Source organism: Rosa chinensis, chromosome 2, assembly GCF_002994745.2.
Source record: "Rosa chinensis cultivar Old Blush chromosome 2, RchiOBHm-V2, whole genome shotgun sequence".
Classification (NCBI taxonomy): domain Eukaryota; kingdom Viridiplantae; phylum Streptophyta; class Magnoliopsida; order Rosales; family Rosaceae; genus Rosa; species Rosa chinensis.
Genome location: NC_037089.1, coordinates 58,094,271 through 58,166,359, shown reverse-complemented (window position 1 = coordinate 58,166,359; position 72,089 = coordinate 58,094,271). Strand labels below are relative to the sequence as shown.

The 72,089-nt window shown below is 42.8% G+C and overlaps 3 pseudogenes; 1 reads left to right on the top strand and 2 right to left on the bottom strand.

The window, feature by feature from the left end:
* Positions 1–15,628: 15,628 nt before the first annotated feature.
* LOC112184621 lies at positions 15,629–17,993 on the top strand (annotated as a pseudogene).
* Positions 17,994–21,081: 3,088 nt separating this feature from the next.
* LOC112184620 lies at positions 21,082–54,232 on the bottom strand (annotated as a pseudogene).
* A 186-nt stretch (positions 54,233–54,418) lies between these two features.
* LOC112188825 lies at positions 54,419–55,216 on the bottom strand (annotated as a pseudogene).
* Positions 55,217–72,089: the final 16,873 nt, after the last annotated feature.

Genomic DNA, 72,089 nt, shown 5'->3' with positions numbered 1-72,089 from the left:
TCCATTTCGTCCAAAAGATGATGATGAAGAAGTGTTGGAGGCAGAATTGCCCTACCTAAGTGCAATATACGCATTATATTACTTAGCACAATGCACATGATCGGACATCTCATTCGCTGTGAACTTGCTAGCTAGATATAGCTCTACGCCGACACGACGCCATTGGACTAGTGTTAAAGATATCTTTCGATACCTAAGTGGTACTATTGATATGGGTTTGTTCTATCCATACAAACAGACGATAGATTCAGACCCATCAAGTGCTAGGGACGCCACACATGGTGTACTGCGTTCCCTTTCCCCATCCCAAAATGATATAAGTGTTTTGGAAGGTTTTGCTGATGTTGGGTACCTCTCTGACCTAGATAGAGGTCGCTCCCAAACTAGTTATGTACATACATGTACATTTGCAAGCATAATTAGCTATAATGGGCCACGCTCATTGTACCGTTAAAGGTACTAATTCCAACCAAAGGAATGACATACAGGTACACCGCCAGGCGGGCTACAACCTCAGAGTCGGATCACCCCCAGATCACCGCCGACGCCCCGCCACGCGCCGTGCCAAAATGGCATCAGTAGCTCCCAGAGCTGGGAACTGAAACATTTCAGTCCCACATCGAAAACAAAGAGAAGAACCTCCTCTTCCTCACCTATAAAAGGTTCTCTCATCTCTTCTCATTAATTACGCATTCAATACTTACCTACTGCTACTTTGTCAACATAAATACATTGATTAACTTAGGCATCGGAGAGTTGAAGACTGCCCAGCGCGGTCTCCCTCTGACGCCCTTTGTATTGTACTTGACAGGCAACAAAAGCTTTGAGAGCATCACAAGTATCGATCCGCCCACCGGATCAGCGTTAACAAAGGTTCAGCTACCGCCGAACTTTTAGACATTAACATTGGCGCCGTCTGTGGGAACCCTTGAACAAAAGGTCATCCCACCACAATCACCATGACTAACGGTAGCGGGGGAAACGCTGAAGAGCAGGCAGACCATTCAGCCATCCCCCAACCCTCCGACCCAGCGGTAGGCGTTAACCGCGCACTATTCACAACCCCGGCCAATCCCGGCGTTGAGGCAAATCCAAGCAGCAGCCGCCCGCCGGGCCAAGATCTCATCACTATGTATGAGCTAGCACTGGCGGATCTTCATAAGGCAAACAGAGAACGTGAGGAGGAACGCAAGGAGAAGGCTGAGGCCCAAAGACAGTTGGCTACACTGATGTCACGTTTTGATTAACTGAAGAGGAAGCTGGAAGCTACCGCCAATCCAGCGCAAAGCGAACAGTCACGTAGCATCAGGCGTAGTCGACCCGGCACTGGCACATTGGTACCGGGGCCAGTCATACAGATGTAGGTACTGCTGGACCCAGCTGAGTTATTGGGGATGGGACCACCGCCCATCCCCCAACTAATGTTAGAGCAGGAGGCGGAATCACTGTCGCACACTAACCGCTCGGAAGCTAGGGCGAGTACTGAAGGCTCGGCGCAGGCAGGTCCAGCGGAATATTCAGGCCGATTTCGCAGGCGATGCAACCGCCGAGATATTGGAAAGGATGCAACAACTGGAGCAGAGGTTGATCCGGGCGGAGTCGAGCGCCCCAGCGCCAACTCAGAATCCGCTTTTCACTTCCAGACCTGGGCCCTTCACCGCTGCGATTCTGCAAGCTATCAGACCAGCGTATGCAAAAACCCCAAAGATGTCGCATTACGGCGGAATGTCTGATCCCTTCGTCCACATGGACACCTTCAAGAAAGTCACCAACAACAAGGGATTTGACGACGCCACCCTGTGCCACTTGTTCAGCGAAACATTGGACGGTGAGGCGATGAGCTGGTTTTTCGAGTGTCCGCCAGGGTCCATTGACTCATTCCATGCACTATCACACGCCTTCCTCTCTCGGTTCATCCTATTGTCCGCCGGACATCACAACACAAGTCAGCTGTTCGGCGTCAAGCAAGGGGCGGACGAATCACTGAAGGCCTTCGTCACAAGGTGGCGGGCGGCAGCATCTCAGTGCCGTGACCTAGACAAAACAATGGCATTGGCGGCCTTCAAGCAGGGACTCCTCAAAGAGACATTCCTCTATCACCTCAACTACAATCATCCTAATGCGGCATATGACCACGTCATGAGTGAGGCGGTCATCCATGCCCAGGCGGAATTCCTCACATATGGAGAAACCCCACCACCACCAGCAACTCCAACAAAGTCAACACAGCCATCCCCCAGTCATCAGGAAACCGCTAACAAGACCCCTTCAGCACCTCTAACTGACAAGAAGAGGGAGTGGCAGCAGGGCCACCACTAGAACAAGAGGCAGAGGGACCAACATTATAATAAGGGCAACCGCCCAACCCATGGGGATAACAGCAACAAGCAGGCGGAGTCCTCGCAGCAGTATGCAGTGTTCACAGTCCTCACGGCCTCGTATGAGGACATCTAATATCAGTGCAAGGATCAGATCCCACCGCCACCCCCTCCAAAGTACCCAAAAATGGACAAACCCAGGAACACCGGCAAGTGGTGCAAATACCACGGGGACAACGGCCACAATACCAACAGCTGCAATGCTCTCAAAACGGCCATTGAGACCTTGTACCTTGACGGCAAGTTGGAGCAGTTCAAGGTGCGCCAACCGCCACCTGTGATCGCCAATATTGAGACTTTGGGCCGTATCAACACCATCGACGGTGGTGCCCCAATCACTAGCATGTCCCACAGGGTGAGGAAGCGCTATGCACGCGCTAATCACCCAAAGGAAGTCTGCAACATCCGCTACGAAAGATCCGCCAAACTCCCAAGATCAGGTTGGGAACCTATTACCTTCTCAGAGGAGGAGGAGCGCGGAGTGCATTTACCCCATGACGACCCATTCTTGGTCGACGCCATTCTGGGCAGATTTTCTGTGGGGAGAATCTTGGTGGATAGCTGGTCCGCTGTCAACATCATCTTCAACGGTTGCTACGATCATCTCAAGCGGAACAAGAAACTACTCCAGGATCACGAGCCACTGCTCAGCTTCTCCGGCGACGTCACACAACCGCTGGGGCGGATTACATGCGACTGGTTATTGGCACTAGCCCATGCATGGCGGAGGTGCATACGGAATTCATTATTGTCGATTGTTTCAGTTCGTACAACGCCATCATTGGACGACCAGCGCTTAACAAGCTCAAGTGCATCATTGCCGGATACATGCTTCTCATGAAATTCTCCACACCCAACGGCACGGGCTGTGTGAGAGGAAGTCAACAGTTGGCTCGGAAATGCTATTCAACGACTATAGCGCGCTCAGCACGCCGCCATGAGATCCTGACAGTGGGCAACCACGCACCGCCCCAAAATATTTTCGAGGACCCTAGAGATGAGGAGAAAAAATATGTAAAGAAAGAGCCGGTCAACCCGGACACGTCGTTGAAAGTTGTCTGCATCTCGGACAAGCACCCTGAGAGGACAGTCCGCATAGGCGCCCAACTAGACCCAGAGGTGGCGGCAGAGCTCACTCAATTCCTGCGTGATAACGCAGCCGTCTTTGCATGGTCCTACGCAGACATGCCAGGTATCTCTCCTGAAATTATCACTCATAAGCTGACCATCAAACCCTCCTTTTATCCCATCAAGCAGAAGCGGAGGGCCTTTGATGAGGAAAAGTACCAGGCAATAGGAGAGGAGGTTGCCAAGCTCCAGGGCATTGGATTCATCCGCCAGGTCGTCTATCCCCAGTGGATCTCCAATTTGGTAATGGTCAAGAAGCCCAGCGGCAAGTGGCGGATGTGTGTCGACTTCAAAAATCTCAACAAGGCATGCCCAAAGGATAGTTTCCCGCTACCTCGTATCAATCAGCTAGTCGATACAACCGCCGGACATGAGCTCCTCAGCATGATGGACGCGTTCTCCAGATATAATCAGATCAAGATGCACCCCAGTGACCAGGAATGCACCACCTTCACCACCGACAAAGGCCTCTACTGCTACAATGTCATGCCTTTCGGTCTGAAGAACGCCGGTGCAACTTATCAGCGGTTGATGAACGCCATGTTCGCTGAGCATCTGGGAAAAATCATCGAGGTCTACGTGGACGACATGCTAGTTAAGAGCATAAAGGCCAGCGACCATGTGGCAAACCTCAAGATCATAGTAACCATTCTCCTGGCCTATGGTATGCGCCTCAACCCAGAAAAATGTTTCTTTGGGGTCACCGCTAGCAAATTTCTGGGTTACATCGTCAGCGAGCGAGGCATCGAGGCTAACCCGGACAAGGTACAGGCCATCTTTAACCTGGCGGACCCCGAGTATAAGGTGGACGTCCAATGCCTCCAGGGCAAGTTAACCGCCATTTCTCGATTCATCTCCAGACTCACTGATAGGTGTGCCCCATTCTTCAAACTCCTCAAAACAACTCACAAGAAAATCATCAACTGGAACCCAGAGTGTTAGGCGGCGTTCCAGGGCCTGAAGGAATACCTAGCGGCAGTCCATCTCCTTTCTGTCCCTGTGCAAGGAGAGACACTGTTTATCTACCTAGCGGTCTCGGTATCGGCGGTAAGCTGCGCCATTGTCCGGCGGGAGGGCCAAGACGAGCTCCCAGTGTTCTACGCTGGTAGAGGCATGAACGGAGCAGAAACAAGGTATCCTCCCTTGGAGCAACTAGCCCTCGCAGTCATCGTTGCCGCCAGGCGCCTCCGCCAATACTTCCAGGCTCACACGATCCATGTGTTAACCAATCTAGGGGTCGTCAACGGGCCGGGCCCGGCCCATTCATAGCGGGCTTGGGCCGGGCCGGGCTTTATTAAAAATCAAAGGATCCAAGCCCGTCCATATAAAGCGGGCCTTGCGGGCTTTTTCGGGCCTGGCCGGGCCGGGCTTGGCCTTGCGGGCTTTTTTGGGCCGGGCCTTGCGGGCTTTATTTATAAATAAATATTTAAAGACACAAGTATTTTTTTTTTTTAATCAAGCTTTGGAAATTCAATGGATAATGATCAAATACAACCAAAGATAACATATCTATATAACTATATTGTACCCAAAAAAATCTATATTTATATATAGATACTAATTTATTGATAAATAAATTTTTAAAGACACTAATTTTTTATAAATCTATATTTATATATCATACACTCCAAAGAGCAACCCCTATCAATTCAAAGAAAATGAAAAAACCGACTGTTGGATGAGTTTATTACAATAAATTATGAGTGTGGTAAAAAATTGAGCCAATTTCACCATATTTTCGAATCCGATCGGATTAGTCAACCGTAGACACTTATATGTTTTATTGGTTGACCGATGCCGTGACAACCTCGAAACGTGCTTATTTTTTCACATCACATTTGTATATATTCCATCAATGGATGTGCGTGGACATAAGATAAAAAAAATTAATTTTAATTACAAACACATTGGTCTATACCAATTTTCCTCCTAAAGTTGTATGACATATTCATTGTATTTAAATTGTTTAGGTTCATTCTAAAGCAATCGTTAAGTGGAAAATGAATTCAGAGAAACCAACCACTCGATTGAGAGATTGTAATGTTTTATGGTGGTTGTAGAAAATCCAGCCAATTTGGTTATCGTTTCGAATTCGATCAACTAGGTCAAACTTAGTTACTCTTATAAACCTATATTTATATATCATATACTCCAAAGAGCAACCCATATCAATTCAAAGAAAATGGAAAAACCGACCGTTGGATGAGTTTATTATCATAAATTATGAGTGTGGTAAAAAATTTAGCCAATTTCACCATATTTTCGAATCCGATCGGATTAGTCAACCGTAGACACTTATATGTTTTATTGGTTGACCGATGCCGTGACAACCTCGAAACGTGCTTATTTTTTCACATCACGTTTGTATATATTCCATCAATGGATGTGCGTAGACATAAGATAAAAAAAATTAATTTTAATTACAAACACATTGGTCTATACCAATTTTCCTCCTAAAGTTGTATGACATATTCATTGTATTTAAATTGTTTAGGTTCATTCTAAAGCAATCATGAAGTGGAAAATGAATTCAAAGAAACCAACCGCTCGATTGAGAGATTGTAATGTTTTATGGTGGTTGTAGAAAATCCAGCCAATTTGGTTATCGTTTCGAATTCGATCAACTAGGTCAAACTTAGTTACTCTTATAAACCTATATGTATATATCATATACTCCAAAGAGCAACCCATAGTTATTCAAAGAAAATGGAACCGACCGTTGGATGAGTTTATTACAATAAATTATGAGTGTGGTACAAAATTTAGCCAATTTCACCATATTTTAGAATCCGATCGAATTGGTCAACCGATATGTAGAATATATATATATGCACATATTCTATATAGAATAATAGAAGTATAAGAACTTCCACACACACACACACACACACACATACACACACACACACATATATATATATATATATATATATATATATATATATAAACACACACACACACACACACACATATATATATATATATATCTCTATATATATATATATATAAACACACACACACACACATATATATATATCTATATTTATAATTATATATATATATATATATATATAAACACACACACACACATATATAAATATATATACATATATATAAACACACACACACATATAATATATATCTATATATATATATATATATTTATTATGCGGTAATGCATATATATCTTTTCTATATATATAACACACACACACACACACACACACATATATATATATATATATATAAACACACACACAAATATATATCTATGTGTGAGTGTGTGTATATATATATTTATAAACACACACACACATATCTACACACACATATATATATCTATGTGTGAGTGTGTGTATATATATATTTATAAACACACACACACATATCTACACACACACATATATATATATATATAAAATATTTTACGGGCTTTTAAGGGCCGGGCCGGGTTTTTGCTGGCTTTTGGCTGGCCGGCCCTCGGCCCACCGAGGCGGGCTTTTGCTGGTTTTTTGAAGGGTCGGGCCGGGCTAAAAGCCCTCAGGGCCGGCGGGCCTCCATCAGCCCACTTGATCCGCGGGCTTTTTGATGAGGCCTAAACCAATCTGCCGCTGAGGCAAGTGATGCAGAACCCTGAACACTCGGGGAGCCTCAGCAAGTGGGCCATTGAGCTCAGCGAGTTCAACATAGACTACAAGCCAAGAACCGCCATGAAAGGCCAGGCAGTGGCGGACTTCATCGCTGAACTCACCGAGCGTCAGCCAGAACCCGGTACCGAGACAGGGCCCGGAACAGAAATGGTAACCACTCAGGAGGCAACTCCACACTCAACTTCAAAGCTTCAAACAATATGGCGGAGTACGAAGCACTCATTGCGGGCCTACTCCTTGCCATCGACTCGGGTGCTAACAGCGTCAACATATTCAGCGACTCTCAATTAGTTGTTAACCAAGTCAACGACAGCTTCCAAGCCAAGGACCAGCAATTAGCGGCATATTTGGGGTACGTCAAAACGCTGCTTAAAAAGTTCAAATTTCACACCATCACACAAATCCCTAGGGAAAGGAACGCCAAAGCTGATTCACTGGCGAGACTGGCAACCGCCCGACCACATCAAAGTCCAGCGGACACAAGGGTGGAAAGCCTTGACAGACCAAGTATCACAAAAACCCTGGCGGAGATCTTCAGCATTGAGGTCAGTCCCAGCTGGATAGACGAGATCATTGCATACAAGCGCAGCGGCACATTGCCGGAGGATAAGATCCAGGCGAGACAGCTCAAACGGAGAGCAACCCGCTATAACATCCAGAATGGCAAGCTTTACCGCCAGGGATTCACCCATCCCAACCTCCGCTGTCTCACCCCGGAGGAGGGAAAGGTTGTTCTAGGAGAGATACACGGCGGAGAATGTGGAAACCACTCGGGCGCCAGATCCTTGGCCAACCGCATGCGACAGGGCTACTTCTGGCCCACACTTGGTGATGACGCCCGGCGGATTTCGAGGTCTTGCCACAAATGCCAACAGTTTGCAGATCTCCCACATGCACCGGCAGAACCACTGTCAGTCATCATCGGCCCATGGATTCACTCCACGTGGGGCCTCGATTTGATGGGAAAGTTCCAAACCGCCAAGGGCCAGTTCAAGTACATCATTGTTGCCATCGACTACAACAACAAGTGGATAGAGGCGGAGCCACTGACGGCAATAACTACCTCCAAGGTAATTCACTTCCTCTGGAAGAACATCTACTGCCACTATGGTGTCCCACATACAATCATTACAGACAACGACACACAGTTCAACAACAAGGAACTTATCTCCTTTACCGCCAACTTGGGCACCAAGTTGAGTTTTGCATCTGTCGCCCATCCCCAAACCAACGGCCAGGTTGAAGCAGCAAACAAGATAATCAAGAAATTGCTAAAAAGAAACTGGACGACGCCAAGGGTTTGTGGGCAGAGAAGCTTCCAGAAGTTCTATGGGCCATCCGGACAACTCCAACCTCCGCCACCGGCGAAACACCCTTTTGTATGATGTTCGAAACAGAGGCTGTCCTACCTGTTGAAGTAACTCAACCTACCCCTAGGGTCGAAGGTTACTGCCCAGAGACCAACAGCGACGGCATCAACCTGGACAGGGACTTCCTAGAAGAAAAAAGACACAAGGCTCACTTGCACAACTTGCAAAACAAACAGGGAGTATCGCGTTTCTACAACGCCAGAGTCAAGGCCCGGAACCTCCAATTGGGGGACTGGGTAATGAAGGAAGTCATTCCACCGCCAACAAAACTCTGCCCAACTTGGGAAGGTCCATACAAAATTGTGGAAGTCGTTAGCCCAGGCACCTTCTACTTAATGGGCAAGGATGGCGTCACGTCGACCCACCCTTGGAATACCGAACACCTTCGGTATTACTACAAATAGTCATGCCGCTACCCAGGAGCATCTTGACTTAGCTAAATTTTTGTTCAATATTTAGCTAAGGGAAGCTACCCAACGGGTACTACCCCACTTTTTGTACACGCTGATCAATCAGCTATCAATGAAACGAGGAATTATTCAAACCATTGTTCCCAAGTCTAGCACCGAGGGCAACTGGCAACGCCAGCAATCGTCAGTGGACCATGTCCGCTACGTGGTGCACTTGGACCAATCTTAATTCCTTTAATGTTTCATTGATTGACAAAAGAAAACCCCAAGTCAAAGTACTAGCGTTACAAACACATCATAACAAACGCAAATTCAAAAACTTCATTCCATTTCGAAATATTTGTTACAACTTGTTATGCCTCAGCGGCTACAAAAGAAAAAGAGAAAATATAGTAAAGATTCCAGAATCAGGGGTTGCCCTTGGCATCTTCTACTTCAGCATGCGGCGGTAGGATTGCTCGGCTCGTTTGATCTGACCCTCGGGCTGTGGGACTTGGGGTCTCTATTGTGCCGTCCGCCCGGCTGTGAGCCGCCAGGAAGCCAGCACGTGACACCTCCGACAGGGTAGGAGGAGTCTGCTGAGACCCTTCCGCCGGGCGTGCGCCACTTCTCCACTGCCTGAGCGGGCACCTTCCGCGGGGGCAGGTACGACACCTTTCTCCGGCGGGGCACTCATCGCCGGCGGCACATCGGGCTGAGAGGCTTTTGCGAAGTCGATAGCGCCCTTCCGCTTCAGCAGTTCCACGTTCGCTAGGGCCCCAGCCTTCGCCGACTCTGTCAGGGCCTTCTTGTACTCCGCCCACTGTTTGAAGGCCTCAACAGCGGCGGCCGCGACGTTATTTCCTTCAACCCTTAGGAGGGCAACCTGACCCTCCAGCGGCTTCACCTCCGTTATTCTGGCGGCGGACTCTTGCTGCACGATAATGAGCTTCTTATCCTTAGCGGCTACCCGCTCCTGCAGCAGGGCGATGTCCTGCTCCAACTTGGAGACGCGTTCATTCCTCTCCAAGTCCCGCTGGATGGTCACCGTCAGCTTGCCGCGGGCGTCCGCGGCGTCATAATCCGCCTTTGCCAGATGCCGTTCCACCTCCGCCAGCTTCTCCCTCGCCTCCGCCAGCTCCCTCTGGAGACTTTGGATTTCCTCCCTGAGCTCCCATTCGACCAGAGGCTGCTTTGACGCCTCCATAAACATGTCATGCAGCCTTGCGGATATTTGACCAAACGTCGAGCTGTAGGGCGACCAGTCATTCGCCGTGGGGCGCGAGATCCCCTCTAGGTCGCCGAACCCTAACCGTTCGCAGAGGTGGAAGAGAAACTCCCGCTCACCATCCATCATAAACTCCGCAAACGCGGAAAATGAGTCCAAGTCACTGGCGGCGGGCGCCTCTCCCTCCACCACAGCAGCCTTCGGGGGAGCTTGACGGGCCTCCTTCTGCTGGCGGACCCCGATTGTCTCCACATCCTCTTCCTCTTCGGGGGAGTCATTCTGCCGGCGCTTTCTGGGTTCCCGGTAGCGGCCTTCGTCCCCTTCGCCGGCGGCTCCTCCCTTGGTGCAATGACAGTCTCCGTCGGCTGCACCGTTCTTTCTTTATGGGGACCACGCCTGTTGGCGGGTACCCTCTCCTTTTGAGAAGCCACTGTTGCGGCCCCCTTTTTCCCGCCGGCCACTGAAGCCCCCGCCTGAACGACAGGCAAACCGTTGTCACCAAGATGGGACTGGTGCGGCATCGGCAGCACCACCGGAACCTCGGAATGGCTCAGCGCCAGTGTCTCGGGGTTCACCACAGTCTTCTGGGCCGCCAGCCCCTCGGCGTACATGGCCTCCAGGAAGTTAACTACCTCCGCACGGTCCATTGCTTTTTCAAAAGCGTCGCGACTAGCTTTGTTACCCGGCGGAGTTTCTAAAAAAAAAAACCAGTCAGCCTGGGTTATTTATTACAAAAAAAACAGTATGGCGGAGATTTCTTACCAACGGAGCGAGTTAGCCGCTGGTCGACCAATAGCTCCCAACCGGTCAGAAGTCGAAAGTCCAGCAGGTTACGATTCCGCCAGCAACCTCTGATCCGTGCTACGCGACACTCTTCTTCGCGCGTTAGGTTATACCGCAGTCCTGCTGCACAAACACTAGTCGTTAGTAAAAATACAAGTCAGCAAGTACAAGAAGCCGCCAACTACGTTTAGCGGAAATCGGTTAACAACCTCGGATATGTTGAAACTCCGACTTAATTCTAAACGTCGGCCCTCCCTCATTCGACCCAGCCTGATACTCCCACCCCTTTGTGGCGACGCAGAAGGTCCCCCACCAGTAGGACATAGAATCCCTTAGATTCTCGATCAGCTTGGGCGCTCCCTGACGGCGGCTCATGTTCACTTGCCCTCTGCAACCCTGGCGCTTCATATAGACCAGCTCGTAGAAATGAAGCACATCCGCCACAGTAGGCCCCTCACATCCGGATAACCGCCACAAAGAGTTTAGCGCAAGCATCAACCGCCACATGTTGGGGCAAATTTGACTGAAGGCAAGGCCAAATTCGCACACCAGGATTTGAAGGTTCGGCACCAACGGAAGTGTCACTCCTTGGCGGAATATAGACTCGTGCACCGCGGCAAACCCCTCCGGAAGAATAGACGCCTTCTCATCCACCGTCGGAGGGCGCAGCTTCACCGAACCCGGCAACCGGAACATCCGCTTCACCCGGTTGACGGCGGCAACATTCATCCGCCCTCCTGCCTCGTCAACGGCGGTGCCATCCTGGAGGAACCACGCTGACTCAGCGTCCTCCCCCACCATTTCTTCTCCTTCAGCGAACCGCTGGCAGCGCTGTTGCTTGCCAACCGCTCGTCGCGCCTAGTTTTCACAGCAGCGGCCTCACCCGCCCTAGAGCTCTCTGCACGTGGAGCACGACCCATAACTACTTTCCAAGATATGGTCTGTAGCAGCTCAACCTCTAGCGGTTTTGGCAGTGAGGTTCCTGCATGGGCAGACGGACGCAACGAGTCAATAAATATTTTATCCGCCGCGCTGAACGACACGTCAGACCCGGAATCCTCACTGCTCGAAATCTCTATGACGTTAGCCATCCCAAACCCTAAAACCCACACCAGTTAGCACAAACACAGATCTAGCCTATTCTTACATCAGTTATAGCCAAGAACAAACAACCCCCAAACACCTAACCCAGATTCAACCATCTAGTAAATCCCGAAATCCCCACCGTGTAAAAAAATAGCAAAAAAAAAAAAAAAAAAAGAAAAAAAAAAGCAAACCATCCCCAAAACCCACTTTCCACTCAGGGCATGCCAAACAAGAGCAGAGCACCCCAAAATCAAGAAACCCAAAAACTGACAGAAGCAAACACACAGAACTTCAATGGAGCAGGGATGGGATTCAGAGCACCAACCTCAAAGGTGAAATATTTGGTGTAATTGAAGGCGCTTGTCTTCACCGGTGAAGGCCTCGTCTTCAAGATCTGATAACTCAACAGATTTCGTCCCCCGGAACTCTCTTCGCAAATCGCACAGAGCTTGAAGACGACGACTCAGGTTTGAAGTTTTCACAAAGTGTCAAATCTCGCTAAAGTTCCCCCCCCTTTTATGTCAACATCAACGCGTTCTAAGCCGTCCGCTCAAAAACGACATCACACACCAGTCGTACACGTGTCGCAGGTCTCCACTTACTCTCCGGATTAACAGAGGCGTCGCCTCGGTTACGAAATCCATTATTACTATCATTAATGGCGAGAAGACGGCCAGGCTTAGGAGACAAGCCTCCGCACGCTAACCCTCTACGGGTTGGACACGTGTCAACCACCACCAGACGAAGCGTCTGATGGAAGTAACCACTTGGGATGAATTCACCAACCGTCTGAAGTCTCCGCTGAGCGAAACCCCCGCCAGCGGAACTTCTCCCTTGTCATCCCCCAGGCGACGAAGTCTCCGCTGAGCGAAACCCCCGCCAGCGGAACTTCTCCCTTGTCATCTTCCAAGCGACGAAGTCTCCGCTGAGCGAAACCCCGCCAGCGAAACTTCTCCCTTGCCATCCTGAAAGCTGGGCGTCTTCCGCTACACACCTCTAGCGGAATCCTCTTTTCGTCTTGCAAGCTGCGTGCTTTGTTCAGGGCAATATCGCTCAATAAAATACCGCCAGGCACGTCTACTGGACGCTGCTTCCTGCTGCAGTCAGCGGGGGGATATCCGCCAGAGGCGGATCCCGAGGCGACGCCTCACTCTGACAATGACCGCCACGCCGCGTTACAGTCAGACCATCCCTACGGGACACGGGGACTTGTCAACAGTCTACGATGGCCCTGATCAGGCACGTTGACCCCCGTCACTGGGGTACTAAAGATTGGGCTCGCTACCCAACACCCTCTGCTCCGTGCAGCTCCCCCTCAAAGAACAATCCGTCGACCATCCGGAGGTCTACCTTGGCCGGGGAGTGGGGGACTCCCTGGGGGGCCTAGCAAGGGCCCAGCCGAAAGGGTATAAAGCGTTTCAAATCCATGCATGGTTGACAACGTACTGACGCTAATTATGCTCTTGCAAGTCTAGCGGAAGAAAACGCTTCAAACCGCCGAACAACTCCCCAACCAAGATTGCCCTCCTTGACTGGGGACTTGGGGGACTTGTACATACATGTACATTTGCAAGCATAATTAGCTATAATGGGCCACGCTCATTGTACCGCTAAAGGTACTAATTCCAACCAAAGGAATGACATACAGGTACACCGCCAGGCGGGCTACAACCTCAGCGTCGGATCACCCCCAGATCACCGCCGACGTGCCGCCACGCACCGTGCCAAAATGGCATCAGTAGCTCCCAGAGCTGGGAACTGAAACATTTCAGTCCCACATCGAAAACAAAGAGAAGAACCTCCTCTTCCTCACCTATAAAAGGTTATCTCATCTCTCCTCATTAATTACGCATTCAATACTTACCTACTGCTACTTTGTCAACATAAATACATTGATTAACTTAGGCATCAGAGAGTTGAAGAAAGCCCAGCGCGGTCTCCCTCTGACGCCCTTTGTATTGTACTTGACAGGCAGCGGAAGCTTTGAGAGCATCACAAGTATCGATCCGCCCACCGAATCAGCGTTAACAAAGGTTCAGCTACCGCCGAACTTTTAGACATTAACAAGTTATATATTCACCATAGGAAAGACCGCGATATCTTGGAGGTCTATCAAGCAGACCTTAGTCTCTACCTCTTCAAATCATGTAGAGATTATTGCTCTTCACGAAGCAGTTTGTGAATGTATATGGTTTCGATCCATAATTACGCATGTTCAAAGAAATTGTGGTCTGAAGTCTACCACAGATGAGCCAACAAGCATTTATGAGGATAATGCTACTTGCATTGAACAAATAAATCAAGGCTACATCAAAGGCGACAACACCAAGCATATATCGCCTAAATTCTTCTACAATCAGCAACAATAGAAGCTCCTCAAGATCAAAGTGAACCAAGTTCGATATGAGGATAATGTGGCAGACTTGTTTACTAAGTCATTGCCCAAATCCACGTTCGAGAAACATGTGGCAAAAATTGGCTTGCATAAATTATCTGAACTCCCATGATCGTAGTCATCAGAGTGAGGCGCAGATATCAGGGGGAGATGTCTACATGTTCGTCTTGAAGCGTGAAGGGTGTGTTGTGCTCTTTTCCCCCTTCGACAGAGGTTATTTTTGTCCCACTGAGTTTTTGTTACTCGGCATGGTTCTTAGTGAGGCAACGATAGAGGCACCACGTTTGGGCAACACAAAGGGGAGTGTTCAAGTAAATCTTTATTTTGTGTTTGGCCCAAACTCTAGGTTACTTGACCTAGTGATAATAAGGTTTAATTAGAAGAATCTAGAGATATTCATTCATTGTATGATTACCTTTCCTTGTACAATTCACATTCTATGTCTTGTAATCCTCTATATAAAGAGACCCCTATTATCAATGAGAACACACAGTAATTTTCTCTCAATTCCTGTTTCTCTAAAACAATAATAAAATTATACATCAATACTCTACAATGAATGTTTGCCTGCATGAATTAAGTGTAAATTGGTATATGTATGGATTTTTCCTAGTACCTCTTTAGAAAATTGGTTTTATAACTAGATATATACATTGATTGTTTTGCAAGTATTCGTGTATCTAGTTTCATATACAATGGTCATCCTTCTCGTATGCACAGTATACGGTACGCCTTGATAAAAAATTAACAGAAATATGTTTTGGAATCCAGATCCTGCATTGATTATTTTTAAATATATTAAAAAAAAAATTCAACAATGTATATCACATTAGCACAGTCATTGGCATGCATTGAAATTTTTTATTTGCTCAAGGTTTTGAACTAATTTAGCTGTACATACAGTGCCCAGAGTGTGACAAACCCCTCTCTTTTGGGATCAAGAGTAGGACTTGTGCCCTACATTGTTTGCCTCGAATGAGCTAATATCACATAATTTCTTATTTGATTCAAAAAATAAAAATTAACTGTACATACGTTTGAATCAAATTACATTTAAGCATTGAATTTTTTTAAGAGATCCAACACCCAGCTCAGCTGAAAGGTCCATTTGCTGTTGACCAGGGGGTTGGTCCGTTAATATAAATGAGTCCCTAAGCTTGCCATGGCCCATTTATCCCATTCTCTCTCTCAGCTCCATAAAAACTAGAATACCAGAAAGTCAGAAACAATGAGTCCTTTAACAATAATGGCCATCCTCCTGGTTCTCCTCACATACCTTTGGTCACTCATCTCTGCCTCCTCAAAATCAAACCACAGAAAACTACCACCCAGCCCTCGGTCACTGCCAATAATTGGAAACCTCCATATGCTATGCAAACTCCCCCATCGAAGCCTCCAACAATTGGCCAAAAAATATGGACACATCATGTTCATTCGTCTAGGCAATGTTCCTACCATAGTAGTCTCCTCCCCAAAAGCCACAAAGCTATTCCTCAAAACTCATGACAATAATTTTGTCAGCCGACCAAAATCCCAATCCTCGGAGTACCTGTCTTACGGCACAAAGGGAATGATATTTTCCCAATACGGTCCTTATTGGAGCCATATGAGGAAGCTTAGCATGCTTCATTTCCTCTGTCAAGAAAAAATGGAGGCTTTCTAGCCGCTGCGAAAGGAGGAACTGGGAGTGCTGGTTATAAAGCTGAAGAAAAGTATAGAGGAAGGTGGAGTTATAAATGTTGGTGAGAAGATTGGTGTGATGATTGAGAACATAACGTATAGGATGGTGTTGGGTTGTAAAAAGGATGAGAGGTATGATTTGAAAGCCATTGTTGAGGAGACACTTTTATTGGCTGGGGCTTTCAATATATCTGATTTCGTTCCTTCCCTTGCTGCACTTGATATTCAGGTATTCATACATGGAGCTGATTTACAATTACATATACCATACTATCACCATACGCTAAACTATTTGAAATTTCAAACCAGAACCTAGTTGAATAACAGTATAGGTGAGGGAATTCTTTATCTCTACGAACTAATTTATATCAACGAAGTAGACGTCAACAAATCAACATAAGGAACCTAGTTTTAGGAAAGTACCCAGCTTCTGGCTAGTAGTAATCAATTCAGAGTAATCATTGAGTGATTGAAGATGTGTGAATAAAATTTCACTTCTTGAATCACAATAGAAACAGGCAGAATGGTATTAGACTATTGGGATTTGTTTGGAAGTTAAAAAATATTTTAAAGATGCTGTAGTAGCTTAATCTGTGGTCGATTAATTTCCCCTAATTTGCTCAAATTGAGATGGAGGAAGAATCAGACAAATCTAAACCTAAAATGACTCCCTAGTATTGCACGTTTTCGTTGTTAGAGGTAGAGCAGCAGTATATGACATAGATTAAGTTAATTAATTAGATAAGGAGCTAGATTGATCAGAGTCTTTTGCTCAAGTGCTACGAGTCTTATAATTTGTCATGCAGCAGTAGCTATCTTGTCCCTCGATTAGTTGAACAAGCTCGAAGATAATATAGTAGTAGCTCTCTTGTCCCTCAAGTAATTAAAAAACTGATACTGGAATGGAAATTTTGTTCATACGTTCAATTACTCAGTGCACTTCCTTCCAACTAAAGTTTAGTAGGGAAGCCTTTTTCTGGTGATCTGATCTTAGGGTAGATAGCAAAATATAATAACATGCATAGTATTATGGAATCTTAATGATGCAATGATTCCTTTCTCTCAGGGATTGACTAAGCGCTTAAAGAAAGTTAGCAAGATGATGGATCAACTCCTGGATAAGATATTAGACGAGCATGAACAAGTTTCCAATACTAAGAATGGGAAACAAGGCCAGCATGGGGACTTTGTAGACATGTTGCTTTCATTAACGAACCAACCGCTGAAGCCAAATGATGAGCAAGTACACTTTCTTGATCGAACAAATATGAATGCCATTGACATGATCGTGGTGGCTATAGATACTTCAGCCACAATGATTGTTTGGAGCCTTGCTGAGCTCTTGAGGCATCCAAGGATCATGAAGAATCTCCAAGAAGAGCTCCAAAGTGTGGTGGGTATGGACAAATTGATAGAAGAATCAGATTTGCCCAAGCTGGATTACTTGAGTATGGTGGTGAAGGAGAGCTTCAGACTACACCCAGTTGCACCGTTACTAGTCCCACGTGAATCTATTGAGGACATTACAATCGATGGATATGACATACCCAAAAAGTCTTGGATCATAGTAAACATCTAGAGCATTGGAAGAGATCCTAATGTTTGGTCAGAAAATGTGGAAGAATTTTATCCTGAAAGGTTCATGAACAACAATATCAACCTCCGGGGACATGACTTTCAGCTTATCCCATTTGGGTCTGGGCGAAGAGGTTGTCCCGGTATGCAATTAGGGCTAACCACAATTCAGCTAGTTTTGGCACAGCTGGGCCACTGCTTTAACTGGGAGCTCCCAACTGGCATGCAACCTCAAGACTTGGACATGGCTGAGAATTTCGGTTTAAGTATGTCAAAAGCCAAACACTTGCTTGCCAAGCCAACTTACCGTCTTATGTAGGTGGTGTTTTTTTAATGTAATCTATTGAATAAGGAATCTTATTTATCCTTTTCAAACTCAATAAACATTGATCCATCTAACAGTTTGCAGCTTAAACAAATGTGAGCAATGCAATTAATATAATGATTTGAGATTTCATCAGTATTATTGTTGGATCTCACCGAAAGATCCAGTGCTGAGAACCAAAATTTTGCATAACTCCATATCTTTACGTAATTTTTTTTTTTTAAACTACAATGTATATCTCGTCATCGCAACCATGTTGATATGCATGAGATTATTCATCTGCACTATTTGTACTATTTTAGCGATACGTTTGAATCTAACTAAATTTTTTTTGTGAGATCCAATGCCCAGCTAAAAAGTTCATTTGTTTGGAGCCATTACAAAAGTGTGTCTGATAGGGGTGTGGCTATTGGCTGATTTTTTAAAACTGTCTTGCTTTGGTCTGAGTTTACAGTTGCCTTGATATACTCCATGGACTGGAAACTGATTTTAGGATTTTATATGCTTTCATCTCTACCAATAGATTGAATTTGCCATTAGCTATGTAGTCATTGCGCAATGACTGTCTAGTTGGCTTGGCATTCTCGACTAGCTAGTTGGATAATGGATATTGGATCTTTGGATAGTTTATGATCACCTGCCAATACAGTTTAATTATATATTTGATACTGAATGATGAAAAAGATATATTAGGTGATATACCTTGTGTAGCACAATATTGATAAACAAGACTTCTCTTTGGCGGAACTATACAAGAAATACTAATTTTACATGCCTAATTAATGATAAAGAATTGCCCACGATCATTCTTTTTGCCTAGGGTTTAAGTCTCCTTTTTTGAAAGGGGTTTGGAACCCAGCTTACCTGGGAGGCTCAACCCCATGTCTGATTTCATTTATAATACTAATATTAAGATTTTGCAACGGGGGGACATAATTAATTAAGTCTCCTTTTATGAACATAGGATGTTCATCAATGATACGCTAAAAATAGACGCTCAACTTAACCCTGCAAAATTGTAGTTGTTAGTATAGAATAATTAGGGATCGTTCAAACCGGGGATTGAGGGTACACAAGTAATTACATAATAAATAAAGAATAAAAAAAGTAAGGAATCAAAGTATGAATATAAATATATACAAAAATAATGAAAGAATGAGTGAACATGAAATTGTAACAAAGGGGGTTTTAGGTTTTGTAACACAAAAAATTAAAGTAAAACATAAAAACAATGCGGGATTTACAATGATATGAATGAAGATGTTAGAGATTCGGAAATCCACCACCAAAACATGCTCAAGACAAATTTGTTATCCTAGTTTCAATTACCAAGTCATGAAAAGGTTTCAATCAAGAACAAACCATGAACGCACTGCATAAGTTCTTATTACTTCCCTAGATTACTTAAGCAAGATGAACACACCATTACGAAGCCTTTAGAATAAGCAATCAAGGTATAGAACGCTATCCTATCAAAAATTTATTCTAAGCATTAATCACATGTGGAAGTTTGATCGAAACAAGTATCCAGAACAAGTGTGGAATGCCTACCTAGCATGCAATCCTTTTTATTTAGTTTCACCTATTGTCCTATAGGTTTTACTACCATTGAAATAAGCATTATTAACAGTTTAGGAGATTAAAATACCTATTTCTACCCCCACTCACATGTTCATAATATTTTATGTGCGCATTCATAAAACATAAACATGAAAGAGTTATTTGTAAACCAAAACCAAATAAACAAATTCACAACGAAGTAGCTAGTTTCAAAACTACGAATCAAAACAATGTCAAAACCATGTCTTAGGGCTTCAAACCTCACCCTTAACAAAAGTACTGTTGAAGGATGTCGACATAATGTGTGCCTCTTCAAACTAGGGTTTAGTCATTGAGTTGTAATAGAGAAGGTTCTAGATTACTTAGTTATGTTCGGATTCTATTACCTTTTATGTACTCTGTAATTCCCTATTTAAAGGGCTCCTATTATCAATGATACACACACAATTCTCTCTGCAATTCCATTCTTCTACAACACGTTATCAGCACGAGCCCTAACCCTAGCCTAAGAAAAAAAGAAAAGAGAAACAACACCCTAAAAAACCCTCATCACCAAAACTGCCGCAGCTTTTCAACCCTAGCCGCAGCCTCTGCTGCCCCTACCGTGCACTTGCTAGCCCGCCAACCTACCTCCTTGCTACCGCACCTACACATCCTGCTGCAGCACCTAGCCTGCACATCCTGTTGCTGCACATGCACACCTTGCTGCCACTGCTGCTGCTTTCCTGCACTGTTGCCTACCGCATCTTGCTGCTTGCTACTGCCCTGCATATCAAACTCGCTGCTGCCCAACTCCTGCTGCTGTCGAAAAAACCCTGCTGCTACCAATAGTTGTTGCTGCTAATGCCAATTGTTGCTGTTGCTGCTGCCCTAACACGCCTGCTCCAACATGCGCGTGTTTTCAAGCCCCAAAATCAACGTAAGTTTTTGTTATTAAAGTTGCTGCTTTCTTGTATTTTATATTCCTTTTATTTTCTGCAAAATTTTGGAATATATGAACATGGTTTTGAGTATTTAATAAGTGGAATTGTGGGGATTCACGCTTAAGTATGTGGCGCCCGGATATTACATGAACAAAAGGAGCAACATGTAAATTTGATGTAGGCATAAAGTTGATCTTCATGTGCTCGAGTTATATGGCATTATCGTTTAGAAGCCATTACTTCATGAATTTGTTTCAATTTAATCAGTCGCTGTGTTTTCTGTCATATCTTTTCAACATTTTTATAACATTACATGGTTTCATTATGTGCAAGAAACGCAATAACATGGCATTACTTATTTTAAGGACAAAAAAAAAAGTACAATATCGAAATTAATGAAAAGAGAATTGGCATAATTGATAATTCACATTCATAATTGGATACATACGTAACACAGTTGTTGATTATAGACTAACCCCTCAGCATTGACCACCATGCAATCAGATGTATAATTAATCGCACCAGCCACCAGCAAAAATCGCATGGGAGTAAAAATTGGGATAATTATACAACAACTGTTGGTACTATTCAATCACTCGGATTTCTCCGTGTCACTTTCCGGGAACAAAGTCGGAAGCAAATTAATGACCAGGCATTGTTGTTAACAGGGTCAACTAAGTTGTGGGCCAAATTCTCTGTTGGTCCCTTCCCGGTAACAATGGCCTGTTCGAAGAATCAGAACATGGATAACATGGCCAATCTCCTATTCTTGAGCTCCTTCACCTTAAGCTCAGCAAAAGCTTCTGGATCTTCAGCAAGACCTAATGGATCCAAACTCCCACCTGGATATAGTGGGTCTATCACCTCACGGAGAGGTCCACCGGCAATTCTGTTGCCTTCAACCGCACCCATCAAGATAACTTGTGTCACACAAATTGCCGAAATGCTTTGAGCATTGAACATGAACTAAGCTTCGGTTTTTCGTTTCCCAAGTAATCTAGTCCACCCTCACTTAGTATGTGGGCTCCAGCCAGAGGCGGAGGGAGTTAGAGGCACACTGGGTCACGTGCCCCAGTTTTGTTTTTCAAAATTTATATATTACATATTAACGAGTTGGTTGAACGAATGATGCTCCAGTTCGATCAGTTGGTAGGGCACAAGACTCTTAACATTGTTGTTGGGGGTTCGATTCCCATGGGTGTCCTGATTTTTTTCTTCAGACCAAAGAAAGAAGTGCAGACCAATTATCATTTTTGGACCCAAGTTTTGAAATTGGGTGATTCTAGTTAGACCTCCAAATTTGATATTTGGACCTCCAACTTTTTTCAATTATCAATAAATTTTGCCAACTCATATGAAAAAACAAATAAAGACAGAGAGAAAAAAAAAAAAAAAAAACAAATACTCTTCTTACCTCCCCCAAATATAACATTCAATTAATTTTTTTTCCAGAATTTCCTTATATTTCTTATATACATCAATTAGAAAATATGGCTGCATAAGTATGTGGTGGAAGTATATGTACATGTTTTCTCTTGGAAGATCGATAAGTTGGCTAAAACTTACGCTAATGATATAATGCTCAGAAAATAAATAACTGCAATGCAGAATTGGCATAATTGACATAGAACATTCATAATTTTACTCCTGGATACATATCACAGTTGTTGATCATATTTTAACATCTCTGCATTACTAACTAACGAGAAGATATATAACTAAGCACACCAGCAAAAATCGCATACATGGTAGTGAAAATGGGCATATTACACAACAACTATCGGCACAATTCAATCACTCGGAGTAGAGGTCATCATGGGCCGGGCTAGGGCTGGCCCTACCCTAAATTTTAGGACTTAGGGTAGGGCTGGGAGGGGCCTAGTCAAAGTCAACAAAATTTAGGGCCGGGTAGGGTAGAGCCGAGGCTTAAATATGTTAACCCTTACCCGCCCGAAAAGCCCGAGTCGGCCAAAAGGGCCGGCCTTCCAAATAGGGCCGAAATGGGCCTAAAAGGGCTTTAATTTGTTTGACAAAAAGAAATACATTATTCTTTTTCCTTAAAATGTGGCTTCATTGTCATATAGGCAATATAAGACTCATTGTTTTTTGTTGATCATATTTAATATATATATATATATATATATTGAGATTAACTTATAAGTTATAACATTTATAAATATTAGTTAATGAGGTTATATTTAATTAACTTTCTCTCTAAATCTCTAAATTAATTTTTATTTAACAAAGGAAACAAGAATTAAAGAAAATAAAGCTCAGGAAATCAATTACCAAAAAAGAGATAAGTTGTATGCTATAGAAAAAAGATAAATTTATTTTTAAAATAGAAAATATTAGGGCTTAAATGGGCGGGCCTAGAGGGCCGGGCTGAGCTCGGCCCTAACGGGCTCAAACGGGTAGGGCGAAGGGCCGGGCCGGGTTTCAATTGCATGGCCCTTACCCTACCCTATTTGAGAAAGGGTCGGGCTAGCCCGCCCTTATGCAAGGGCCGGGTAGGGCTTCGGCCCTATGGGCAGGGCGGGCTTTGGGCCGAAGGGCCAAATGATGACCCCTAACTAGGAGTTCCCAGTCTCACTTTCGGGGAACAAAGTTGTGTAAAGACTATAGTACAAAATCAACATGATAAGGGTTGTAGATTGCCTACACGTGTTGAGCATCTGATGGGGAGAAAGAAAATTAGTTAGTAGCTGATTACTATAAGTAGCGGTCAAGTGCAATTAGAAGTGTTAAGCAATTAGGTCCTTCTGAAAACAATCAGAAAGATATCAAAGTAATTCTCAGTTTTATCTTTGCTTTCCTCTGTTTTTCTTTTTTCTTCGTCTTCAACCTTTCACCATCTTCAACTACCTATCTCTCTCTCTCAAACTGTTTTTTCTCTCTGCTAGTTTGAGAGTCGTCGTCAGCGCCTTCACCCTTTGTGGTGTGTCTCCACCCTTCTTTGTGGTGAGTTTTCCCTAAGCTTTGTCTTAGATCTGAGGCTCTATGTCTCATTTTCTTTATCTTTTTCTTTGCTCCAGCCCAATTTATCTCCAAATGCCCAGATTTATCTTCACTTCTCTCATCCTTATACAGCTCCCCTTCTCATCCTCTACCTCGTTTTTTTCTTTTTCCACAATTCTACCACCACACTTGTGCTCAACCTGGGGATATACACCTAACTCTACACCTGGAAATAGGTGCCGAACCGGCACTCCCCCGACGTGTGTGGACGTCGCCGGACCAATGGTGTTGTGTTGCTCGGTGGTCTCCACCACCATGACTGCCGATTTTATGTCTTTGGGTACCTTTATCCTTTTTGTGCAGACTGTTTGGGTATGGAGAATGATGGTGGAAAAATCTTTAGCATTTAGAACTGAAGCTTTGGTCGATGTTACTCTCTCTGTAGCTTGGTGGGCAGCAGCCATGGCGGCGGCTTGTCTATTGGAGGCAGTCCTTTGTGGTTTTAGATCTAGGGTTGTTTTGATTGTTGTTGGGCTTTTGGGCCTCGGTTTATTATTTTCTGTAAGATGTAGGTTAATTAAGCTTTTGTCTATTGGGCTTCTAGGCCTAGGACTATTACTTCCTTATGCACATCTACAGTTGTAGTAAGTTTTCTGGTAATGAATGAACTATTTGACGAAAAAAAAACAAAAAAACTTTCACCATCTTCATCAAAATCTTAACATGGTATCAGAGCCCATGGTGGCCTGACCATCACTTCACCAACACTTCTCCGCTGCAATTTCAATTCAAAACCCTAATTTCGTAGCCTTATTTGTTCGATTACCAGTCTAAAGAACCAAAATTTGTTCAAATACCAGACAAAATCAACAAGAAAACCAAAAAAAACTAGATATAAAATCATCAATTACCAGTGAAAGAGAAGTTGTCTCTACTCGGATCTATTCAGTTTGTTCTTAATTCGTTGAAATATGTTCATGAATCAAGCTATTTGTGTTACTCATCAAGATTACTCTTCAAGATTTAGTCTTTTGGTATCCAGTTCTGAAGAAAAATGGCGTATTCTACTCAAACCTGCAACACCATCTCGGTTAGATTGGACGAGACTAATTACCCTGCTTGGGTTTTTCAAATGCAACATCACCTCAAAGGTCATGGTCTCTTGAAGTTTGTTGGTGGTTCACACCCCTGCCCACCTCAATTTCTTATTGGCAATGATGGGTCTCTTACAACTGATAACACAAGACCTCATGAAAAATGGCTAGAGCAGGATAGCTTTGTGATTTCTATGATCATAACTACACTTTGTGTTGATGCACTTACTCTAGTAATTGGTTGTCAAACATCTATGGAATTATGACTTACTCTCAAGGAAAGATATGCTATTATTTCTGATTATGCAATTAAAGGCTGCATTATAGAACATTCAAAAAGGCTCTGACTCAATAGACAAGTACTTGTTGCATTTTAAATACACTAGTACAAAAATTGAATCAGACGACACATTATAGTTTTCTGTCGTCTAATTGATTTATATTTTTTTGTACATCGTTTTTATAAAACCTGTCGTCTAATATGGAATTATGAACTAGTTCACAAGACGTTTAAGGATAAAACTGTTGTATGACCCTAAAAAAATTGAGCGGCAAGTTTCCCACAATGTCTGTGGTGCCAAACCTCATCTCAAACCCGAAATTTCCCCCAACATGTATTAATCATACGACTAGAAACAATAAAACTGTGGTCTGATTAACATGTTTGGCAGAAAGGAAGGAGATTCCCACCATCAGTTATCTCCAACTCCTCAACGAGGGAAGTCAAATTGATAGGAGACAAATTTCAAATTTAAAACTCATGTACTTAGACCACATATATTGTTATAAAATTCTATTGTGTGAGTCTTCATAGAGGTTGTCCAAATTCATAGCACAGGGCTTGAAACCTGTACTTACATGAGCATTTGCCAAGCATAATTAGCTAGAATGAGCCACGCTCATGTTACCGCCAGCTATACCAACTACCACCAACTGTGTAACCCACGGAAACACAACTACGCAGGCTACCGCCTGAGCCCCTGCTCACCCCCAGATCACCGCTGAAGCACCACCACGCGCCGCGCCAAGATAGCATCAGAAGCTCCAGAAGCTGGGAACTGAAACATATCAGTCCCACATCGAAAGTAAGAAAGAGGCCAGCCTCTTCCCAACCTATAAAAGGGTATCTGCTCTCTCCTCATTAATTATGTATTTACTACTTACCTACTGTTACATTGTCAACATAAATACATTGACTAACTTAGGTATCGGAGAAGAGAAGACCGCCTAGCTCGGTCTCCCTTTGACTCCTCTTTGTATTTTACTTCACAGGTAGCGGGAATATCTATCAAATCGCAAGTAACGGTCCTCCCATCGGACCAGCGTTAATCAAGGTTTAGCTACCGCTGAACTTTAAACATTAACATTGGCATCGTCTTTGGGAATCCTTGAGCAAAAGGCCATCCCACCACAACAATCACCATGACTAACGGTAGCGGGGAAAACGCTGAAGAGCAGGCTGATCAATCCACCAACCCTCATCCCACCAACCTAACGACTAACGTTAACCGTGCACTATTCAACAAACTAGTCAACCCTAGCAGGGAACCCCAGATTACTCCCCAGGTCCAACCAACTCAAACTACGGCGGAAGCTCGGCTGAGTAGCAATCGCACATAGGTGCAGGACCTCGCTATTATGTATGAGCTGGCACTGGCGGACCTCCACAAGCCAAATAGGGAGCGCGAGCAGGAGCGTAGAGAAAAGGCCGAGGCCCAAAAGCAGGTGGCCACGCTGATGTCAAGATTTGACGAGCTGAAGAAGGCGCTGGAAGCAAATGCTAACCCAGCGCAGAGAGAGCAATCGAGGAGTACCAGACGTAGTCGACCCAATACCGGCGGATTAGTACCTGCACCAATCATACAGATGCAGGTACCGCTGAACCCACTAGAACTATTAGGAATGGGCCCACCTCCCCTGCCCCGACTAATGTTGGAGCAGGAAGTGGAGTCACAGCCGCACACCAACCGCTCGGTAATCAGGGCTAGAACTGAAGGTAATCCACCTGCCCCGAGGCGGGAGCTGGCATAGAGGAACCTCCGGGAGGGGCTCGCTGGCGACGCAACCGCCCTAATCCTGGAAAGGATGCAACAATTTGAGCAAAGGCTAATCCGGGCGGAGGCAGGCGCCCCAGCGCCAATTCCAAATCCGCTCTTTGCATCCAGGCCAGGACCATTCACCACCAGGATCCTGCATACCATCCGGCCGGCACATGCCAAAATACCAAAGATGATACATTACGGTGGCATGACTGACCCCTTCGTCCACATGGACACCTTCAAAAAAGTTACTAACAATAAGGGGTTCGATGACGCCACCCTCTGCCACTTATTCAGCGAAACGTTGGATAGCGAGGCAATTAGTTAGTTCTTTGAGTGCCTGCCATGATCCATTGACTCATTCCACGCACTGTCAAACGCTTTCCTCTCTCAGTTCATCTTGTTGGCCGCCCGACACCACAACACAAGTTAGTTTTTCAACGTCAAACAGGGCATAGAGGAAACATTGAAGTCATTCATCACCAGGTGGCGAGCGGCAGCATATCAATGCCGAGATCTTGATAAAACAATGGCGCTGGCAGCCTTTAAGCAAGGACTCCTAAAGGGACCATTTCTGTATCATCTCAATTATAACCACCCAAATGCGGCATATGACCACTTCATGGGCGAAGCCGTCATCCATGCACAGGCAGAATTCATCACATATGGAGAAACCCCACCTCCTCCGCCAACACCAGTAAAGGCCACTCAGCCTTCCTCCAGCCATCAGCAGACAGCTGACAAAACCCCTGCTTCACCGCCAACTGATAAGAAAAGAGAGTGGCAACAGGGCAACCACCAGAGCAAGCGACAGAAAGACCAGCATTACCACAAGGGCAACCGCTCATCCCAGGGGGATAACCGTAACAAACAGACGGAGTTCTCCCAGCGGTACGCAGTGTTCACAGTCCTCACGGCCTCATATGAAGAGATATACGACCAGTGCAAGGACCAAATCCCACTGCCACCCCCAAGACAGTACCCAAGAGTGGGAAAATCTAGAAACACTAGCAAGTGGTGCAAGTATCACGAGGACAGCGGTTACAACACTAATAACTGCAACGCTCTCAAGACTGCAATTGAGACTTTGTATCGTGATGGTAAGTTGGAACAGTTCAAGGTGCATCAGCCTCCACCTGTGGTGGCCAACATCGAGCCCATGCGCTGCATCAACACCATCGACAGCGGCGCTCCAATCACCAACATGTCTCATAGGGCAAGAAAGCGGTCTCATAGGGCAAGAAAGCGCTATGCAAGAGCTAACCACCCTAAGGAATTTTGCAACATCAGCTATGAGAGATCCGCTAAACTCCCAAGGGCTGGTTGGGAACCCATCACCTTCTCGGAGGAGGAGGAACGCGGCGTGCACCTACCCCGCTACAATCCATTTTTGATTGATGCCATGCTTGATAAATGGTCAGTGGAAAGGGTCCTTGTCGACAGTGGTTCCGCTGTCAATGTCATCTTCAATGGCTGCTACTACCAACTACAGCGGAATATAAAGCTACTACAGGATCATGAGCCACTGTTCAGCTTCTTTGGTGATGTCACAGAACCGCTTGGTTCTGATTACATGCGCCTGGTCATCGACGCAAGCCCATGCACAGTGAAAATACATACAGAGTTCATCGTTGTCGATTGCTTCAGCTCATACAACGCCATCATCGGTCAACCAGCGGTCAAAAAACTAAAGTGCATCATAGCCGGGTACATGCTTCTCATGAAGTTCCCTACACCCAACGGGATTGGCTGTGTGAAAGCAAGTCAACAACTGGCACGAGAATGTTATTCAACGACTGTGTCTCGGTCGACGCGCCGCCATGAGATCTTAACTGTGGGAAGCCATGCACCAACACCATATCTTTTTTAGGACCGTAGGGATGATGAGGAGAAATATGTAAAAAAGGAGCTTGTCAACCCTGAAACATCATTGAAGGTCATCAGCATCTCCGTCAACCACCCTGAGTGGACAGTCTGCATAGGCGCTCAGCTAGCCCCTGAGATAGCGGCAGAGCTCACTCAGTTTCTACGTGACAACGCCACTGTCTTTGCATGGTCTTACGCTGATATGCCAGGAATCTCCCCTGAAATCATTACGCACAAGTTAAGCATAAAGCCATCCTTCTATCCAGTCAAGCAGCAGTGAAGGGCCTTTGACGAGGAGAGATATCATGCAATAGGGGAGGAGGTTGCCAAGCTCCACGATATTGGATTCATCCACCAAGTCAATTATTCTCAATGGATTTCCAACTTGGTCATAGTCAAGAAACCTAGCGGCAAGTGGCGGATGTGCATAGACTTTAAGGGTCTCAACAAAGCATATCCCAAGGATAGCTTCCCACTACCCCGCATTGATCAATTGGTCGATGCAACCGTTGGATACGAGCTGCTCAGAATGATTGACGCCTTCTCCAGCTATAATCAAATCAAGATGCGCCCCGGCGACCAAGAGTGCACCACCTTCACAACCGACAAGGGCCTATACTGCTACAATGTCATGCCTTTGAAGAACCCTGGGGCAACATACCAGCGGTTGATGAACGCCATGTTCACGGAACACCTTGGAAAAATAATTAAGGTCTACGTGGACGACATGTTGGTCAAGAGTATCAAAGCTAGCGGACACGTGGCAAACCTCCGCATCATATTCGCCATTCTTTTTGCCTATGGCATGCGCCTCAACCCAGAAAAATGTTTCTTCGGCATCACCACCAGCAAATTTCTGGGTTACATCTTCAGAGAACGGGGCATTGAGGCCAACCCTGACAAGGTGCATGCCATCCTCAACATGAAGGCCCCGGAATGGAAGGTACACGTTCAGAGCCTACAGGGAAAGCTAACCACCCTCTCTCAGTTCATCTCCAGACTCACTGACAGATGCCTCCCATTTTTCAAAGTTTTGAAAATGACCCACAAGAAAGAAATTGACTGGACCCCAGACTGCGAGGAGGCATTCCAGAGCCTGAAGGAATACTTGACGGCATTCCCACTTCTTTCCATTCCTGTACAAGGTGAGGTGCTGTACATTTACTTGGTGGTATCCCCATCAGTGATAAGCTGCGCCATTGTTCGGTGGGAGCCAGGAAGAGCTTCCAGTATTCTACGCCGACAGAGGCATGAATGGGGCAGAAACAAGATATACCCCCTTGGAGCAGCTAGCCCTCGCACTCATTGTCGCTGCTAGATGCCTCCGCCAGTACTTTCAGGCCCACACAATTCATGTCCTAACAAATCAACCGCTGAGGCAGGTAATGTAGAATCTTGAGCACTTAGGACGCCTTAGCAAGTGGGCCATCGAGCTCAATGAGTTCGATATTGACTACAAGCCAAGGACTACCATGAAAGGCCAGGCGATGGCAGATTTCATCGCTGAGCTCACCAAGCGTCAGGATGAACCCAACCCAAGGGTAGAGGCCAGCACAGAAATGGTAACCGCTGAAGAACCGGCCCCACAGCAGTCAGACTAGAATCTCTATATGGACGGCTCTGCTTGTTCCAAGGCATGTGGCGCCGGAATCATCTTGACAGGATCGGGAATAAAGGTGGAATACGCGTTAAAGTTCAATTTCACAGCCTCAAACAACATGGCGGAGTATGAAGCCCTCATTGCAGGCTTACTCCTTGCCATCGACTCAGGGGCTGACAACGTCAACATATTCAGCGATTCCCAACTAGTCGTTAACCAGGTCAACGACAGCTTCCAGGCCAAAGACCAGCAGTTAGAGGAGTACTTGGGATACGTCAAGAAGCACCTCCAAAAATTCAAATTTCACACCATCACGCAGATCCCTAGGGAAAAGAACGTCAAGGTTGATTCACTGGCATGACTAGCAACCGCCTAACCTCACCAAAGTCCAGCGGACACAAGGGTGGAATGCCTTGACAAGCCAAGCATCACAAAAAACCTGGCTAAAATTTTCAGCATTGAGGTCAATCCCAGCTGGATGAATGAAATCATCGAGTACAAGTGCAATGGAACACTGCACACCGACAAGGTCGAGGCAAGGTATCTTAAGCGGAGAGCAACCCCCTACAACATCCAGAATGGCAAGCTGTACCGCCAGGGATTCACCCATCCTAACCTCTGATGTCTCACCCCAGAGGAGGGAAGGGCTGTTCTGGAAATCATACACGCAGGAGAATGCGGAAACCACTCCGGTGCCATATCTCTGGCCAACCGCACAATGCGACAGGGCTACTTCTGGCCCACGCTCGGTGACAACGCCAGGAAGGTTTCCAGGTCTTGCCACAAATGCCAACAGTACGCTGACCTTCGCCATGCACCGGCAGAACCTTTGTCAATTATCATTGGTCCATGTATTCAATCCATGTGGGGCCTAGACTTGCTCGGCAAATTTCCAACCTCCAGGGATCAGTTCAAGTACATCATTGTCACCATAGATTACAACAGCAAGTGAATCAAACCAGAACCGCTTACAACAATAACTACAGCCAAGGTAACCCACTTCCTCTGGAAGAACATATACTGCCGCTACGGCGTCCCCCATACCATCATCACAAACAACGGTACACAGTTCAACATCAAGGAACTCATATCTTTCACCGCTAACCTGGGCACCAAGATGGGCTTTGCATCTGTCGCTCACCCCCAAACCAAAGGCCAAGTCGAAGCAGCAAACAAGATAATCAAGAAGCTGCTGAAAAAGAAACTCGACGACGCCAAGGGTCTATGGGCGGAGAAACTCCCGGAACTGCTGTGGGCCATCAGGACTGCCCCAACTTCCGCCACCGGTGAAACACCATTCTATATGATGGTCGGCATTGAAGCCGTCCTACCCATTGAGATCACCCAACCTACCGCTAGGGTCGAGGGCTACTGCTCCGAGACCAACGACGAGGGCGTTAGCCTCGACAAGGACCTCTTCGAGGGGAAACAATACAAGGCCCATTTGCACAACTAGCAAAACAAGCAGCGGGTATCACATTTCTACAATGCCAGAGTCAAAGCCCGAAACCTCCAACTGGGGGACTGGGTAATGAAGGAAGTCATTCCACCGCCAACGTCACTCCGTCCAACTTGGGAAGGACCATACAAAATTGTGGAAGTCGTTAGCCCCGGCACCTTCTACTTAATGGACAAGGATGGTGTCACAAAGACCCACCCTTGGAATACTGAACACCTTCGGTATTTTTACAAATATTCATACTGCTACCCAAGCATCTTGACTTAGCTAAATTTTTGTTCTATATTTAGCTAAGGGAAGCTACCCAACGGGTACAACCCCGCTTTTGTAAACGCTGATCTTTCAGCTATCAATGAAACGAGGAATTATTCAAACCATTGTCACCACGTCCAAGCACAAAAATTAACTGGCAACGCCAACAATATTCGGCGGACCACGTCCGCTACATCGTGCACTTGGAACAATTTTAATTCCTTTAATGTTTCGTTAATTGACAAAAGCCGAAGTCAAAACTGTAGCGGTATGTCAACATGCAAGCAATGCAATCATAAGAAACAATCCCACACTTAGAAAATTTCAGAGAGACTACGTTTCATATATCTAGGGTGGGGACTACTCGCCCAAAAGGTACTGTCAAAATTACAAAAACAAGAGGCCTTAGCGGCGTTACAAAAGGCTACGATGCAGTCTTCAAGGATGGTTGGGCGTAGCAGCGGCACTCTCTTTGATTACCGTAGGCTGTGGGCACACCAGGCGACTCGTCTTGTCCGTGCCATGAGCGGTGGGGCTCGGCGTCACCATAGTGCCGTCTTCCCTAGTGTTGGCCGCCATAAACTCGGCACTTGACACTTCGGATTGGGTTGGCAGGGGAGTCCACTGACCATCAACTGTCGGACCATGGTCACTCTCACCACTGCCAGAGCGCGCACCCCCAGTATGGCCAACAGCAGACCCACCCACTACCACCGGCAGTTGGCATGAAGTATTGGCGAACTGAGACGCTTTGACCTAGAGGTGGGAAACGGGCTGCTAAGCACGAGCACGGCACTGGCCCAGCAAGCTTAAAATTGGCCCGGCACAGTCCAAGCCAGTTAGTGGCCCGGCACGACCTGAGCACGTTAGAATAACGGGCCTGGTTGGGCCTTGGAATATTAGCCCATTGGCCCGGCCCGACTAGAGCCAGTAATGGGCCCGGGAAGGCCCAAGCAAGACATATTTGGGTAGGCCCGTTTCAAAAGCAAAATTTCATTTTGTTTTTAAAAATATTAAAAAACCACAATGATGAGATTTGAATATTAGACCTCCTAATTTAAAATCTCATGACAATTCCACCAATACTATTTCTTTTATGTTGTCAAAATAGTGAAAAAAAAAAACATTATATCCTTGTTTTGACATAAAGTATTTTTTCTAAATATTAAATATATGTTTATGAATAAAGACTAATCTCATAATAATACAACTATAGAATGAAGGAAAGAATAATATGATACTAAATCTTCATTATATTAATAAAGATTAATCTCACAATAATATACTAAAAGCAATATATTTTGAATTATTTTTTCTTTCTTTCTTTCTTTCTTATAGTGGAATATAAAAAATTATTAGAAAACTAATCTTAAAAAGCTAAGATTGAGAACAACATTGTAGAACTTAATTTATTTGAATTTTCTAAATAGTTAAATAAAATTATTTTTTATTTATTCAAATTAATATTTTAAAATAGTGCTTTATAGTGGATAGGCACGAGCACGGCCAGTTTATTGGCCTGGCACGAGCACGGCCCAGCACGATATGGGCTCGGGCCATAGACCTGACCGGGCTTAATGTTTAAGTAAATGGGCCGGCACGAGCCCGACACAATAATAAATGGGCCGGCCCAAGCACGGCACGAAGCACGTCTAGGCCCACTTAAAATGGGCTAGGCCGGCCCGTTTACCACCTCTACTTTGACCCAGTCAATGGCCCTTCTGGTTCAGCAGATCCAAATTAGCGGCGGCGCCAGTCTTCGCCGCCTCCATCATTGCTTGCTTATACTCCGGGGACTGCTTGAACAACTCCACAATGGCAAGCTCGGAGCGGGTCCTCTTAGCTTCAAGCTGGGCAACCTCACCCTCCAACTTCTTCACCTCCGCAGCTTTGGCAGCAGAGTCCCGCTGAAGAATATCAACCTTCTTAGCCTTCACCGCTAGTTGGTCCTTCAGCAGAGCTATGTCTTGCTCTAGCTGGGATACGTGGTCGTTCCGCTAAATGTCCTTCTCAATGACGACATTCAACTTGCCGCGAGCATCAAGAGTGTCGAATTCCTCCGAGGTCAAGCGCCGCTCAACATCCACCAGCTTATCCTTGGCCTCCTCCAACTCCCTCTGGAGACCCTTGATCTCCTCCCTCAGCTGCAGCTCAACCCGAGGCTGGCTCGACGCCGCCACGAACAACTCATGCAGCCCAACGGACAAATGCCCGAAGGCCGAACTAAAGGGCGATTGCTGAACAACTGTTGCGTTAACAGTCCCATCCAAACCGTCGAACCCCAGCCGCTCGCAGAGGTGGAAGAGAAACTCCCTCTCGGGGTCAGTCAGGAAGTCAGCGTAGGCGACGAAGGAGTCCAGACCACTTGCATTCACTTCCACGAACACAGCCGGGGTCCCCTTCGGCGGGGCATGTCTTGCCGTTTTCTGCTTGCGGGCTTTGATGGTCACTAGGTCGTCCGCCTCATCTTCTTCAGCGGTGTTATTTTGTAGCCATTTCCGCAACACAGCGCCTTGTGTGGTGGCCATATTGGTGGACAGTGGTGGGTCCTACGGTTCCAGGCCTGCAATAACCACTAGTTGCCTCACGGGCACCACCCTCTCCTTCTAGGGTCCATGCTAGTTGACGGGCGCCCTCTTCTTCGGTTGCACAGGAGCGGCAGGGGCCTTGCTCCCTCCAACAGCCCCTTGCTCGTCAATTGTTAATCGACTAGCAACTCCCAACTGATGAGCAAACGAAGGTCCTGGAGGTTGCGATTCCGCCAGTAGCCTTTAATCCTTCCCACGCGGCACTCTTCCTTGCACGTCAGGTTAAAACACAAGCCTGCTACACAGGAAAAAATGAGGTAATGGTTAGAACAAAATAGAAGAATTATCATAAGTAAAACCAGCGGAAGCTAGCCACAACCTCTTATGGTCACTAGGTCGTCCGCCTCATCTTCTTCAGCGGTGTTATTTTGTCGCCATTTCCGCAACACAGCGCCTTGTGTGGTGGCCACATTGGTGGACAGTGGTGGGTCCTACTGCTCCAGGCCTGCAATAACCACTAGTTGCCTCGCATGCACCACCATCTCCTTCTAGGGCCCATGTTGGTTGACGGGCGCCCTCTTCTTCGGTTACACAGGAGCGGCAGGGTCCTTGCTCCCTCCAACAGCCCCTTGATCGTCAACTGTTGATCGACTAGCAACTCCCAACCTATGAGCAAACGAAGGTCCTGCAGGTTGCGATTCCGCTAGTAGCCTTTAATCCTTCCCACGCGGCACTCTTCCTTGCGCATCAGCTTAAAACACAAGCCTCTGCTACACAGGAAAAAATGAGGTAATGGTTAGAACAAAATAGAAGAATTATCATAAGTAAAACCAGCGGAAGATAGGCACAACCTCGGATGGGTTGGAACTTCGACTTAATCATAAATGTCGGCACCCCATCATTAGACCCCGCTTGATATTCCCATCCCGCGGTAGCAATACTGAAGGTCCCCACCAAGGAGACATGGAATCCTTCAGATTCTCGACTAGCTTGGGCGCCCCCTGGCAGCCGCTCAAGTTCACTTGCCCGCTTCAACCTTAGCGCTTCACTTACACAAGCTCGTAGAAGTGAAGTACTTCCACCACGGTCGGCCCTTCACATCCTGACAAACGCCAGAGCAAGTTCATCGCCATCAACAACCTCCACATGTTGGGACAAATCTGCCCAAACGCGAGGTCAAACTCGCAAACCAAAATTTGGAGATTTGGCAGAAGGGGAAACGTCACTCACTGGCGGAAGATAGCCAGCATGCCCTGCTAGCAAAATTGACGCCCTCTCATCCTTCATCGAGGTCTTAGCTTCACAACCCCAGGCAGCCTAAACACCCGCTTCAACCGATTCACGGCGGCAACAGTCATCGCTCCTCCCGTCTCGTCAACAGGAGTACCAACGCGGAGGACCCATGCTAACTCGATCTCCTCCCCGCCATCCTCTCCCCCGCTAGCGGAACCGCTGGCAGTGCTATTGCTCGCTAACCGTTCCTCACTCCTATTGAGGGCTGCAGCTTCCTCCCCTGCCCTAAAACTATCTGGACGCCCGATACGACCCATTGCCACTTCCTAGGGTATGGTCTGTAGTGGCATGATATCTAGTGGATCAGACAGTGAGGCTCCTGCATGGGCAGATGGATGCAACGAATCAATAAATATCTTATCCGCAACACTAAGCGACACGTCAGACCCGAAATCCTCACTGCTCTAGATCTCTACAACGCTAGCCATCACAAACCCAAACCAGTCAGTTCCAACAAGATCTAAACCATCCCTATGTCAGATTCTAGCTAAGAACATCAAGAACAACCATACCCAGAAAACTCAGAAAGTGCCAAAACAAGAACACAGCGCATATAAATCCAAAAACCCAGATTCAACCATCTAGAAACTCCATAAACCTCAACTCTCTATCAAACACCTAAACCAATCCCCAAAAGTCATCCTAGACGCTCAAAACACACCAGAGAACAACAGAGATCACTTCAAATCACAAAAGCAGAAAATGACAAAGACAATGAAACAGGATCAAGATTCAGATCACCAACCTGTAAAGATGGGAACTCTGGTGCGCTTGAGGATGCTCGTCTTCGCTTCAAGAGGTTTCCTTCCTCCAAAGATCGATAACTTTACACAAATTGTAGAACTTTCTTCTCGGATCTCAGAGCGAAGCTTGAAGAATACGATACTGGTTCAAGGTGCAAAGTGTTGAACCACTCAGTTTCCCTCTCTTTTATGTCAACGTCAAACCAATCGACGTCGTCCGCTGCAAAACGACATCGCACAACAGCCGTACACGTGTACCATGACCATACTTACTCTCTGGATTAACCAAGGCGTCGCCATGGTTACAAAATCCATAATTACTCGCATTAATGGCAAGGATGCGGGCGTGCTGAGGAGACATAATCCTACACGTTAACCCAATACAGGACGGCCACGTGTCGAGCGCTGTCAGACGAAGCGTCTATCTGAAGTAACCGTTCACAAAGCAGGTATACCAACCGTCAAGCGAGAGTCTTCGCTAAGCGTAACACCACTAGAGAAACTTCTCCCTTTTCATCTTGTAAGCGAGAGTCTCCACTAAGCGCAACACCGCTAGTGGAACTTCTCCCTCCATCTTGCAAGCGACAGTCCACTGAACGGCAACCAGCCAGGTCCCCGCGACACTTCTTACCGCGTACTATCAGCGGAGGGACTTCCGCCAACAGCGATTCCAGAGTTAACGCCTCATTCTACGACGACCACCACGCGGCGTTGCAGAAGCTATGTCCCTACGGGACAGGGGGACTTGTCAATAGTCTACGACGGCCCTGATCAGGCATGTTAACCCCCGCCACTCGGGTATCAAAGATTGGGCTCGCTACCCAACACTCTCTGCTTCGCGTAGCTCCCCTCAACAAATAATAAACCGACCAAATGGAGGTCTATCTTAACCAGGGAGTCCCCCACTCCCTGGGGGGCCTAGCAGGGGCCCACCCAAAAGGGTATAAAGCGTTTGCTTAGTAAGTCCATGGTTGACAAATCACTGACGCTAATTATGCTCTTGCAAGTCTAGCAGAAGTAACGCTTCAAACCACCAGGCAACTCCCCAAACAAGATTGCCCTCCTTGACTGGGGACTTTGGGGACTTGTACTTACATGAGCATTTTCTAAGCATAATTAGGTAGAATGAACCACGCTCATGCTACCACCAGCGGTACCAACTACCACCAATGGTGTAAACTATGGAAACACAGCCAAGCAAGCTACCGCTTGAGCCCCGGCTTACCCCCAGATCACCGGTGACTTGCCGCGTCAAGATAGCATCAGAAGCTCTAGAACCTGGGACTAAAGCATATCAGTCCCACATCGAAAGCAAGGAAGAGGTCAGCCTCTTCCCAACCTATAAAATGTTCTCTCATCTCTCCTCATTAATTACGCATTTACTACTTACCTACTGTTACGTTGTCAACATAAATACATTTACTAACTTAGGCATTGGAGAAGAGAAGGCCGCCCAGCACGGTCCTCTTTGTATTTTACTTAGCGGGAGTATCGATCAAATCGCAAGTAGCAGTCCGCCTATCGAACCAGCGTTAATCAAGGTTTAACTACCGCTGAACTTTAAACATTAATAAAACCCTACACTTAAGTAAAAAAAATTAAAAAAAAAATAACAACAGATCGACCCAAAAACCAAAACCCTCACTTTTCCACTCTCTCTCGACACAAACCCGAAACCTTTGCTCTCTTCTTCGACAAAGCTCTCTCTCTCTCTCTCTCTCCTCGACAAACCCGACCTCTCCCCTCTACAAACCCTATCTCTTATTCGAAAAACCCCAACCAAAGCGCCCTCTCTCTTCGATAAAACCCGACCAAAACCTAATGGGTTATTCGAGCTCTACTCCGACCGGGCTCAAGCCAACATCAAATACAAAAATCTCACAGGTAACAACCCCCTCTCTCTTGTAATTTCTGACACTTGGTCTTCCTCGTCTTCTTCTTTTGTTTCTGAGACCTAAAATTGTGTTTAGTGTGTGAACTGATTGATTTGGGGTTTTCTGGTTCAGAGGCAATAGAAAACCTAATGGGTAACCTCTAGGGTTCTTCAGATCTTTCGACAGTGGTGTGTTGCATTTGGCGGAATCGAAATTCAGCTATGGGTAACTGAGATTTGAATTCGAACATTGGAGTTGTGGATTTGGGATTGAAGGCAAAATGTCAAATTGGGGCTAAGAAGGTTTCTGGGTAAGTGGGTATTAAGGCTTTGCAATCAATCTATTTCTAGCTATTTGCTTGATAAATTGATATGGTTAGGTTATGAGGAAATTAGATAGCTGTTTCTCAGCTTGTTTACATTTCGTGGTGTTCTTCTCTCTAATTACTAACTTTCTTCTCATTTTTGTGTGAATTTGTGTTATTAAATTGATTTGGTTCTTGGTTTCAACAGTGACAAAGTAGAGTTATGAAGCTGCTGCCGATGGGGCTCTTGGTTCATGCACTTGACTCTTCACTGCTCTTCTCAAATGACAACCTCCAAATTTTGTCAATCTCACACTGCAACCTGAAATTTGCAGGCAACTCCCACCTCCTCTGTTTCTCAATTTTTCGTTCCCTCTGTTACTTAATTCTCATACTTTGAATGCCTTTACAGGTCATCAATTCAATTTCAAGGAAAAACATCATAAGGCTAGAATTGCAACCTCCAGCTTCACTTGTTTCTCTGTAAAGCTTGCCCAGGAGGATGTAAGTATGTGGCACTTCTTCCTTGTTCGATTTGGTCATGTGAATTTGTTATTTTGAAACAAACAAACAAAAAATGTTATTTGGATAATGCAAAAACTGGAGTCTGTAGTAGTGAAAGAGAAAAGAGTGTCAGTGATTCTTTTGGCTAGAGGAAAGGGTAAAAGGATGGGTGTAAGTCCTCTTCGACATTTTCATCGAGAGTATGTAAATCCATTTGAGGATGTTACTGGCATTCAGGTCTTATCAGATAGATTGGTAATATGATAACCATTTTAACCTTACTATGTTTCCTTACTACGTTACATTTGTATAAACACATTATAATTTGGTTTTAGTTTTGGTCTTCTACAAACACACTTCTTATTAGTAATTAGGGATTATTTTTGTGTGTGTAGGTATATGACCTTATTTAGCAAAAGGCTGTTATAAGGACAATGCAGCAGCTCTTACAAGAAACTGCATTCTTTGAGAAAGCTAGGTCTTGAACCAAACCTTATTCAATTGAATATAAAAGATTGTAAGTTAATTAATCAAAACAAAAGTATGACCAACTTTATCTTTTATCTTTTATCTGTTCAGCTACTATTGGGCTTAATAGCAATTCATCCTTTTCTTGAATGTTGTTGTGGTTTGATTTGTGTTTGGTACTAGTACTATTTGGACTTATTAGTCTTAGTAAGCTGCTGCTTATTGTTCTAGTGCTTGTGACTTTTGACAAGTAAATGAATTGTATTTCATCATCTTCCTTGTACATTTTCATGCTCATGTGAATACCATGCTGAATGTGTATTTTGTGTTGCAGGTTGTCACATAAAGTTGTAAGGTATTATAAATAAGCAGCTTAGACATAGTAAGTTGCTTAATGGTTACATAAATTACTTATGGAATAATCGAGTTTTGACCTGAAATTAATTGGATGGTTTTCTGATGATAAATCCTCAGTTTGAAAGCTTAAGGTTGCTGACAATAGGAGATGCATATAATGAAGAGCAAGTAGGAGCAATGATTGACCAAATGCTTCAACAGTTCCACGTGCTTTGAGAGGGGTAAATTCAAACTTGTATTGCATTTCAGTTGCTTATTGTTATGCATTTATTGGTAGCTGAAATCTATAAAAATTGAATATAAACTTCAGTTAATTGAATATGAACTTGAACTACATAGGATCTTGTAATCTGATAATTCATGTTCACAATATATGGGAGGTGTGTCTTGAAACTTTCATTTAGTTGCTTGAACATTTACTGGGTTTACTACTCTTTATTAGTTCTCTGCTCTCTAAAAAACATATATAACACATATATGTATTATGTATATATGTAGCATAATATAGGTGTTTGTGTTTTCGTATATATATGCTTAGGACCAGAATACTACTCTTTATTCTATGTGTGCTTGTTTCTGTGTTGGATCTCAAGCTCATTTTGTTGTAGGTTGGCATAAAAGAGGATAGCTACACATTCTGTGCTCAGTTTGCTGGTTCCCTGCCATTTATTTTTGTTGTGCATTATTGAAATATTGCATCAATGGCTGTACTTATTTCTTTATTGTTGGTCAAGTCTTACTTCTCTTCAACATCTGTAAGGGCGGCTTTCAGGTGGAATTTTATGGTCATCTTATATTCTCATGATATAACCTTCAACTAGGATGTGAATCTATTCTTCTGTGAGTATAGAACCTCCTAGCTACCCATATACACACACACTCAAGATGTGCTGCTTATGAAAAACTCCAGTATATATGCTTTAACTAGGAATGGAACATCATGTTGAAATGCCTTCATCCTTCCTTGATTATAAAACTTCTTTATGCAGATAAATTTGTGTTGGCTGTATGAGCATTTCTTATTCAATTGCTCTGTTTAGCTTGTGGTAATTTTGAGTGTGCTTTTGTCTAAATGATATTATCCTTGTTTCTCAATAATTTTGGTCTTGAGAATTTGTTCTTAATGATTATTTTCTAGTACGTTGTCCTTCATTCTTTACTTACTTTCAGTTCTAAAAACAAAGTACTGAATTTGTGCGATCATGTGTAATTGAGCTGGTGCTAAAACTGATTGATATTATCAAATTGCAAACTCAATCACAGGATGTTGGGTACAAAGTTGCTTCATATATAGATTGTGCAGGAGGGGAAAGACAGTTCATGTAATCTCAATCAAGTCAAGCTGGGGTTCTTAGTTTCGTTTATGTTTTCTCCTTTTTCTCCTCTACTGGGTATATTAATTACAACAAGCTGGAGGAGAAGGCAAATGTAATTTGTGTGAATATTTGGAAAATACTTCCTTTTCATATCAATTTACTGAATTCATTTTATATATGGTGGGATTTGAATTAATTTATATAATTTGTAACAATTAGACAACAAGAATGAATGAAAAGAATTGTTCAGGATGTTATAGCACAATGGCAAAAGCTCAATGTGTAAATACATTTAATTGTTAGTCTTCACATCACACTTTTTGCCAAAAGAACTATCGTATGTATACAATGGTCACAATGGATAAAAAATAAAAATTGTCGCCTGAATAACAGTCACACAACGTTTATAAAAAAAATGACTTATGAATTGCAATCACACAATGGATTCTTAAGTTGCCTGTTGTCTGAGTAACATTCACACAACAGTTAATGTTGTATACATGGATGCCGAGTTCTTCAGACGACAGATCTCTAAATCATGTTTTATCACACGACAATGAGATATACGACAGTCAGCTCTGTATCAGACGACAGTTTTTAGCCGTCATCTGATTCAATTTTTGTACTAGTGATATACGAGAGATCGGTTAGCTGTGGCAGGAGTTTAGATGAATGATCAAGATGTTAAATTTTTTATTCTTGCTGGTCTTCCAAGTGAGTATGGTCTCACACGACAAATTATTAGAGGAAAACATGATATAACCATGAATGAAGTCAGGTCTTTATTACTCTGATAAAGAGGAAGACTTTGAATCTAGACATAGCAGAGGATTAGAAGCATTGGTTGAAAGAACTGAGTTCCAAGGAACATTTAATTCAGATATGGAGTTCCCAGACCTTGGAATTAAGGAACATTGGTGAAGCTGCAGTCAAGGCTAAAAATAGCTATCTTTATTTTCAAAGTTTGAATAAGTAGTCTTTCTGTTTTCCTAGCCTTACCCTACAAAAGGGGGATCTGCTTTCAATTGTAGACAGACTTGACTTTTATCAGAAATAAGAATTCATATTGGAGAAGAAGTTCCTCCCAATTGTCATTTAAACTCTTATCTCTCAGGTGGATTCCTAGAGTGGAGAGTTTGCTCTTATCTTCTTGGTGGATTCCTTGGAGTGGCGAGCGTAACCTATCAGTTGTCTTGTCTTGCAGTAGTAAGTTATTTCCAGCTACTATATTCCAGTATCAGTTCTGGTATCAAAGCAGATGGCTGGGAGTCGTGGTGGACGTGGTCGTGGTGGTCGCTGATTGCAAAATGATGAGTTTCGTGATCGAGACCTTGAGATCGAAGAATTAAAGAGTCAAGTGCAGGAACTTCAAGAACGTTTGGATCGATGTAATCTTCATGATACAGAAGATGAAGTGTCCAGCGAAGATGGTGATGATGAAAATCCTTTCCACCGAGCATCAAGTCGAAATTCCAGTGAAGAAGATTCTCCTCCTACTCGTCCAAGAAGAAATCGTCATCGGCAACGAGATTTTGATATCAGGGTAGACATTCCTAAGTTTGAGGGTCGTTCACAACCTGATGAGTTCATTGATTGGCTTCATACTGTGGAGAGAATATTTGATTTGAAAGAAGTTGCAGATCATCGAAAGGTGAAAATTGCTGCTGTGAAGTTGAGGAAACGTGCCTCCTCTTGGTGGGAAAAACTTAAGAGTCAGAGAGCTCAAGAAGGAAGAGGCAAGATAGTGACTTGGGAGAAGATGAAAAGAGAATTGAAGAGAAAGTATATGCCAAAAGACTATCGGCAAGATAACTTCCTCAGGTTGCACAATTTTAAACAAAAGGAGATGCCTGTAGACGATTTTACTGGAGAATATGAGGATCTCATGATTAAATGCGATCTAGTGGAGCCAGAAGAACAGACTATAGCCCGTTATCTTAGGGGTTTGAGACCTGAGATTGGTAATGTGGTTCAGTTGCAGCAGTATTGGACCTTCAATGATGTCTGTAAGTTGGCCCTCAAAGTTGAAAAATAGCATAAAGGAACTCGTGGTGGTAAATTTCAGTACTCAGGCCGTGATGCCTTAACTAGCAAAGGAAATTATTCTTATTCCAAAGTTTCACAGGCTGCCAAACCTTTATCCAAGACCTCATCTAAGGGTGAAAATGGATCTGGTCATAAGCAGCGGCCCAGTTCTTCGAGTACTAGCTCGCGTCGATGTTTAAAATGTCAAGGATTGGGACATACTGCCTTTGAGTGTCCTAATCACATAATTGTATCTCTTGTGGAAGAAGTTGAGGAGGACTCTGAAGAATAAGGATTTGCAGGGAACAATGAACCTATCTTTGATGAAGGAGTCACATATGGAGATCAAGGGACAAGTTTGGTGGTTCGTCGCAGCCTAAACACTTCTCTTGTAGAGGAAGATCAGTCATAGCAAAACAATCTTTTTCATACAAGGTGCACTGCTCATGGTAAAGTTTGTGAAGTTATCATTGATGGAGGGAGCTGCGAAAATGTGGTTGCTACTACCATGGTGGAGAAATTAAATCTCAACACTGAGAAACACCCTCGGCCTTACAAGCTATCCTGGTTATGAAAAGGAAATGAGGTAAGGGTTGACAAAAAGTGTTTAGTTCAGTTTTCAATTGGTCCAATTTATAAAGTCAAGTTTGGTGTGATGTTGTTCCCATGGATGCGTGCCATTTATTGCTGGGAAGACCGTGGCAATATGACAGAAAGGTTGTTCATGATGGGTACAAAAATACCTACACTTTTGAGAAGGAAGGAGCAAAGATTATTCTTGGTCCTACGAAGGAAATTGAAACTTCAAAAAGGCTAGAACCTGCTAAGAAATCTGATGATGTTGTGAGTAGAAGAAGCAAGAATAACAACCTGCTGTCAAGATCAAAATTTCTTGAAGAGCTTCAAGAACAGAGTGTAGTTTTTATGCTTGTGATTCTGGAAGCATCCCGGGAGCATCCACAACCTTCACCAGAGCTACAAAAGATGTTTGAAGAGTTTAGTGACATTGTCACTGAAGAAATTCCTGCTGGCTTCCCCCAATGAGAGGTATCCAACATCATATTGATTTTGTTCCAGGAGCTGTCATTCCTAACAAGGCATCGTACCGAATGAATCCTAAGGAATTTGAAGAATTGCAAAAGCAAGTAGATGAGTTGATGTCTAAGGGCTTAATAAGGGAAAGCATGAGTCCATGTGCTGTACCAGCTTTACTTGTACCTAAGAAAGACGGATCATGGAGGATGTGTGTGGACAGTAGAGCAGTGAATAAAATCACCATCAAGTACCGATTCCCTATTCCTCGGCTTAATGACTTGCTAGACCAGCTTCTTAGAGCTACAGTCTTTTCCAAAATTGATTTGCGAAGTGGTTATCATCAAATTCGCATGAGACCAGGAGATGAGTGGAAGACTTCTTTCAAGACTCGAGATGGTTTATATGAATGGATGGTGATGCCTTTTGTATTGTCTAATGCCCCTAGCACGTTTGATAACTCATAATTTCATACATTTTTATACCCTTAAATGTAGGATTCTAGGCTTAGTTCTTGTCATTTTTGAGTCATTTACTTTGTGTTTGTGTTTTGTAGCTTAAACTGAAGAAAAGAAAGAATTGGAGCTTGAGTCACGCAGGATTGAAAGGATGCTGGCCATCCTGAACTTCCAGAATTGTCTCCGTTTTTCATCAACTTCACTGATTAAATTGTACCTTCTCAGAATAAGTTAGCAGGCGAGCCTTATACCGTTGGAAAGATACGGATGTTAGCTTTCTGAGGAATTTTACGGAAGTGGATTCGCATTCTTCTGGAGGAATTTATGATGATTTAAGTGAACCTAGTTCGGGAAGGCAGATTCTGACAGATTTTGTATATCTTTTGAGAATCTGGTTTGTGAAGCCCAAGTCCATTGCTCTTAACACTTTGACGAGATAAGACTAAACGTGTCTTACATATTTGGAGTAGTTTCTTGCATTAACTTTAATAACCCTACGTTTCTTTGGAGAGAAGAAAGCTATTCCAAGTTGGACTAGAAAACTTAAGAAGCCCAAGTCAAGTAGGAATTGAAAAGGAAGATGGAAGGCAGAAAACCTAGCACGTAGAGACACAAGAGACAGCATATTCTGCAGAGAACGAGGAGAAAAAAAAGCTCTCACCATCGCTGAACGAGAGTTCCTCAATTCTTCCATTGTTTGTTTTCATGTTTTCTTCGACTCTAGTCATGTTTTTCATGGTTATGGATTGCTAAATTCCTAAGCTAGGACTGAGATGAAGCCCCTAGTATGACTATTCTACTTATTTAGTTGGTTTGCTATTGAATTTCTGGATTTCTATGTTAAACTCTTAATCACCTTTTCAATAGAACTTTTATTCAAAATCTTTGCTCGGGATCAATAAGACTTAGGTTTTGTTTATGAGTTAATTGGTTGGAAAATATGATGCTTGATCAATGAGTAGATGTTTTCTAGGGTGCCAAAAGATAATTTAATCTTGTGATTTAAGAGTTGTGAATTAAGAATACAAGTGCTTGATCATAGTCGATATTCTTGTTTGCATGATTTCCTAGTTCTTTTGTGCTTAATGGAGTTGAACATGTTTGCTTGAACCTGATCATTAAGTGGAGTAAATTATAGTTTGGCTACTTGAGTTCTATACATGATCAATAAGTTGGAATTCATAGGTTAGAAGAACTTTGGCATATGTCTAGGGTCAATAAAGCTTATGTACGGAAATCTTTAGCATGATATCTAGAGAATTCAAGGGTTATCAACTAGAGAATTGGATAGAAGTATTAGGTGGTGGATTCAATGCTTTAGCATCTTCATAATCTGCTTTCTTTAGAGTTTAAATCTCATTGCTCATTCTTGTTTTTAATTTCAGTTTTCCTTTCTTTAATTAAACCTTAATCACATCATAAAAATCAGTTTGTTTCACTTAAGTATAGCACATTTGTCATAGCAAAATTGTCTCAATCAGTCCTTGAGGGAATGACCTCGTGCTTGCACCTCTATTCTACAATTGATTCGTGCACTTGCGAGTACTAAATTAAAATTGACAACAATGTTCGTGAGGCTTATGAATCACATTTTTAAGTCTTTTATTGGTCAATTTGTGGCTGTCTACTTTGACGACATTCTCATTTACAGCAAGGATCAAAGTTTTCATCTTAGACACCTACAACAAGTGTTGTAGATGTTGCGGGAGCAAAAGCTATTTGTGAACCTAAAGAAGTGTGAGTTTCTGACCTCCCAATTAGTCTTTTTGGGATATGTTATCTCCTACAATGGAATCACAATGGATCCAACCAAGGTCGAAGCAATTGTCAATTGGCCTATTCCTGCTACACTTCATGACATTAGAAGCTTCCATGGCTTGGCTTCTTTTTATCGACGATTCATAAAAGGGTTCAGCACCATTATAGCTCCAATAACAGAGTGTTTGAAAGGAGGAAAGTTTCAATGGAATACAAAAGCGCAACAGAGTTTTGAGTTGATAAAGAAAAAAATGACAGAAGCCCCAATCTTAGTGCTTCCTGATTTCAGCAAGGTTTTTGAAGTGGATTGTGATGCTTCAAATGTGGGGATTGGCGCTGTCCTCAGCCAAGACGGTAAACCTGTTGCCTTTTTCAGTGAGAAGTTGAATCACTCTCGCACCAGGTACTCTACTTATGATAAAGAATTTTATGCCATTATTCGAGCTGTAAATCATTGGAGGCATTATCTTATTTGCAAGGAGTTCATTCTTTTTTCTGATCATGAGGCTTGAGGTTCATTAATGGACAACATAAGTTGAATAACAGACATGCTAAATGGGTGGAATTTTTGCAAGCCTATACTTTTCATATCAAGCATAAGTCTAGGAGGTTGAATCAAGTAGCAGATGCATTGAGCAGGAGACATTCCTTTCTAAATACAATGCAAGTTAAAGTTTCAGCGTTTGAAATTCTTAAGGAGCAATATGCGGAAGATCCATTCTTTAAGCAAGTCTGGACTAATTGTTCCAAGGGTCCTGTTGGCTCTTATTTGTTACAAAAAGGATATCTTTTCAAAGGAAATACACTCTGCATTCCTGAGGGGTCCTTACGAGAAAATATAATTGCTGAAACACATGCTGGAGGTTTAGCTGGACACTTTGGTAGAGATAAGACTCTTTCACTAGTCAAGGAGCATTTTTATTGGCCTCGATTAGAGCGGGATGTTGCTCGGCATATTAAAAGATGCAGAGCTTGTCATATGGCCAAAACCCAAGGTCAGAATACAGGGTTGTATACTCCTCTTGTAACGTCCCGAACCTAAATTTACCAGTTTACTAGTCATTTGGACAGTAAACGATAATTTGTTTTACTTTTACTCTTTTTCGGTAACTTTAGTGGCCCTAAAAGTCGACTTTTGTTCAGATCAGAATTTGAGAAAGTTTTCTTCACGGAAGTTGTAGATGACGTTAAACCAAGCGCGTGCATATGTGGTACGTAAAAATCGGAGCTCGTATACGAAAGTTAGAAGCGAAAATGTGAACGTTACTGTTCATGGTAACTTTCTATATATATAGAAAGTTACTGTGGTAGATTTCCATTACCGGAAATCTACCTTCTCTCTCCTCTCCCCCGAACTCTCTTCTTTCCCTTTCGGGTCCTTCTTCCTCCCTTCGATTCCGCGCATTCCGGCCACCAACCGGCGTGCAGCCGGCCACCACAAGAGATCATCCCTCCCCTCTGCACCCTAGTACCTTAGGTTGTGGCGATTTGGCCGAGAAACCTTGAATCGAAGCAAAGTTCCTCATAGGTGCAGTTTGGCTTTTTCCGGCAAATCTTCCATTTCCGGCCGTTTCCGACCACCAAATTGGGACCGTAGGAGCGCCTTGAGCCGGCGAACGTTTCCCCTAAGGCCTCTTGCTCCGATTTGCATCGTGGAGGTCGAATCGACGAAGAACATCCTAGGGTCCGAAGCTTGATTTCTGGGTTTTCTTCATCGGCTTAATCTGAGCTCTTAAAGGTAAAATTGGGACTTGTTGCAGTTGAGAAATTTGTTGGGTTTGTTGTTTTACAGCTACTGTCAATTTTTGGTGGCCATCGGAGGTGGTACCCGCCGGCGCGTGGGTCCCACGCGCCACCACTGTGGGTGGTGCGTGGAGGCGTGTTGGGCTGTGTTTTAACTCCAGTTTTTAGCCCATTAAATCCTGTAAATATTCTAGAGCTTGTATATGAAATTTGGTGAAATTTGGAGAAGCTTGGAATTAATTATGAATTTTTGAAGTTTAGGGTTTCGATTATCGAATTACGAGAATCCGGCAGTCGGATATCTCTCGGTTCTGCCTTGGAACCTTTAAATTAACGAATTGGTATTAGTGGTATAATTTGGGTTGCATCCGAGGAGAAGTGGAGATGTAATTATGAGGAATTGATTTTAGGAATCGTATTAATTTGTTGAATAAGTATTCACGGAATATAATTGTATACAGGACGACGTACCGAGCTATTGCTCGATGAAGGAACTCGTATACGTGATCGCCTAAATAGTACTGTGAGTGGACTTTTGTTTTTAAATAATGATGCATGCATTTAATTCTTGAATTAGTGCTCTATTTAATTATCATATTATCTTCTGAGCATAGGATTGTTTAAAATTTTGATTTATCTCGTGGAGTTACTTTCATTGACGATTTTCATGAAGTGATTATGAATTATTCCGGTTGTGATTTTCGGATATTAATTTTGTTATGCTCGGATTTGAAATTATGATTTATGTTGTTTTTCAATAAAGTATTTTCCAGGGTATTTTCCAAAATGGAATATTAGTTCATTATTGAACTTCCTTGCTTATTCATTATTGACCCGAGAATATTTTGGCGTGTGGGACAAGCCGTTGATTTATTGTTCTTTCCTATTTATTTATCGACTTTCGATTTTGGCATTGGGAATGCCTTGATGATGATTTTAGAATTGGTTTTGTTTCGGTTTACGGGGATTACGATTTATTATTATTTCTCGCCTTTTTGCTATTGATTTGGAGATACTTTTTGCGTGTGGGACACGTCGTTTGAATTTCTTTTACGAGAGATGGGGGAAGCCTTATGTATTTTGGATTTACTGGATTTTCGGTTATGTTTCCCTGTGCCATACTGAGGGGTGATTTTATCATGCTAGCATTGATTTTTCCGCCTTTGTGGCGCGGTGATGGGATCATCGTAGCCCTCCGCCTTTGTGGTGCAGGTTACTGTCTATGTGACAGTAATTCTGTAGTCCGGTATCCTATCGCTACACTTAGTGGCGTAAGGGTATATTACGGGAGTAATGGGAGTATTTTAGCTTGAGAAGCTATCACCCGAGCCTGGGAGGCTCACTTGTATGGCTATCATCTTCCCCTACTTATACTATTTTTGACTAGCGGGGACTAGTCTGAGTTTTCTTAACCAGCGGGGCTAGTCTTATATTTTCGAGTATTGAAATTTCAATCTTTTACTCTGTTGTTGTGGCTAGCGGGGCTAGTCGGTTTTCTAGAGTTCAACGTTTTTCGGATTATTTTTCTTAAGTGTTTTATAAATGTTGCATGCATCCGGATTTTATATATATCGAAAAATGTGGGAAAGTATGAAGTTTTATTTTGTTTTATTCATATTAAATTATTTATTTTTGTCCACTCACGCTAACGTGTTTTTCAATTACTTTCCCCTAGGCCCTTCGGTTTCAAATGCCCAGTTTGCAGGCGAAATTAGTTGAGGTCGAGCGTACATTGGAGTTGAGGCATAGACAACAGCGTGGCTTCCGCGTTTTTATTTGATTTAGGTTTCCCTTGATCACCCTTGCTATTAGATTTGCTCTGATTACCTGAGGAAATTAATGTTATTTAAGTTGTGTTTTGTGTCATATGATTTTGGTTGATGTTGTTTGGGGGAGCAGGGTGGCTCCAGGAGAATAAGGATGAGTGATTTAGAAGTGTAAATTTTCTTTCTACAGGTTTTGGGTTGTCCACTTTAGGGGAAGTTCTGCTAAATTTTTGGCAAAATTTCTTCTAAGATGGGCCCTGCAGGTCCACTTCGGATTTCAGGGTGAAATCCGGGGCGGGTCCTGTCACCTCTACCGGTTCTCACAGCTACTTGGGAAGATGTTAGCCTTGATTTTGTGATGGGTTTGCCCCGGACTCATAGGAACAAGGATTCAGTCATGGTGGTGGTTGATAGATTTTCAAAAATGACCCATTTCATACCATGTAATAAAACCAATGATGCTTCTAATGTTGCTGATTTATACTTCAAAGAAGTTGTCAAACTTCATGACATTCCAAAAACAATCACTTCTAATCGGGATTCAAAATTTGTTGGGCATTTTTGGCGTACTTTATGGAGGAAGATGGGAACCAAGCTACAGTTCAGTTCTTCTCGTCACCCTCAAACTGATGGGCAAACTGAAGTTGTCAACCGTAGCCTAGGTAACTTGTTGCGAAGTTTGGTTGGAAAGAATCTGCGTCAGTGGGACTTGATCTTGGCACAAGCTGAATTTGCTTACAACCGGTCTCCCAGTCAAACAACTAGTACCAGTCCTTTTTTTGTTGTCTATGGAAGAAATCTAATGAGTCCTTTGGACTTAGCTCCTCTCCCAACAACAGTTCAGTTTAGCAGTGATGCGGCAGAGCAAGCCAAGAACATCAAACAGTTACATGAGCAAGTGCGAAAGAATATACTCCAGAAAAATGCTAAATATTAAGCTCAAGCCAACAAACACTGGAAGCCAGCTGTTTTCAAAGAAGGGGATCTTGTGTGGATTCATCTTCGCAAAGAGAGGTTCCCTAGAGGAAGGCATGGCAAGCTGAAGCCTAGAGCAGATGGTCCTTTTAAGGTACTCCAACGTATTAACAACAATGCTTACAAGATTGAACTCCCTGGAAACTATGGTGTCCAAGCAACTTTCAATGTTGCGGATCTTTCTCCATACTATGGGAATGGCTGTGAAGAGAACTCAGTGACGAGTTCATGCGAAGCGGAAGCGAATGATAACGAGGAAGACTTTGAATCTGGACATAACAGAGGATTAGAAGCATTGGTTGAAAGAACTGAGTTCCAAGGAACATTTAATTCATATATGGAGTTCCCAAACCTTGGAATTAAGGAACATTGGTGAAGCTGCAGTCAAGGCTAAAAATAGCTATCTTTATTTTCAAAGTTTGAATAAGTAGTCTTTCTGTTTTCCTAGCCTTACCCTACAAAAAGGGGATCTGCTTTCAATTGTAGACAGACTTGACTTTTATCAGAAATAAGAATTCATATTGGAGAAGAAGTTCTTCCCAATTGTTATTTAAACTCTTATCTCTCAGGTGGATTCCTAGAGTGGCGAGTTTGCTCTTATCTTCTTGGTGGATTCCTTGGAGTGGCGAGCGTAACCTATCAGCTGTCCTATCTTGCAGCAGTAAGTTATTTCCAGCTGCTATATTCCGGTATCATACTCTCTGCTAAATTTGAGATTGAGTTGTACAACAAGGCATTATCTCTGTCCTCTTTAACTACTATTGTTACACAAAATGGGATATCAAATTGGAATACTCTTACTGCATCTTATGGTTTACCAACTGGTATCACTCATATAAATGCTTACAATGGTCAACCTATGAATTATTTGAGTTATGTTCAACCATTTGCATCTACTGGTTTTATTAGTTCTTCTCAGGCACCATCAGTTGGGTTCTTGGGTCCTTATGTCTCATCTACACCTAGTGGTACAAATTTTCAAGCTAATTTTCATGGTACAAGAATGATGAGTGGCAATGGTTTTGAGTTCCAAAGTACCAATCAGAATACTCCATTGATATACATATGTACCACTATGAGTCAAGCTCCTTATATCATGCATAACACTCCCTCTGCTGTTGGTCTTGTGAATCTCTTTAATGGTGCTTCTCAGCCTACTATAGCGCAACAACAAAGTGCTAATAATATGCCTTCTGCAAGTGTCTTTGTGGCTCAGTGCAACAAAGGGAATGTTGCATACTTATAGTATCCAAACAATGCTATTCAGTATAATAATGGCAACAATGGCTTACTCATACAGATCTATGGAAATAATTGGGCGCCTCAGTTGATCAACAGTGGCAATTTTTCTAAGAAAAACAATGGTATACAACAATAGAGCTGGCAACTTTTCTAAGCAACACAATGGTATACAACAACAGAGCACAGATCCATACACTAGGAATTTCAACTCAAACAATGGCAACACAATGTACTACTACGAAAGCTGCACTATTTGTACTGATGCTTCGGTTTCGAGTTATCTTTCTGTTATGTCACTACAATATTAAAGCAAATGGAATAGCCAGTAGAGCACTCTTTGCTAGTTGGTGCCTGTTAGAATACATAGGTTTTTTGGAGACTCCTGATATTATCTTGGGACGTTCTCTCCATGCTTATTGTACTCTGGGGTTCAGGATTTATGTCCCCCCCTGTATTTGATAGTTTCATTAATTAAGGCATAAGGGCAGCCGCAGTGGCCCGGCCTTCTCTAAAAAAAAAAAAGTTACAGTTCAGAATAATAACCCTCAGTTTCCAACCAACAACAATGTAAGGAATGGAGACAAGAACAATAGAAACACCAACTCAGGGAACTACTCCAAACCAAGGTTCAATTCAAATTAAGGTCCACTGATATACCAAATTTGTGAGAAACCTGGACATAGTGCTTATAAATGCTATCATAGAAACCCACAGCAACAAGTTTGGCTAGTTGACATGTAGAAGCAACGTGATGAATGTGCATCAGCTATTTTTGAAGGAAAATTTTTTAACAATGATAATGAAATGTTGAAGGTAGAAGCAGCTGTAAATGCAGGAGATTGTCGTAGGCACCAGTATGGTATACAACCACCAACTTGTGCAACACCTAAAGCTTTGTCTGCATCCATCTGCACTCAACCAAAAACCACCCTCCACTGCTTCTTAGCCAAATACCAATTCTTCTCAATTAAAAGTTGTCAAGCCTATTACAATTACACCTGCATACCTATTATCAGTTCCTATTCACCCTCATTTGCAGGAAGCTCTTTTCAAGAAAATTATAGCTTTGCTGACATCAGACACAAGGTTGCTTTCTTTTACTCGACATAAAAAATTGATGAATTGCAGGCAATATTATCATCCTATGAATTTGTGGCGATCACTTCCACTCATTCCTCCTGGTTGAAAACACATTCTCTGCTGTAACCTCGTGCTTGAGGATCCTATCACTAGTTTGAGAAGGGGGGGTGTAAAGACTATAGTACAGAGTCAAGATGATAAGGGTTGCAGATTGTCTACACATGTTGAGCATCTAATGGAGAGAAAGAAATTAGTTAGTAGCTGATTACTATAAGTAGTGGTCAAGTGCAATTAGAAGTGTTAAGCAATTAGGTCCTTCTGAAAAAAATCAGAAAGATATCTACGTAACTCTCAGTTTTATCTTTTCTTTCCTCTGTTTTTTCTCCATCTTAAACCTTTCACATTGGTGGCAAATGACCAGGCATTGTTGTTAACAGGGTCGGCTAAGTGTTCAGCCAAATTCTTTATCGGTCCCTTTCCAGTTACAATGGCTTGTATGAAAAATCCAAACATGGAAAACATGGCTAATCTTCCATTCTTGAGCTCCTTAACCTTAAACTCCTGCAAGGTATAATGGATCAAAACTCTCGCCTGGATATAGTGGGTTTATCACCTCACCGAGAGGTCCATCGAAAATTATGTAGCCTTCAACTGCGCCCATCAAGATAACTTGCGTCGCCCAAATTGCCAAAATGCTTTGAGCATGAACTAAGCTTGGGTTTCCTAAGTAATCTAGTCCACCCTCACTAAATATTTGGGCTCCGGCCTTGAACCAAATAGCTTCGCCGAACTTGACTCCATTACGAGCCAAGAGTTGGGGAAAACATAGCATACGACACCGAGCATGGTGGCATGGCCCATCTTGAGTGGATGACTTCAAGCTCACGGTTCTTGGCCAAAGTCTCGGGATCATCTGAAAGTTTGGCGGTATCCCAACCATAGTCACCAAGGAATTCTCCAGTAAGGTAAGAGGGGGCCTCACCAGAAAATGGACCCAAGTACTTGACACGGTCAGACCCGTACAGAATCAAGATGATAAGGGTTGCAGATTGTCTACACGTGTTGAGTATCTGATGGAGATAAAGCTAATTACTATAAGTAGTGGTCAAGTGCAATTAGAAGTGTTTAGTAATTAGGTCCTTTTGAAAACAACCAGAAAGATATCAAAGTAACTTACAGTTTTATCTTTGCTTTCCTCTGTTTTTTCTCTATCTTCAACCTTTCACGTTGGTGGCAAATGACCAGGCATTGTTGTTAACAAGGTCAGTTAAGTGGTCAGCCAGATTCTCTAGTGGTCCCTTTCCAGTTACAATGGCTTGTACGAAAAATTCAAACATGGAAAACATGGCAAATCTTCCATTCTTGAGCTCCTTGACCTTAAACTCGGCAAAAAAGCCTCTGGATCTTCTGCAAGGCATAATGGATCAAAACTCTCGCCTGGATATAGTGGGTCTATCACCTTACCGAGAGGCCCACCGATAATTCTGTAGCCTTCAACTGTGCCCATCAAGATAACTTGCGTCGTCCAAATTGCCAAAATGCTTTGTGCATGAACTAAGCTTGGGTTTCCTAAGTAATCTAGTCCACCCTCACTAAATATTTGGGCTCCAGCCTTGAACCAAACAGGTTTATTGAACTTGACGCCATTACGAGCCATGGGTTGGGGAAAACATAGCCTAGGGCACCAAGCATGGCGGCGTGGCCCATCTTGAAGGGATGACTTCAAGTTCACAGTTCTTGGCAAAAGTCTCAGGATCAGCTGAGAGTCTGGCGGTATCCCAGCCACAGTCACCGGGGAATTCTCTAGTAAGGTAAGAGGGGACCTCACCAGAAAATGGACCCAAGTACTTGACATGATCAGGCCCGTACCATAGGCTGCCGGAGGAGACAGTCTTTGACTTGGATGTAGTTTTGCACATTGTGACTCGGCCTTCACCATTAAGGTTAGATGAAGTTGGACTGAGTTTCGCAGCTAGAGAAGGGGAGGAGAGAGCCATTGCTGAAGAAGCCATCTAAAAAAAGATGAACTATTTGACTATTGAAAATGGTTTTGTCTATCAAACAATGTAAAAGGCCTAGTAGTGATTGTTTATGTTTGGGTATAGAGACCTTAGTGGGTATATGTATAGATTTGGTGCAAGGCAATACTTATTTTTCTGAAATCTAATATTTGGTATCTGATATATGATATCTTCATCTCTGTTCTCATTGGTGATATGATGTTCGAAGATTTTCATGTCTGGCTGGCCTTGGATCCAATTGGCTCGATGCACTCCACTAAGCTAGCTAGGATATGTAGTTCCAAAAATAGAAAGAAAATGAATAAATCATGAGTATTGGATTTTACATGCTTTCATCATCCCTAGCCAATAGAATTTACTCTTACGTACTCTATCTGGCAATGTGAGAGTAATGGCTTCATTTCCAGTTGGCTTGATATGCTCCACTAGCTAGTTGGCAGTTTAGCAACAACAACAGGAAAAGAAGAAGAAAACCAAATTAACAACGGAAAGATTATGATTATATGTTTTGGATATTGGGATATTCTATATGCCTTGATCACATCCAATAGAATTCTCCCCACTTTTTGGATGAGAATAATGATCACTTCTAGGTCATATGAAATTAATTTGTAGCACAATGCACTGGTATGATAAGATGAACATAAGCTAAGCTAGGGATTATTTAGCAAGAAATAATAATCTAATATTTTTTTTTATAACAATTTAATCCAAGAGTAAAGAAACAATTCTTTTATAAAATTATCTGACCTAGCCGCTTGTGCTACGGTTACTTTCTTGAAGCAAGAAAGCCAATTCAAGCATTAATAGATCTTGATATTCTTAGTTGGAATTGCAGAGGAATCTGCAATGATGCTACGACGAGGGCGCTGAAGGACTTGTGTGCTTAGAATCACCCACAGATTGTGTTCTTATGTGAAACAAAGATCAGCAGGTTGGATGACTTCGAAAGCCTACGTCGTGCGTTAGGTTTTGCTCATGCACATGAGGTTTTGAGCGCGGGCCAAGCAGGTGGCTTGGGGCTTTTCTGGAGTGATGATGTAAAGATTGAAATTGTACCAAATCGGAGTATCACATTGATGCAGTGGTTGTGGGGGATGCTGGGGCTCCGTCATGGTGTCTAACGGGATTTTATGGGTATGCCCGTATTGGTGAGAGAGATAAATCATGGCAATTGCTGCGTGACCTTTCCGACATGGATTCTCTGCCTTGGGTGGTGTTAGGGAATTTTAATGAGATCCTGAATAGTGGGGAGAAGATTGCCGGACCATTGCAGCCGGAGAGGCAAATGCGAGGATTCAGGGAGGCGTTAAGGTATTGTGAACTACTAGATCTAGGGTTTCAGGATTCAATGGCTACATGGGGGAACTTTGATACTTTGTTGTGGTTGGATCGGGATGTTTGTAATCCTTCATGGGTTGATATTTTTAACCATGCTAGGGTATTGCATTTGGCGCCGTCTGACTCTGATCATGTTTCGGTATTACTAAGAGCGAGTACTGCACCACGGATTGCAAGACGTCGGGCTCACCGCTTCAAATTTGAAGCATTTTGGTTGTAGCACCCAGAGTGTGACGGGGTGGTGAAGAAGCATGGGGAACAGATGTTTCGGGTACTCCTATGTTCTGTGTAATGAAGAAAGTTATGCATACTAGGATTCGTTTGAACAAATGGCAAAATGAGGTGTTCAAGGGCCGCCAATTATAGATGTTGGGCATTCGTACTAGGTTGGAAGAGTTATTGAGTGTCTTCCCATTAGTGAGTGTACAAAATGAGAAGAAAGAGCTAACTGATAAGCTCCAGAGCTTGTTGTTCCAAGAGGAATTGTTTTAGAAGCAGCGGTCGAAAATAACTTGGCTCAAGGAAGGGGATAGAAACACCTATTTTTTTCACCGGAAAACTGAGAATAGGAAACGCAAGAACTCATTACAAGGCTTATTTGATGCGACAGGATAGTGGCAGGATGAAGTTGAGGCTATTGAAAATGTGATCACCACTTATTTTTCTAAAATGTTTCAAGCATCCGAAATTGATGTTGATGCTTTGAATTTAACTTTGGAGGCCATTGTCCCTAGGGTTACTCATGTGATGAATTCCCAGCTTTGAGCGACGTATACTAAGGAGGAGGTAGGTTTTGCTCTTTTTCATATGTATCCTACTAAATCCCCAGGTCCGGATGGAATGCCCCCTCTTTTTTCCAACACTATTGGGATCACATTGGGGATGATATTTTTGCAGTTGTTCATAGCTTTCTTCAGACAGGTCACTTGTTGAAGCAAGTTAATTTTACTCATATTTGTCTTATTCTGAAAGTGAGTAATCCAGAACACATGTCAGATCTACGACCCATTACGTTGTGTAATGTGACATACAAGATTTGTTCGAAGGTTATTGCTAATAGGTTGAAGCTTATTCTACCGGAGGTGATTTCCCCTTTCCAAAGTGCTTTTGTCCCGAGTAGGCTCATTACTGATAATATATTAGTGGCAAATGAGATTGCACATTTCGTGCATAACAAGAGGGATGGGGCTGATGGTTATATAGTTTTGAAACTGGATTTGAGCAAGGCCTACGACTGGATGGAATGGACCTTCCTAGAGAAGGTGATGGTACTGTTTGGGTTTGCAAGACGTTGGATTTCTGTGGTTATGCAATGTGTGAGTACGGTGTGGTATTCATTTTTGATCAGAGGGAGACCACGGGGGTATGTGACCCCTAGTAGGGGATTATGACAGAGAGATCCATTGTCACCCTATCTTTTTCTCATATGAGTTGAAGGCTTTTCAGCATTACTACAGTAGAGATTGTCTACAGGAACCCTTTCGGGTATTGGGGTATGTGCTAATGCACCTTCGGTAAATCATTTATTGTTTGCGGATGATAGTATGCTCTATGTACAGTCTTCATTGGAGTCTTGTGGTGTTATCCAGGAGGTCTTAGATATTTATGGACGAGCTTCTGGTCAGGTGGTTAACTTTGCTAAGAGTTCGGTGGTGTTTAGTAAAAATGTGGATAGTGAGTTACAAGAAGACATCTCTAGTTTTTTAGGGGTGGAGGTTGTGGCTTCTCATGCAAAATATTTAGGTCTTCCCACCTATGTAGGATGGAAGAGAACAACTACTTTTCAGTATATCAAGGAGAGACTCTAAAAAAAATTAACTTCTTCGCAAGGAAAATTGTTGAGTGGTGCAGGAAAAGATATTTTGATCAGGGTGGTGGCTCAAGCGTTACCTAATTATGCCATGAGCGTCTTTCAACTTACTCAAGGGTTTTGTGATGATCTAGAACAACAGTGTGCAAGGTTTTGGTGGGGTAGCACATTAGATAAAAGGAAAATACACTGGAAGAGTTGGATTGCTCTTTGTAACCCGAAAGAAGACGGTGGGTTAGGTTTTCATAGTCTATCCAATTTTAATTCTACCATGCTAGCAAAACATGCATGGAGAATACTTAATCATCCTGGTTCGCTTGTTGCTAGGATCTACAAAGCAAGATATTTTTCGAATACTTCTTTTTGGGAGGCCTTACCTCATGCCTCGCCTTCATATTCTTGGAGGAGCAATTTCTCTACACGGGAACTTCTTAAAGAAAATTGTTATTGGTAGGTCGGTACCGGCGAGAACATTAGTATTTATTCTGATAATTGGGTGGTGGCATTACCTTCTGGACGACCTATATCAGCGGGGTTGGCGTTGGGTGACCGTCGAATGGTGAATGAATTGATGTGTGAACCTGGTAGGTGGAACATACCCTTGTTAGAAGAGGTATTCAAGGCCTAAGAAGCAGCTGGGATTGCGGCAATCCCTCTGAGTAGGAGAGTAGTGAATGACCGGCTTTGTTGGAAACTATCGAAAGATGGAAAATTCTCAGTGAAGACAGCCTATAGATTTGCTTTCTTGAAGTCCTCCAGTTATCATCCACTGCAGCTCCCAGTTGGCCCAAGTTTTTGGAAAAAACTGTGGAAAGTGGTCAATCCTAACAAAGCTAAGATTCATGTCTTGAGGGCGTATCTGGATATACTTCCGTCTCTAGGAAGCTTGGCTTCGAAGCGAGTGGTGGTGGATTCACATGCATGCATGTTATGTGAGATTCATCATGAAACTACTCTTCATATATGCAGGGACTGTCCCTAAACAAGGTTGGTGCTGCAACAGAATGCTTCGATTTTTCAGGTATGTTATAGCTCTAGTAATATGCATGGGGATGTTATTAACTGGCTGAATCAGTGTGCTAAAGATTTGTGGTTAGCTCAATTTAGAGAGCTTTTATTCTCTATATGGGGAGTTTGGAAAGAAAGAAATGATCGAGTTTGGAATCAAAAGAAGTGTGAGGCCCGAGATGTTAGGTTGGGGATTGTCTCTAGGTTGCAGGAATTTAGGTTTCATACCATGAAGCTTTCACAGCCTAAAATTGCACTTAGAGGTATGTGGAGGGCGACTCCAGTGGGGTTGATTAAGATCAATGTGGATGGTGCATTCCTGTCACGCCCCTGATTTTACACACATAAAAATCGATATATATAATCTCATAATTACATATGCGTGAACGTTCAGCCATCAATACAAAATACCTAGAAACTTTTTTTCCCTTTTTAACCCAAGTACATATTGATGCCCTGAACCCACTATGTCAATATTGACCCGCTCCACAGAGTCATATATTACAATGCTTACGAACTAAATTGTCAACAACAAAATAAAACGTAAATGCTGCTCAGAGTAACTATACAACGGAAGTCCTTATCAACGGTAAAGTCACAAAGATAGCTTCCTACCGTAAAGCTACAAAGACGCCACCTCAGCTTTAGCCACAATTTCCCTGACCTGCAGGATTAACCCCTACACCATTCCATTGAATAGTGCACCAGGTTGCCACACAACAAACTCGGTAAGCTTATGAAGCTCGTATGAGTAAACTCAAAACCAAAAAGAAAAACACATTTCTTAAGTCACCATAACCTAAACAACGATAAGCACACATCTCACACCTACAACCATCCATTCCAAATCCTTCCATATTGTGCTTACATAAGTCAACTGGGGACTAAAGCCTCATGCTCAGAACCTCAATCCTAGTATCCAATTACACAAATTTCGGTCAAACAAAACTTCCTCAAACAATGTTTGACGCCATCCTAACGCACTACGGCGAATTCCAAATCACACTCATTCCATTCCCCCCCCCCCCCCCTTGGAGCTTTCTGTCATCAACATGACATCAAGGTGAAAAAAAATGAATCACCTTCCTATCCTCACCAAAGAGTACAATTCATCACCACTATGGCTCTTAATATAAATCAACCATCAATCAATACAATCAAGAAGAAACAAGGCAATCACATATCAAAACAAGCAAAACAATTCATAGTAACCCCTGCATATAATTTAGTTCAGGAGGTCACACTAAGTCAAGTAATTCAAGTCAAAGTAATCATTGAAGTCCCACACTCTGACGTCTGTAGGTAGCCCCAACCATCACAGCAGTCCTCTCGATCTTTGTTAACTTAATAACAATTCAGCTCCATTATCGAGCAGTCATCACACTGATCATCGCACAGATTTCACCAATCATCACGCAGATATTCATCACCCTACTGATCATCACATAGATTTCGAGGATCATCACATAGATAGTAATTGTCCAGCTGATCATCACATAGATTTTTCCGGTCATCACATAAATAGCAATCATCCTACTGATCATCACATAGATTTCGAGGATCATCACATAGATAGCAATTGTCCAGCTGATCATGACATAGATTTTGCCGGTCATCACGCAGATAGAAATCATCCTACTAATCATCACATAGATATCGCCGGTCATCACAAAGATAGCGATCATCACATAGATTCATTGCTAGTCATCACACAAATAGCAATCATCACTCAAATATCCCTACACAAGCTACACAGATATTTCTACACAAGCTTTACATGACAATCATCACAAAGATTCATCATACTGATGTCATCGATTCATTACACAAATATTCCTACAGAAGCTTCACATGTAAATCACAACAAAGATTCATCAATACATATATATATTTCACGTAAATACATATATATACGTAGTCATTCACTTAGGAATACCACTAATACCAACTATAGCCATAGTTAACCTAATAACTCCAAGGCAATAGGGTAATCTCGCTCATAACAAATATCGATCATGCTCATAACTAATATCGATCCTGCTCATAACAAATATCGTGAGATTTACTCACCAAACGATAAAGGTAATATGTTCATTAATGAACATTGTGAGATTACTCACCTTTGAATCCCGCTGCGTCTTCACACGAGAACCAAAACAAACACAATCGCCGCAATCCGTTCAACAAGTCCAACAAGCACTTGAACACATAGGGTTAGTGCACGAATCACAAAGTGATTAAAGTTCGAAACCCCCGTTTTGAACCCAAATCCCAAAAGTAACGCCAATTGAGGCGAAACCACATCCGAGACCACCCAATGTCTCCGGAATACTTCTACGATCGATATGTCAAATTCACAAGTCGATTGGACGCTCGGATCCTCACGGATCGAAACATCAAACGGTCCGAAACCGTAAAAATCACAATATATTCATACGATCTCTAAAAATTATGTATTATATATCGAAATGCTCGTATCGACGAGTAGATCAAACTCAGGAACATAAACTATCCCTGAGGTGGCCAGAAACTGCCGGAAAACACCACCACAGTGGCAGCGCTGCCGCCGGCCCAAAGTCAAAATTTGACAAAACTCCCAACACCAAAATTCTTCATCTCAACTCCAATTTAAACTTTCATAACTAACACAAAGTCTAAATCATAGCCGTTTGGCCGAAATTTACCTCGCAATATCTGAAATTCGATGGACCCTAGAATTTCAAAGCTTCGATTCGTTCTCCACAAGTGAAATCGTCCCAAGCCGCTTTGGGAGAAGCATCAACTTCCTATGGGATTCAAAAACCCTCAAGAATCACCGGCAAAGATGGCCGGAAAAAGAAGAACCGATGGAGGTGATTTTGTCCCCGATGAGGTTCTCTTCTCGGCCTTGTAGCGCCTCCTACAGCTCGTATTTCACTTCGATTTCTTCTACAAACTCGTAAAGGGGGTCGAGACAAGAAAAGCCCACTTTGTTTCACGTCAATCGGTGACCGGATGAGGAAGATATGGCCGAAAAACTAGTGAGGGCGAAATCTGGGCTCGGGAGAGAAAAGGGCACGGTTTCGGTTTTCTCAAAATTCTGTCCTTCTTTGCAATTTTCGGACATTTCTCCTATTTATAAAATTTTTCCAATTTTCAATCGCTCATAACTTTCTCATACGAACTCTGATTTCTGAGTTCCACATGTTCACGAACTCGTATCGACGCGCTCTACAACTTTTGTTAAGGAAGTTTTCGGAGAATCCCAATGAATAAAAAGTCAACCATTTTGCCCCCCCCTAAATGACACTTCCTGAATAATTATTCGTCCGAAACACTCCCGCTCCATCCACGAGCCATGAAACCGTCCGATACCCACAATTTAAATTCCGGAAAATCCTCGGAAAATAAATATGAATTTCCGGAGCATCACATTCTACCCCACTTAAGGAAATTTCGTCCCGAAATTTAAATGTACCACTCCCACAAGTACGCATAAACCAAACTCAAATCCAATTCTCGATCCCCAACAAGAATTGCTCTCTCCATAAAGCCTCCACTCGACAATGAGCTAGTCAACCATACAGAATGAAATTCAACCACCAACAATGGTCGCACTCGCACTTTGAGTGATCCATGTGCATTTAGGAATAGTCTCCACATCTCAAGTACCACTTGCCTTGTTCGAACTTGGATACAGGTACCCCACCTAGTATTGCCACCCTGGAACATTCTAACATTCCACTTGGTGGCAATCCAATTATTTCATGAATCTCTTTCTTGTGCACTACACCAAAATTTGCTAACTATAGCATTTCACACAGACTACACAAGAATTCAGAATCCTGTCATCAAACAGTATCTGCATCAACACATCCATAACGCTACACTAGCATTCCTAGAATTGAAATGACAGCATCACTTCAACTCAATCATCAATACACAATTTATTTCACAAAACCAACTTCCAAAGCAAGTTCTACCATAATAGTAATGGTGCATGCATCGTTACACACAGTGTCCTACCGCCTCAAAACACATTTAGAATAAGGTTTAGCCTAAATCAACTCACGCATGAATCATCACATGGTATTGCGCACACACAGGGTTGCAAAGAACTTCAACTACCACAAAAGTGAAATATGCAACACGCAATACATAATGCTCAAAGATCACCCCTTCCCAAAAGATACCACGCACAAAGGTCTAACTATAAACGTCAGGTAAACCCATCACTACACTAGCACAAAGAGATGCGGTACTTTACTATCACACTTCATAAGCACTTCATCTACACAAGATTAAATTCAAGCAGGTAAGCACTTCATCTACACAAGATTAAATTCAAGCACATAAGGCACCTTGCACCCTTGCATTCTGCTCGCCAATAGCAACCACCCTTGCATGTCCCTGAGGATGTTGCCTCTGCTAATTCGTCTGTCTCATACCCTGAGGTCGGGTACACTCATTAGCCAAATGCCCTACTTGTTCGCAATTATAGCATGACCTAGGTTTCGGCTTCAAACACTGCCTCGCCATATCGCCCACTTCCTTGCAGTTATAACATGTTAAGGGTGCCACCTGCCCGTTAGGTGCAACCCCAGCAAGTGCAGCTGCCACTCTACCTAGCGCCTGCTGTTGAGTCCTCTGCCTCTTCCAGAACCCACCCTGACTATCTGTCCCTTCATTACTTCTAACAATTGCTTTTCCTTTCCTTCGAAGGTACCTCTCTGCCGATTCCTATTCCTGGAAAGTCAAGTTCTCCTGCTCAATGGCCATAGCCTTAACGAAAATGAGCTCCCCAGTCTTCAGCTCCAGAACAGCGACATTGCGCCCGATTGAAGCATTCAGTCCCCACTGAAACTTCATAGCTAAGCTCTCAGCATCCATCTGCCGCACAAAGCGATACAACCTTGAGAACTCAGCCTCATACTCCCTCACACTCTTAGTCCCTTGGACTAACGAGATAAATTCTCTTTCCAACTGCTCCCTCACTGAAGGCGGAAAGTACTTCTTCCTGAACAGTTCCACAAACTCATTCCAGGTCATGGTGGACACATCCATCACTCTCTGCGTGCCAGTCCACCATACCCGTGCATTGCCTTGGAGCATAAATGTGGCAATCTTCCTCTGCTCAACGTCGTCGCAGACGACCATCTCCAAGGAGGTCTTCATGTTCTCGATCCATTGATCTGCCAACATGTGATCCGTACCTCCCTGGAATGGAAATCCTCCCAACCTCGAAATCTCCTTTGCCAACTTCGACAAACGAGTGAGATCTACAACCTCCACAACAGGTGAAACAGGCAGCCAATATTCGATGCCTCGACATCCTCGAATATATCCTCAACAGGAAGGATCCTGCCCCTACCTCGAGCTCTACCCCTGCCTCTGGGTCTACCTCGACCCCTAGCTCGTCCTCCTCGTGAATCCATAACCTAATGAGCATAGCAACCTTGATTGATACTTGTAAAATCTTCAAACACAAGTATAAGTCATCGCTATGACTAAATCAACCACACACTACGTCAGAAGATACAATTTTATCCCCTACGTAAACAAGAGTTAAATCTAAAGGTCATCATTCCTCAAAAGACTATAACTCCTAGAAGCTATCTTAAGCTCCTACAACTTATTCACTGAGCCAACACTACCCTGAAGACTCACATTCCAACGCTCATTGCATACCCAATGACTATATCAATACCGAAGAGCATCGGATTGGGATCCGCTGCAGACGGGCCATCACTCGAGGAGTATTGATTGTCACCAAATATGCACCTTACGCTCTGATACCAAACAGTCACACCCCTGATTTTACACACATGAAAATCGATATATATATATATATATATATAATCCCATAATTACATATGCGTGAACGTTCAGCCATCAATACAAAATACCTAGAAACTTTTTTTCCCTTTTTAACCCAAGTACATATTGATGCCCTGAACCCACTATGTCAATATTGACCCACTCCACAGAGTCATATATTACAATGCTTATGAATTAAATTGTCAACAACAAAATAAAACATAAATGCTGCTCAGAGTAACTATACAATGGAAGTCCTTATCAATGGTAAAGTCACAAAGATAGCTTCCTACCGTAAAGCTGCAAAGACGCCACCTCAGCTTCAACCACGATTTCCCTGACCTGTAGGATTAACCCCTACACCATTCCATTGAATAGTGCACCGGGTTGCCACACAACAAACCCGGTAAGCTTATGAAGCTCATATGAGTAAACTCAAAACCACAAAGAAAAACACACTTCTTAAGTCACCACAACCTAAACAACGATAAGCACACATCTCACACCTACAACCATCCATTCCATATCCTTCCATATTGTGCTTACATAAGTCAACTGGTGACTAAAGCCTCATGCTCAGAACCTCAATCCTAGCATCCAATTACATAAATTTCGATCAAACAAGACTTCCTCAAACAATGTTTGATGCCTTCCTAACGCACTACGGCGAATTCCAAATCACACTCATTCCCTCCCCCCCCCTAGGAGCTTTTTGTCATCAACATGACATCAAGGTGAAAAATAATGAATCATCTTCCCATCCTCACCACAGAGTACAATTCATCACCACTATGGCTCTTAATATAAATCAAACCATCAATCAATACAATCAAGAAGAAACAAGGCAATCACATATCAAAACAAGCAAAACAATTCATAGTAACTGCTGCATATAATTTAGTTCAGGAGGTCACATTAAGTCAAGCAATTCAAGTCAAAGTAGTCATCGAAGTCCCACACTCTGACGCCTGTAGGTAGCCCCAACCATCACAGCAGTCCTCTCGATTTTTGTTAACTTAATAACAATTCAGCGTCGTTACCGAGCAGTCATCACACTGATCATTGCACAGATTTCACCAATCATCACGCAGATAGAAATCATCCTACCGATCATCACATAGATTTTGCCTATCATCATGCAGATAGAAATCATCCTACTAATCACCACATAGATTGCGAGGATCATCACATAGTTAGTAATTGTCCAGCTGATCATCACATAGATTTTATCGGTCATCACGCGATAGAAGTCATCCTACTGATCATCGCATAGATTTCAAGGATCATCACATATATAGTAATTGTCCAGCTAATCATCACATAGATTTTGCCGGTCATCACGCAGATAGAAATCATCCTACTGATCATCACACAGATTTCGATGATCATCACATAGATAGTAATTGTCCAGCTGATCATCACATAGATTTTACCGGTCATCACAAAGATAGTGATCATCACATAGATTCATTGCTAGTCATCACACATATAGCAATCATCACGCAAATATCCCTACACAAGCTACACAAATATTTCTACACAAGCTTTACATGACAATCATCACAAAGATTCATCATACTAATGTCATCGATTCATTACACAAATATTCCTACACATGCTTTACATGTAAATCATCACAAAGATTCATCAATACATATATATTTCACGTAAATATATATATACGTAGTCATTCACTTAGGAATACCACTAATACCAACTATAATCGTAGTTAACCTAATAACTCCAAGACAATAGGGTAATCTCGCTCATAACAAATATCGATCATGCTCATAACTAATATCGATCTTGCTCATAACAAACGATCATGCTCATAACTAATATCGATCCTGCTCATAACAAATATCGATCCTGCTCATAACAAATATCGTGAGATTTACTCACCAAACGATAAAGGTAATCCATTCATTAATGAACCTGGTGAGATTACTCACCTTTGAATCCTGCTGCGTCTTCAATACCGAACAAAGCAACCAAACCACCCAAAATAGCTGTCCAAAGAATACATCGTCACGTACCTAAGGAAATACAGCTCTGATTCAGTCAGCGAATCACAAGGAATAACGTTCGAAACCCTAAATCGAACCAAAATTCCCAAGGTGATGCCAAATGAGGCGAAACCACATCCTAGACCACCCAATGTCTCCGGAATACTTATACGATCGATATGTCAAAATCACAAGTCGATCGGATGCTCAAATCCTCACGGATCAATAAATTTACCGATATGAAACGGTAAAAATCATAACAAATCCATTCGAACTCCAAAATTTGTATATTATATATTGAAACGCTCGTATCAACGAGTAGAACATATATAATACCAGAAACAGCCCCTTACATGGCCGGAACACCGCCACAGGCAGTGGCGCACCACCGCCGGCCAAAACTCAATATTTCACAAAACTCCCAACATCAAAAATCTTCATCTAAGCATGCTTGTGAATTCTCATAACTAGCTCGAAGTCAGAAAACAAGCATAAGGGATCGAAAACTACCTCACAAGTCGTGAACAGTAATCCAATTTGAGTTGAACCAAGTTTTAAGTGAATCGATCCAAACAACCACCAAGGATCAATCAAGGAGGCTGCTCTAAGCTCCCCAAGCTGAACTTGAAGCCTCGCCGACGTCGGAGATCAGAGAACCGATTGGGTCCTAAAATACTCAACTGCGCTGCCTTGCAGCTCCGCCGTGGAGAAGAATCGGAGCTAGAGGACACCAGAGGGACGACCAGACGGAGGAGACGATCCTATCTGGAAAGTTTCGTCGCCGGAGACCTCCGCAGTTCGCAGGAAAAGCCGGGTCGGGTCCGCCGGGTGCTAGTCTGGTCAGTCAGATATTTTCGTTTCTGAAGGTACAGCCGAGAGAGAAGAGAGAGAGAGATATCAGTTTCCGGAAATGGAAACCAAATGAAAATAGTAAATTTCCCACTTGGGAAACTTCTATTTATACCAAAATGGAAACTTCTTCCAATGGCCATAACTTCTTCATACGAACTCCGATTCTCGCATTCCATATGTTCACGAACTCGTATCGACATGCTCTACAACTTTTGTAAAAGAAGTTTTTGGAGAATCTCAATGTATTAAAAGTCAACCTTTGCACCACCCCTAAAGTCATATTTTCCGAATGAAAATAAATCCGAAATACTTTTGTTCCGTCCACGAGCCACGAAATAGTCCAATAACCATAAAATTAATTCTGAAAAATCCTCAGAAAATAATTACGAATTTCTGAGGTATCACATGTTTGCTTTGGCATACTTGATTTTGGATTTGAGTCGAATTTGGATCCATATTTGGGACGTTGGTTATCCTCAAGTCTGGATCTTGGATTCGAGATAATTGCTCATTTTGGTATGGCATTGGTTCTGGTTCTTGAGAGTTCATTTGCTAATTTTCAGGTTTCTGACACTCTCGTTTACTTTCTAACTCTTGGTGAACAAATCACCTTCCCTAGGTGTTCGTATCACTGGTTACAGTTATAGTTACTATTACATTTATACTACTCTAGTGACATATGCAGTGCAGCGATGCCATCAGCCATCAAGTCACATCATGGTTACCTTTTAACCTCGATGCGATTGTGCATCTTATTATTATTTATTGTTTTTTCTTCATTATAGATGCGTTTGTGTATCTTGTTATAATTTGTTGCTTTCTTTCGATGTTTTATGCATCGCTCCATGTACTCCTCAATTTTACTTAATATAGCTTGTCCTCCTTCATTCAAAAAATTATGAAGAGACTTTTGCATATCTTTCTTCTGGGTTCACAAACCTTTTATCACATAGTTAATAAGTTATTTGGTTCTTACTATCGATAATAATTTTTAATGTGATTGAGATTGTGAAGAATGGTGTTTATGATTCTTTTGTGCTTTTTTACTTTATTTTCTAGTGCACTCAATGTATTCAATGAAATGTTATTGAGAATTTAATTTGTATAATGGTTTGTATTAGTTGCATACCTAACATAGAGATTTCTTTGACTATAATGGTTTGTATTACTTGAATACCTAACATAAACCATTATACAAATTAAATTCTCTATGTTAGGTATGCAACTAACACAAACCATTATACAAATTAAATTCTCAATAACATTTCATAATGGTTTGTTTGACTATAATGGTTTGTATTAGTTGAATACCTAACATAAAGGTTTCACCATTGGACTATAATGGGTTTGTATTAGTTGCATACCTAACATAGAGGTTTTTCCCTATAATGGTTTGTATTAGTTGCGTACCTAACTTGCAAGAGTCGGGTAAAACATCTGACTTTCAGGTGACAATGAAACAGAAAGAAAAAGTATGTAGTTTTCAAGTTCTAAAATTTTAATGTCTACTGGCTTTTTTATTTTCTTTTCTTTTTCTATGCATTTTAATTCAAATTTCAGTGAGTAGTTACAATTGAAGACGCTAAAATTAAGAATTAGTTCTCATCTCATATTACTTTTCACTAACCCAAGAGTAAATTGGACATAAAGGAAAATTAAAAAAAATAATTATTATTATACATTAGTACTCTACAATGAATGTTTGGATTAAGTGTAAATTGATATATGTATGGATTTTTCCCAGTACCTCTTTAGAAAATTGATTTTATAATTAGATATATACGTTGATTGTTTTGCAAGCAATTGTGTATCTAGTTTTATATACAATGGTTTCTTCAACAATGGTCATCCTTCTCATATGCACGATATACGGTACTTTTTAACTACACCTTGACAGAAAATTAACATAAATATGTTATTGGAATCCAAATACTGCATTGATTATTTTTAAATATAACAAAAAATTCAACAATGTATATCACATTAGTGCAGTCATTGGCATGCATTGAATTTTTTTATCTGCTTAAGGTTTTGAACTGATTTAGCTGTACGTATGGTGCCCAGAGCGTGGCAAGCCCCGCTCTTTTGGGATCAAGGATAGGACTTGTGCCCTATATCGTTCGCCTCTGAGCCTTTGAGGAGCTAATATCACATAATCCCTTATTTGATTAAAAAAAAGGGAAATGATGGAAAATGTCATATTAGAGTATGAAATGATAAAAAGGTCACCTAGTTTTCCACTTGATAAAAAGGTCCATAATGAATTGTTAGTAATATTAATTTAGTCCTTATGAAAAATGAAGTGATGTAAAAAAAGGCTAGTTTTTAATTTTTTTGATTCCCATTCTGCCCTTAAAGCCAACTCTCTCTCTCTCTCTCTCTTCTTCTTCCCCTCCACAGAGACACAGACCTCCAAAAGCAGTTCCTTATCGGATTAACCAAGACGCCGATCTCTTCATTTTCATCACTAACAGTGAAGCCGATATCTGCTTCAGTGTCTCCTGTGATTTGTTATCCACAACGGAAGTAGGAGACGGCGAAATGGGCCATGACGCCAAGAGAAGCGTTCCCTAGACTGTGCCGACGATGCCGAATTTCGACGAACGAAAAACCTCACCGGCTGTCACCACCTCCACTGGTAAGCACCTTTGTTGTGTTAATCACTAGATTTGATTCCGAAATAGGTTCAGAGCCTCTTTTCTTCTTCGATTCATTCTGCGATTGATTCGTTTGGTTGTTAAGATATCAAAATCGAATTTGCTGTTTGTTGATGTGCTAATAGGGTTTGGCTTAATCTGGAGATGGCTGCTGATGTTATAGAGCCGCGGTTTATTGGTTTGAGAGGTTAACTCATTCCTTGGCTAATTTGTTTCTTCTCTTACAATCTTTGATGATTCGTTGTTTTTTGGGTTGGATGATTAGATTTTAATCGAGATTAGTTGTGGTTTTTGTTGGTATGATTTAGGACTGGACTGGTTTGAGCGGTGGCTATTGAGGTTTATATATCAAGCGGTTTTGTAAATCAGTCAATTGTTTTGCATATATGGAATTATTGTTTCATTTAAAACCTTTACTACATCTCAGAACAACCTTGGTGCGATGTGAATTGTGATGCATCATGGTTTTGTTGATGTGTTATTAGGATTTGGCCAGTGAAGGTTGCAATCCGTACATATAGCTTTAAGGTAAACTGGTAGAAATATAGTGAAGTCAGGATTTGCCATAAGGTTTTAGGGGATTTGTTACAACAACATTTAGTAGAAGAAGCATGTATTACTGAGGGCTTTATCTAAAGAGAAGTGCATAACAAAGTTCAGTCTTGATTCTATTGAAATATATGCAGCATGTATACTGTGTGTGTGTGTGTATGTGATTAATAAAGAATATGAGAAGTTATTGTATAACTGTGAATTTGAGTTATTGGCTAGTAACATGGTCAGTTACATAAAAAGGATTGTTAGTGACATAATCAGTTACATGGTCAGTTACATAAGTAGGCTATGTCATTGGCCATGTTACATCAAACTAAATTTTAAAAACAGTCATGTATCATCTCCACTCAAAAAAGCTTTAAATCTTCAGTCAAATCAAAAATTGGAATCGAATTGTTTTGTTTCATAATCAAATGCAGAAATAATTATATCATATTTCGACTTATAATTTCAAATTGACAGTGACTTGGCCAGAAATTGACAGTATCATGGTCAGGACATGTATAACAATGACATGGTAAGTGACACGCAACTTGGCTAGTGACATGATCAGTGACTATTTCGATGACTTGAGGTTAACAATAACTTGGCCAGTGACAGAGCCTGTGATATGACCAGTAACTTGGTCAGGGATTGACAGTGACTTAGCCAAGAATTGACAGTGACATAGTCATGAACGTGTATAACAATGACGTGGTAAGTGACAGACAACTTGGCTAGTGACATGGTTAGTTACATGTCAGTTACATAAAAATGATTGTCAGTGACATAATCAGTTACATGACCAGTTACATGACCAGTTACATGGTCAATTACATAATCAGTTACATGATCAGTTA